This window comes from Protopterus annectens, chromosome 5.part1 (genome assembly GCF_019279795.1).
Source record: "Protopterus annectens isolate FY-2018-M chromosome 5.part1, PAN1.0, whole genome shotgun sequence".
NCBI lineage: Eukaryota > Metazoa > Chordata > Ceratodontiformes > Protopteridae > Protopterus > Protopterus annectens.
This window is the reverse complement of record NC_056736.1, coordinates 28,709,945-28,782,033: the sequence shown is the minus strand read 5'-3', so window position 1 is coordinate 28,782,033 and position 72,089 is coordinate 28,709,945.

The following is a 72,089-nucleotide window of genomic DNA, read 5'->3' as shown; positions in this document are numbered from 1 at the left end:
TAAACTACAAGGGAAAGAAATAAATAGACATATGTATATGTATGTATGTATATATATATATATATATATATATATATATATATATATATATATATATATATATGTTTCCTATGACAATGTTGAAGCGGACTTGGTCGAATGATGGGATCATTGACCCACATCCGCGAAAATGACAATGCCGAATTCTGACATTGTTGAAGTACATCTCAAATTTGACCTCGGAACTGGCTTTAACATGGGTTGAGATAGGGGCAAAATTTGTACTTTGACAATGTCTGGTTCGACATTGTCGCCATTCAGCCTCCAGACTTCGTCAAAGTGGAATCAACCGAATCTCCACTTCAGCATTGTCATACTAAACCTATATATATATATATATATATATATATATATATATATATATATATATATATATATAGTTTCACTTTATAATCTCAAAATACTAAAATACCGAATTTTAGTATTTCGAGACTATAAAGTCGAAAGTGTAGTTACGCAAAACTGCATAATATCGAATGTGGAAATGTCAAATCCCCCATTGTGTTGTCGCGTTCATGATGTGTGGTGCGGTTTGTGGATTTAGCTGGGAATTCAGGTAAGTGGTGTTCTTGTAAGGGTATTAGGTAGGGATTTTAGTGTGTGTGTGAGTGTGTGTAGTGGTGGGTTTTATGTGTTTGTGTGTTTAGTGTGACCTCGGAGTTAGTATTTATAAGTAGCAGGGGTGTGGGGGGTGCAGGAGGGATTGCCCCCCTGCTTATAGGTAGGGTAACTGTGTTTGTTTGTTATGTTATGTTTGTTGTTTTGATTGTTGTAGTCTTATTAGGTAGGTGTATGTGTGCTTGTTTGTGTGGTGATGTGTGTATGTGAATGATCGCGATTTTTAATTTTCGCAGTTGTGGGTATCATTTTTTTGGGCTTTCGGTTTTATAGTCTTGAGATACTAAAATTCTGTATATATATATATATATATATATATATATATATATATATATATATATATATATATATATATATATATATACAGACAGAGAGACATAGATAGAAAGAGAGAGAAAAAGACAAAAAAAAGAGAAATAGAAAAAGAGAGACAGAGCTGTGCAATTCATAGCTGCATAACTGGTTGGCAAATCTTTCATGAAAACCTGACTCAGTATGCTCAGACCAGCAGTGGAGTGCATGGAGGGAGGAACTTGAGCCACTGCAGATGGTGCCTAAAGGAGGAAGAGTTGGACAGACCAACTACTTTGGGCATCAGCTCGCAGTATTCTCAGGATAGAAGAACATGAATCACAGATTGTGTGCAGTGCCAGGGCTATCCATTCACTATAAAAACTGGCTATAGATGATTCAGTCATGTTCATTAATGTTGCTAAAAATGGGCATTGGTATTTACTGGTGATAAGTGAGTTGATGACCTGGCATCCTTTGACCTATGCAAGGGACCCATGCTAATGGTGCGAGGGGTAGATGTGTGTGTGCCCAGTATTAAGCCAAGCATCCCAAGGTCAATAACCTCCTGGCTCATTGGTGTCAACTTATCACTGTTTTCCACATTGAGCTGCAAGCAGTGGTTAGAGAGGGTGCTAAGGTCATCACAGACTAGGTAGAAGACCTGGAAGTTGAATGGAGGGAAAACATAGGAGTTCAAGGGATTAGTCAAGGCTCTAGCACCTCAAGGAGAGAAAAAATGGTGGAATTGAAGCAGAATATCAGCACCTTGAAACAGCATGTTTTAGGACTATGTAACAAGTGTACAGTCAAGAAAGGAGCGTAGCTCACTCTAGCCTAAAACATATTTGTATACTTCCAGTTCTTACCCATACCCTCTTATGGTGTCCAGAGTATTTTGTCTCAGTCTTCTTTAACTAAGTGACTTATCTGCTAGAAATAGGCAGTATTAGAAAGGGCAAGGAGTTATCAACAAAATGACACTTAGATTGTTTGTCTAGGATGTCCTGCAGTGGAGAAATTAATATTTGATTGCTTCTTATTTTTCATATTTTCATACTTTCATAACTGAGAGACCTACATTTTATCGAGGTATATAGGTTCATAGGTTCATAGGTGTGTACTAGGCTAATGGCCCTCGAGGCTTTATAAGGCTAGCCCATAGGATCACCCTGGCATCATGCCACCCAACCTTAGTTCCCATTAGTGTATGTTGTGAAACACCACTGTGGGACACAGAAAAATTCACAGAAAATGCTGATTTATATTCCTCTATTCTTGAAATACTGTATAACCACTTTTGTTAGCAATTATGAAAAGAATCAACATTTCTGTGTTTACTTAATACTTCAAAAAGAAGTGACTCACAAACTATTGAATGACGTCAGGGAAAACCACAGATGTTGTTGAAGAAATCTGTCTTTAATATTTGCCCTGTAAGTTGCACTTCTTGAGAGATATCCATTATGATTTATGGTGCTAATTATACAGTTAAACACGTTTGATATTTATGTAAATATCTCAAAAAACATGCGCTTACAGAGGACTGTCTTGTTGGCATGTAAAAGCGTATTTCTAGTTAACAAACATGTTCTAAAAATATATGTCTTGTTTGTACAGTTTTCAAGATATGAAAATTTCTTTGTGAAAATGTAGAAAAAAATATAGTTTCGGGTCTGCGTGCATTATAATATATTATGAATGCGCATACTATTATTGCTGTAACAAATATTTCCTACTGAGAGCATTGCTATTTGTAGTGTTTACTAGCTCTTATTCTTCTCAAAATATTTACATTTGTTTATCAAATTCTTTTTAAGTTTCTTTTTCAGAAAATGCTCTGGAATTCAATATGTTTATAGGCTGCTAGTGGTGTAACATTCCATACCACATAGGTGCTAATGAGTTAATAAAATCTACCAAAACCAAGTCTGAGGCTAAAATAGTTACCAAAGCCAAAAACAATCACAAGATATTTTTCAGTTATGTTCTTAATCTCAAAAGCACAATGCCACAATTTGCTGAACTGATTGTGAATGATGTTAACTACACTGAGGGTAAAGGTATAGTGAATCTACTGGCTGATAAATTTGTCTCTAATGTTATCCCTCTTTCTCCCCATCTGTCCCTAAAGATACAGCTGAGACTGGCTCATCTCCAGCTATCACACAAGACCCTGTCCTAAAAGTGCTATCCAAAGCTGAAAGTACTGTGTTGATGAGTCCTGACAGCACCTTTGGATGCATCTTAAACAGACTGAAGCATGATTTAGCCACACCCCTAACAACACTGTTCAGTCTCAGCTTCTATGCAGGTTTTGTACCAAATGAATGCAGAACAGCAGTGGTCATTCCCCTGCATAAGGGAGGACCTTCCACAGACCCAGGCAATTACAGACCCATAAGTCTGATCAGCCTAATATGCAGATCCAATGAAAATCATATTCTGCTTTGGAACAGGATTCCAATCTAAATTAGGCAGAGCCCCTCACTAACACTCTCCAAGAGAAACCTTGACGAGTGGATGGGAAACAGAAAATTTACCCCGGGGATCACTGCAGTGGCTCTGCCGGACAGAGGCACAGGGAACTAATGGCTCTGCTGGACAGAGGCACAGTGAACTAATCTAAGGGGGTGGCAAAAGCCAACACATTCTAGCTAGGCTTACAGATGCCCTCGGGCAGATAGCCTAGTACTTACCTATGAACCTATGAACCTATGGAATGAAACAATCAGGACACAGGGAACCTCCAAACACAAGACCAGTCTCAGTTTGTTTTCATCAAGGGCAGGTCATGTTTGCTCAACCTGGTGGATTTTTTTGAAAAGGTCACCAAAACAATGGATGAAGGTAAAATGGTACACATCACATACTTCAACCTGGCTAAAGCTTTTGGCAAACTTCCCCACTCAGGCGTAGTAGAAAAGCTAAATAAACTGGGAGTAAACTCCTATGCCACCCACTGGATTACCAACTCGGTTGCAGATAAGATGCACATAATTAGAATAGGGGAAATTACCTCTACAAAGTGACCATTCACCAATTGTGTACCCCAGGATTCTTTTCTGTGATTTCTCCTGTTTGGCATCTACTTTTCTGAAGTAAAAGCCAATATCAAAGTGCTCTGACTCTCTAAATTTGCAGATGACTGCCAGCTAGGAGCAGTCATTGACTCCCCAAATGACTTAGGCATCCTGCAAGAAAGTATGTCTCAAATAAATAACTGTTGTCAAAATCATGGTCTGAAACTAAATACCACAAATGAAACAATCAGGTCATTATTGTATCCTTTTGAAAGTCATCTATCCCAGGGGTCTACCACATTGACAATACGCCCCTATGATTGGTCCAGATGTTCAGGATTTGGGACCTTATGTGGGCAGTGGCCTAACTGTTGATCAACATATGAGTGTTGTTAGAAAGCCATTCTATATTGCACAGCTTATAATCAAAGGGATTGTATCTATATCTAGGGATGCCATTGACCCCTTTTAACTCAACCTTCATTAGGACAATCATTGAATATAATGGCCTCTTTGGCATGTATCTGTCCAGACACATTCAACAACTGGAACTCTCTAAGAGATATCTTACTAAAAGCATACAAGGCATAAACAAAATGTCCTACATGGACCAACTCAAGGCCCTCTCACTGTATTCAGTATCCTACATACTTCTAAAAGGTGACCCGTGTCTGGCATACAGTGCTACTCTGACCCATTATTGATGGATTTACTGTACATCATAAAGTCAAATGGCATTAGAAATACTCAGATCAAAAGCTCTTCTGTAACATCAACAGAAAAGTTTTGGAGGAAAGGTATATTTCACAGAGGATATTGCTGCTGTGGAACAGACTCCTCATCTACATAAAACAAAAGTTCATCCCTGTCCATTTTCAAGTGCAGGTTAGATCTATGGATGCTAAACAGAAAATTAAGCCAGAACAGCCCCCTGTACTACTAATGGGCAGATGCAGCTCCTAAATGCTTTATTCCATCCTTGAGTTCCCTTAAATTATCTAGGGTATGATCCCAGTTATTCTTATTAGGAGTAATATACAATTATTGACCATGGTATGGTTAAGATCAATCTATAACCAAAGAGGTTAGATTATTTCAAACACAAAAAGGGAAACTGGCTATGGCTAGGCATAAAATAGCCTGCAAAGGCAGCTGGCCTGGTACTTACCTATGAACCTAGAAAACATAAAGAAAGCTGGCTTTGGAATATAGAAATATAGTAAGTCAGCAAAAGGAAGATGGAGTACGGAAAAAAAATAGGAAAGAGAAAAAAGGACCAGGCTATGAAGGAATACTGGTTGGCTAAAAAGAGAGAAAGAAGTTGTAATTGCAAAGAACAAGACTAATGCATCAGAGGCACTCTACCAGCTTCTGGAAAGTGACTCATTAGATGGCACAAAGAATCTCCACCAGGTTGCAAGGCAGTGACAGAAAGATAAAGAAGATAGTCAGTCACACTACAAAATGGTGCCAATAACAATCTGCTCACCAGTCAACTGGACATCAAAGGCAGATAGAAGGAGTACTTCCAGCAGCTTTTAAATGAAGAAATCCCCAAAGAAGCTGTACTTCTGGAGACATAGTCTATAATGAAAGAAGAAGACAGGAGGAGTACAACCTGGAAAAAGTAAGAACATCACTAAGAAAAATGAAATCAGGAAAAGCAGCAGGCACAGATGAGGTCACAGCAGTCATGATCATGATTTTGGTCAGATCAAGAACAGATCTGCTCTGAGCTACAGCACAATGGCATTAAATATGCAGAACCAACCGATATTGCCAACATCCTGGCAGATAGGTTCAGTACTAACTTTACCCTCCTCTCACCCTCCAAAGGGCCCATCTTAATACCAGAAGCTGCACTTTCCAAAGCCAAGAACACAGCATCCATGGGACCAGACAACATCCCAGGCTGCGTACTGTATGAACTACAAAATGAACTGGCACCTCACCTAAGTACCATGTTCAGTAATAGCCTCACCTCAGGCTATGTGCCTGTTGAATGGCGCACAGTGATGGTTATCCCACTCCACAAAGGGGGGTGCCACCACGGACCCTGTAAACTACTGCCCCATTAGCCTGATGAGCCTGGTCTGCAAGGCCATGGAACATATCATCTTGGAGCTTATGAACAAAGACATAGGTAACCTCCAAACCCTGGACCCAACTCAGTTTGGGTTTGTAAAAGGTAGATCATGTCTACTAAACCTGAATGACTTCTTTGAAGCAGTCACTAGAGCTGTAGATGAGGGAAAGGTAGTGCACACAGCCTATCTTGACCTTGCCAAGGCTTTCGATACCATCCCCCACTCTGGAATTATAGATAAACTCTAAACTGGGCATAAATCCCTATGTCACAAGATGGGTGGCTAACTGGCTTACTGACAGAACCCACACAGTAAAAGTAGCCGACTCCAAGTCTGACTTTAGACCAGTGAAGTACCACAGGGTTCGGTCCTGGGTCCTCTCCTGTTCAGCATCTAGTTCTCTGAAGTGCAGGCCAACACAGAATGTCTTTGGCTAACAATGTTCGCAGATGACTGTATACTGGGAGCCATAATAGAATCATCTAATGATGTAGACATTCTACAAAAGGGCCTCACAGAGACAGATGCTTGGTGTCAAAGTCATGGCCTCAAGCTCAATGCCAAGAAGTGCATTGTCATCCACTTTGGGAAAAACTCGGTACCCATGAACTACCACATACATGGTAGCTCACTAAACACTGACAGTGTGATGAGACCTTGGGACACAGGTGGATAGTAGTCTCTCCTTTGATAACCACATCACCACAGTAGTCAGGAAACCCTTCTACGTGGCACAACTCATCACAGAAGGGTTCTCCTCTAGAAAAAAGGAGGTCATTGTTCCTCTCTACTCATTCCTCATCAGACCCATTATAGAGTGCAATGCCCCATTTGGCATGTATCTCACAAGACACCTACAACAATTGGAAAGGCCACAGAAATACCTCACTAAGAGGATTACCAGCCTCAAACAGATGACATATGCAGACCATCTCAGAAAACTCCAGCTGTACTCCGTCGCATATCACCTACTCAGAGGGGATGTCTGCCTAACATACAAAGCTATGTCAAACCCAGAGCTGTTGGACATGCTACATTTAAAGAAATACCAATCTCTCTGAACCACATGCTCCAGGGACCTAAACCTTGTCACCACAATAAACAGAACATGCTGGAGGGATAGATTCCTGCCACAGAGACTTCCCATACTCCAGAGCAAACTACTAATTCATGTCAAGCAAAACTCCTCATTGGCCTTCTTTAAGAAAAACCTTGACGACTAGATGGGAAATAGAAAATTCACCCCGGGGATCACTTCTGCGGCACTGCTTGACAGGGGCACAGGAAAATAATTTTCTTGGGTGGCAAAAGCCAGGGAACCTTTTAGGCTAGGCTTATATATGCCCCAGGGCCGATAGCCTAGTACCTACCTATGATCCTATGAACCTATTGAGAGAAAGCTGTATCCTAGGTGATGAAAATACGCATAATAGTGCCAGTGTACAAGAACAAAAGGGACATCCACAACTGTGGGCAGTACAGAGATATGAAACTGCTGCCACTTTGCATGAAAGTTCTGGACAGGGAGATTGATAAATATGCAGATTAGTAGAAAGTAAAGCAGAAGATGAGCAGTTTGGATTCAGATCAGGATGCAGCACAACTAACACAATGTTTTCAGTGAGACAGTCGGGAAGAAACTAGTGGTGAGGAAAGAGTCCAAATCAGCATTCCTATACTTGTAGAAAGCATATGACAAGGTCCCAAGAAAGTGATCTGGTCAGTCCTGCTGCAACTCAGAGTCATAGTACCACTGGTAGAACTACTGCAGGCTATATGCAAGGACCCACTGACTGAAGTGCAAACAGAGTTCAGTCCCACAGAGGGTTCCCAGTGGGAGTGAGTGTGCATAAGGGTTCAGCTCTGAGCCCACTGCTTCTCATAATGGTGATAAACTAGATTAGCAAACAGATAAAAGGAGACAGATCAACAAAGTTGCTGTATGCATACATTGTGGCATTACAGGCAGATTCTGAGCAAGAACATGAGCAAAGGATAAGGAATTGGAATGCAAAACTTAAAGAACAAGGGATGAAGCTGACCATAGATAAGACAATTGTAATCGCAGAAAAATGCAGAAAAATGAGATAGAAGGGTAAACAGTGGACCACGTTAACAATTTCAAATGACTTGGATGGGTGTTTGAGGAGATGGAAAGTCTGAAGGAGGAGGTCAAAGCTAAAATCAGAGGGGCTGCTGCCAATTGGCACAGAATATCAGGGGTAATGTTTGACAGAAAAATGTCAAAGAAACTGAAACATAAGGTGTACAACACAGAAGTGTCACCAGTACTACTGTAAGGTTCAGAAACATGGCCAGTAAAGGAAGAGCAATTGAGGAAGCTAGAGGTAATGACGATGAAAATTAAGCATCTGAGTGGTGGTAGGATGTACATTATGGGATAGATGAGAAAATGAATACATCAGAGAAGAAGCCCTTGTAACTCCAATTGCAGAAATGGTCAAACAGAACAGATTATGGTGGTTCTAGCACATGTGAAGAAAAACAGAAGACGATCTGGTGAAAAAGATTTGGGACAGAAAGGAAGTAGGGATAAGCAAACAATGGTGCTCAGCAAAGAGGTGGAAGAGTTGTATGAGAGACAAGCTATGACAGTCAGCCATGAATCTTGTAGAAGAAGCTAGGACAGTGGCAGTGAATTGAAAGAGATAGCAACAATTGACATTAAACCCTGTTCCCATGTGGAAAAAGGGAAAAAAGGGATTGATGATATATGTATATACATATATATATATATATATATATATATATATATATATATATATATATATTTACAACTGCTGTTGTACCATATATGCAGAAAAAGGACCAAATTCTTATTTTTCAGAATACATCATCTTTAGATATGATACCTCATAAGCTACTAATAATGAATCATTCTATAGTACCAGTTTAGATATTTAATAATGTATGCACCCTTAAAATTTCCTTTCTGTATAAACTCTACAAATCTAAGAAGAGAAAGGCAAAATTTGAGGGTAAAAAATCACAGCACTATACATTCATGGAACTGACTGTTGACCCAATAACGTCCAAAAGTGAATATTGACAATCATCTGTGCATGAACTGTGGCCATATCTCTGAACATGCTAAAGTAAAACAAAGTGTTTTTTTACAGGGGACAAAATCCCTTGCACCCCCACATCCCTATTAATTATATATATTGACTACAAGATTGCATGATCCCCAGGGAAGGGGCATATTCACTCCCCTTCCCTGGAGATCATCCTTTCTTGAACAACTGTCAAACACATGAAGGACTGACAAAAGTGGGTCGACCATACACAGGTCGATCTTAGCCATGATCAGCTAATCTAAAGGAAACCATACATATATGTAAATATTATACACACATACACACACACACACACACACACACACACACACACACACACTATATATATATATATATATATATATATATATAGATATATATATATATATATATATATATATATATATATATATATATATATATATATATGTGGATTAATTTCACTGAGACCTATTTCACTGAGACCAAATCACCTAAAACTCATTTCATTGACAAGTAGTACTCTAAGGCAAGTCAAAGGTATATGTCCTTTTCGCCACTGTAGTGCGATCTTGGTTTTAGTTTATATAGTTGGGAGGGTTTGGCGGGCAAAGACCCCCACATTGGGGGATGTGTGGGGTGTAGCTCCCCACTTAATTTGGTTTTCTGTTGTCTCATTTTATTTTACATTATTTGGTAAAACCCAACTAATGAGGGTCTGTGCCCCCCATACCTCCCAATGTGGGGGTCTGTGCCCCTCACACCCTCCTCTAACTATATATACTAATACCAGGATCACACTACAGTGGGGAAAAGGACATATACCTTTGACTTGCCTTAGAGTACTACTTGTCAGTAAATGAGTTTTAGGTGAAATGAACTTTAGGTGATCTGGTATCAGTGAAATGGGTGTCAGTTAAATGGTCTTTCAGTTAAGTGATACAAATCTATATATATATATATATATATATATATATATATATATATATATATATATATATATATGGTTTACTATTAAAATTATGCTGTGGCAGTGGTGCTGCGGTAGCATTGTCGCCTCACAGCAAGACGTCTCATTCGATTCTCAGCTAGAGCGTCTTCTGTGTGGAGGCATGCATGAATGGGCGTGCCTTCGTTGAAGGTTGTGCATCAGGGCTGGTAACTCGGCACATAAAAATCCACTACCAAACATTAGCGGATCGGAGTTCCGCTGTGGCGACCCCCTAACTGGGATAAGCCGAAAGACACAACAACTATTAAAATGATGAAACTGAAAATAGATTTATGTACCTCAATGTCGATAATTAATGTTGAGTCTGCAGATTTATGACTGTTCAGTTAGTCATAAATCTGCAGTAATTGTCGAAAATGTTGAAGTCGACATTTTACAGCAATTAACGACAATGCCACCCTTGCCATAAATCCTGAACTCCTACAGATAACATACCATTTTTGTAGGGGGGCAAACCCCTGCACCCCCTAACTATATATTCCAACTCCGAGATAGCACTACAGTGAGGAAAGGGATGTATTTCCCTAACTGCAGTGCACTGCGATCTCTGTACATCCCTTTGAATGTTTATGTTTGCAAATGCACAAGACCTTCGCAAATATAACTATAGAACATTTAGAATGTATTCATATGAACTATTCAAACATCTGTAGTTCAAATAATCCATAGGCGTACATTCCAACGTCGAGATTTTAATAGTAAACCTATATAAATATATATATATATATATATATATATATATATATATATATATATATATATATATATCAATGTATACATGTGTGTACCACTATTTAAACATTTAAACAATTGATTAGCAGTCATTTGGTTTAAACTTGGGGGCATGTATAGTGACAGAATGGAAAGACCTTTAATGCGTTTTTGTATTCACCCTTCTAGATCAAGTAGAATCAAATGAAACTCCCAAATGACAAAATCTGTTTTATGGTCAAAAAAACAGATGGTCGACGGGTAATATAGACAGGTGGATAGATATAGATAGACACACACACATGTATATATCTATATTTATAGATAGATAGATAGATATATAGATATAGATCTAGATATATAGATAGATATATAGATAGAGATATAGATATAGCTAGATATAGATATAGATATAAATATGGGTTTCCTACATGTGTTTGAACTCTCAAAAGTTTGTTCACTTGAAATATCAGCTTCAGAGTTTAAAAACAAATGTTTTGGACAATGCCACTATTTAGATGCGTGAGATAATGGTATGGTGGGTAATAAGAATTTGCCCTTCCCCATTTTAGTACGATCTTGAAGTATGTGTATTTAAGTCTGAGGGAATAGAAGAAGTAATTGCACAGTCACACAACCACAAAGGAATGGAAAAAAAAATTACCACACATACAGTTACTCAATACTGGATATTACACATAGACATCAACAGATCTAGGGGTACAGCATGAAGCTAACTTTTGCAATACACACATCCACTGCTAGATTCACTTCCCTAATAAATCCAATCATACCAAATGATACCATTGCATGGTTCTATACACTTATACACTTTTCTATGAAATGCATTTCAGTGAACTGGGTTCAGCAGTTTGAGTTTCAGTGAAATGAAGATTCAGCGAAATGACAGGAACCCATACATTGATACATAGATTTATACATATCAGTGTATAGATAGATAGATATACCAACTCTGGGAAGACAACACTGAAAAAAGGGAAATGTCCAAATACCTGCTGTGCTATAATCTTGCACTTAAACATACCATCAAATTCAAAAAGTAGCATTTAGTAAAAACAGCATCCTTAACCACTAATTAATACAATTGCTTTATAAAATTCTGCCAGCAAAATCAACAAAATAAAGCATGCAAGAAAAAACATAGATATCCAGCATAAAATACCTCAATCTGATAACCTTAAGTTTCTACCAATTTGCAATTTGATTAATAGAAATTGCCTTCCAAATAATCTCTATAAAGCCATTCAACTGTATATCTATCATTCTATCTATATTCATCTCTCTCTCTCTCTTTATATATGGAAGGCGCTACTTTTGTCAAAAAGCACTTTTTTACATCTAATTAGTTGACACAAGTTAGTCGACTAAATAGATGGTCGACTCCTGTCAACTAAATTTGCAGATCAGACAGTTCTTGGACTTGGAAAATTTGGCTTTGCCTGAGAACTGTGGAGTCTTAGACACAGAATATATAATTTCCACCCCTTCTGCAAAAACAATATATTTTTTTAGTTTCGTCTTAAAGTTTTCCCAAGCTCCACTGAGACTGATGGTTCGCACATGCTTAGTAGTATGTCAATATGCATAATGTTGGTCATTAGTTGTTGACATTATTCACGTCAGTTTTAATGCCAGTTAATTAAAGGTGACTTAAATGTAACTAAATCCATATAGATATACATATTTATCTGTATCTGTCTATATATATATATATATATATATATATATATATATATATGCATACGTTCATGCATCTACATTCACTTGCATACAGATATGCTCACTCCCACACAAAGACATACACACAGTCAAACAAAGGCAGGCAAACAGATCCAGACATACTCTTGATCTATATCTCTCTTTCTCCTCTCTGTGCTTCAGTGTTATACATTTCAAAGTTTTACAAAATTTGCAGAGCAGTTAGTTAAAAATATCATCACCTGTCTGAGATAGACTCTGGACCTACAAATCCTTCAGTTCTTGCACTCAGTACAATGGGTCACGATGAGGTTGTAGCTGAAATAGTATAACACATCTTTCAGATTGAATACATCTTTATAAATGTCAGTAATTTTCTTTCAGTTAATTTTTTTGCAGTCATATTCCTTATAGTTAATTCTGTTTTCTTCTACTTTATATCAGAAGTGTATATCCTGTCTGGAAAATTACTAAAAAATAAAAGGCCCACATTTGAATTTTATCACATTTGAAATTGTTGACTTATTTTACAGCATTGTTTCAAATATTAATTCAGGGTTCCGTGAATTATAGAATTTTTTTCATTTGTAACTGAGATGAGAATGTTAAGCATTATATAATACATGGTACCATGAATTACAGAAATTGTTTCATTTGTACCTGAGATAAAAATGTAAAGCGTATTCAAGAATGGACAATACTCAAAGCCATACTTGAAATTTAATGCTAAGGCATAAGTATTTGTCAAACTGTGCACCACCATTTAAACAACTGATTAGCACTCATTAGGTTTTATCTTGGTGGCGTGTATAGTTACAGAATGGAAAGACCTTCAGTACATTGTTTGTATTCACCCTTCTCAATCAAGTTGAATAAAATGAAGACATACTTACCAGCAGAGCCTGCTGGGGCTTCCTGTAGTTTTTTTCATTATTACTGTCTCACTACTGTATTCTTTTATAAATAATGACTTCTTTCACAGTTCAGTAATTATAATCCTTATTTTTCTATTATCCCAGAAATGAGATTCTGCATAGAATTTGTTCTAACTAATAGTTACAAATTCATTAAATATAACCTGGTATGTTATTTATATGAAGGATTGATGGTACAAATTTATATAGTCATAAACAGAATACCTTCTCTCTCTCTCTCTCTCTCTCTCTCTCTCTCTCTCTCTCTCTTGCTTATTGAAACTCAGCACTATATGCACAGTAATTTCTATTTACTTCACTGTGCTAGTTAAATCTGATGCCTGCAGGCAACAGGCAAGAATTCTGGATTTCTTCCCTGAATATACAGCTAAGTGCAAGGTATATAAAATACACTGTAGTAGATAAAGTTAGATTAGTATTAAAACTGGGAAGCTTTAGTTATTTCCATTACAACAGTCATTTTATTTATTTGATTGTGTATTTGGAGAGAGAGAGAGATTTACTGACACCTACTTTATATATTTGTTTGGGATGGATAATTAATAAAGATGGCTTAGACAGTAGATGACAGCAAGATGGCATATGTCATGGAAACCCAATTTGCAGACATACTTAAAGTTGCTTACCAAGTAGGCATCAGCTCCAAGAAGAAGTTGAGAGATTTTTTTTTTTTTAAGCTAGGGTGTTGAATTTAATAGGACAGGTTTTTAGATTAGTAACTCCAGGCTTGATGAGAGACTATGAAAACTATAGACGCAGTATGCAGTGTAACAAGAGGTCAGAAGACCGAAAATGTACCATCTGGCTCTAGTGACAAATATATGCCATATATACAATTACAGTGCTTCAGAACAGACTGCAGCTATGCTGCTTCAGAACCCTGTGCTGTAGATAATTATCTTAGCATCTCATAAAACTATAAACTGTGAAGTCAGTGCTTCACAGGCTAATTGATAACATACCAGGTGTCCACTGGTGTCTTCCTGGTTTTCCATTTCTCAAAAGAAACCATCAAGTTCAGAATTCATTTTAGCTCTGACAAGATGGTTTTCTTCATGATCTCTGGCTCATTGCATGCTATGTGAAATGATTTGCTATGTGAATTTCCCTCCTGTGGTTATCAGGCAGGGAATCTGTAGTTTAAGTTACCACTTTATCCTATTAGCTAAAAAAGCATGCTATTTCAGATTTAGATACATGTGTGGTTGCACTATTATTGCCTTGGTTAGATTTTAATGTGTGGAAAGGATAAATTCATTAGATCAGACTATATAATAAATGCCACTGAAAACATTGCTGAACTGGTGACAAGTTTCAAATATGATGCAGTCTTCTTCTGAAAGTTATCATTACATAAACTTCAAAAATAGTTCAATGCCCAAATGAGCTCACTCATAAACCAAGATACAAGAATATAGCTCCACAAATTTATATATATTTTTTTATAGCTCCACAAATTTATTAGTTAAATAATTAAATGGGAATAAATACATTTCAAATACCCAGTGATGCATAAAATAAAAACTAATTGGTAATAAATACTTAGGTTGAATAATGCACTTAACAAAGTAGGTTTCCTTTTTTTAATAATGGCCAACTATGTATAGCACAAGGTGTACATATCAGAACAACTTGCAAACCTGATGAGACACAGTGAGGAATAACAGTGTGTGTGAATGAGAAGGAAAACTATCATTAAGGTGGCACTTCTAGATAAACAACACAATTAAGCTTGACAGAAAAATAAACAAAACAAAGAAATATAACAAAAAAGTAACAAGAACATTATAACGTTTACAGTATGAAAACATAAATAGGAAAAACATTAGCACTGAATAAATACTAAGACAACTGGTGCTTTCTAGAGATGACAGAGCTCTACAATCCATTTGTATTCTTGAGGCTTTCTAGTGAAATGTAATATAGGATTGCCTGCTTCATAAATTCATAGGTTCTTAGATACTAACTAGGCTACTGAGCTTAAGGATCTTAAGAAGCCTGGCCTTACATTTCCATGGTAGTTTTTAGCCCTTATATTCTGTGTAAAAATAATCCAGTGTGGGCAGAACAAGAGTATGTTGGAACAATTACTTGTGTGCTAAACTGGGAGTGAATTAGTGGTTTCCCAAACCTTTCATCCAAATTATGTTTTAAAAGAATAAGAGAAGTACTTTACTTTACTTCATATGGAGCTGGATATGGTTCCACAGAAGACGTATTCTCTGTGATTCATACCTATCCCTACAACAGGTTCTTTTTAGGTTGCAAAAGAGATTGAGATCCCTTGAATCAGGTGTTCATATTACTACTGTGAATGTGTAACTGGTCTGACTGGATAGGGTCTGTTGAGGTTCTATATGCAAGGCAGAGTCATATCTTAGTAGCCTGTATGATACTGAGAAGAGGGTCAAAGCTTTGAGACATCTGAGATGGTATGCATAGTTTATGTGATTTAGGCCCTTGATTTGTTTTTTGTTTTGTTTTGTTTTATTTTGTAAGAAAGCATCGTGGCTACTCTAGTGATGACAATTGTTTGAAAAGAAACATACCAAATGAGGCACTGTAATCAGTGACTGGCCTAAAGACAGATGTGTACAGTTGAATGATTGCATCCTTAGGCCTGGATACCATACTCTTAAAAACAAGCTATGTGATGATAAGGGTCATCCTTACAACTATTGGTATATGTGATCAAAGGACGGTTCATTGTCTATGTTCTTAGATGCCTGATTACGTGATCATCTTTCAGACGTATGCTTTGAATGTGATAGTTGCAAGGGAAGTCATGCTTGCCAAAAGTTATTCCTTGGCATTTAGTTGTAGTCCATGATTTTGACACCAGTTATTTGTTTGGAAAGTCTCTCAAGAAATATTTTTGAACCTTTTGTGAGTTTATGATGGCAGTAAGTTTGCATTAATTTATAAACCTGATCAGCAATAACACTTAACCTTTACTTTGACGTCTAAATAGTAAATGCCAAATAGGAGTTGCTCATGGACTTAACCCTGGTGTATATCACTACTGACAGGACTCTTAGAAGAGATAGAGTCTCTTAACAGAATTTCCTGGGTTCTATTTGTGAATCAGTTTACTATTCAATGAGTTATATGGGCATTTACACTTATTGGGAGAGTTAATTGATGATGCCTGAGTGTGGGATAGTATGGGATACCTTTGCAAGGTCTAGATATGAGGTATGTACTGATTTCCCCTCATCTATTGCTTCTGTAACTTTCTAAAAGAAGTTTACCAAGTTAAATACATACAGTCTTTCACTGACAAATACAAACTTGCTTGAATCAAGAGCTTATAGGTTCTCTACATCCTTAGTAATTCATAATAATCATTTCCATAGCCTTACTCAGGTCAACTGACACCCAATGTTTGGCAAGAGAATAACTGCTGCTGTCCTGTATTCATCAGGTATAAAACCTCTTTGGATATTCAACTGCAGGGTGTCAGACAAGTCATGATTCAGGCTGACTATGAGGCAGCTGAGTATGTTATATGGCTTCAGAGAAGCACCGTTCTTAGCCTTAGATAGTACCTTGTGGACTTCTTTTGGGAAACTTGAGGGTGGTGTACATATAAGTACATGATCTGGGAATTTAGAAGAGAGATGGGGATGAAGTTTAAATTATATCTGTCAGTTAGTAGATCAGCTATGTCCTCTAGATATGAGAAGGTGATATTCTTTGCTACTAGCACTGCACAGTGAACTTGGCTTCTGGCAGTTCATACAGGTGATTAAGAAGCTATTAATGATCTGTTACTTGTGTTTCAGGGTTTGATTCCCTTAGCCTTCATTGATCAACTGTGTGACTCTGACCAAGTCACTTAACCAAACAGCACTCTTGGGATGAGTCTGCAGAAAGGTCAGGGAATCAGTGCTCTACCCTGGTTATCAAATACAAATAAAATAAAATAAAAAGAATAAACAGAGAAGGCTTTGTGGTTATCCTTTGCCTATGTGGCTATTTTTACCTCACATCTGGCTTTAGTTGATTTAATCAGAGTTCAGTGTGCAATTATTTTTTTTCTATTATTATAGTTTATTATAGAGCCTATTTATATTAGGATTCCACCATAAGGGTTTATTTCTAAATTTGTTATTGCATTTACCTCTGAGTGGGACAGATGCATCTATCCAGTTATTTACATGTGCATAGGATTTGGTTGTAAAGGATTCCACACAAGCAGTGGAGTCATCAACATGGAAAGTGCTTTTGAATTTAGCCAAGGTATTAATCAGTTTTAGTAGATTACCCATGGCACGATCTCTGAAAACCAAGGTACTGGAAGATGCTTTTAGCTTCAGATGAATACAACTGATTTGTGGCCTAATTTGACCAGGAGGGAAGTTACGCTTGATGGGAAGAAAAGCTGACCCATATTGGCAAGGACAAAGTCCAGGATTTTATTGTCCCTGGTTAGGGTGCAGATTAACTGGTCTAGAGAGTTTGTATTGATGAAAGCCAGGCATTTCTGAATAAACATATTTAAGGATCCCAAGAAAGCTAAACTGGGTAGTGCTGTGATGATTCAAAGTCTCAGAAAACATTGGTAGAATTAGTGCATGCTATGTACAGGGACCCAATTCCACAAGTATGAACAATGTTTGGACTGACAGAGGGTTTTCCAGTTGTAGGGGGTGTTCATCAGGTTTTATCTGTTAGCCCACTTCTGTTCATACTGGCGATGGACTGCATTAGCAAACAGTTTAGAGGTGCAGATCAAGAAATTTGCTGTATACAGTTGACGTGGGTTAAAACTTAACTCTGAACAAGAACTTCAACAATTGTTAGGAGAATGGAATACAATACAGAAGACACAAGAAATGAAACTGAGTGCATATAAGACAGCTGACATGGCAGAAAACTGGGTAAATCAGAAGATGCTGAAAACTGAGATAGAAGGGAAAGAAGTAGAAAAGTTAACTGTATCTGAGAGGGATTGTCACAATGTCAGGGGTAGTGTGCAAGAGAAGAATAACAAAGAAGCCGAAAAGTAATGCATTTCAAACAGTATTGCAAACAGTACTACTGTATGATACAGAACAGTTGAGAAAGCAATAGGCGATGGAGATTAATTATGTGAGATGGGTGGTAGGATGTACATTGCATGACAGATGAACAAATAAGGACATCAGAGCAGATGTCAAGATACCTCCAACTGCAGAAAAATTCAACAGTAACAGATTATGGTGGTTTGGGCACATGTGCAGGAAAGCAGAAGAAAATCTGGTAAAGAAGATTTGGGAGCAACAGGCAGAATGCAAGAGGAAATTAGGGTATCCAGCAAAAAGACAAATAGATTGTGTGAGAGTTCTGCAACAGTCAGTTATGATTATGTGAGAAGGTATGAGGGTGTCACTGAATGAAGAAGGGTGGCAACAGAAGACACAACACCCCAACCTCAAGTAGAAAACCAGAAAAAGGGGGTTAATGATGATGGTATGTTTGAGGATGTATATTTCTATGAGTTAATGGAGGGGTAGGTGAAGTATCCTAGGAAACTTTTGCTTGGTTGAATGGATTGGATAAGGACTCCATACTGGTTAGGTTGAAGTTATGGGCTGATAAGAAGACAGAAGAGATCCTATAGTTAGCCTTGATATGATAAGGAGTTTTGTTATTAGTAAGTTGGATGTAAAACTTTCAGGTCATTATCATCTCTAAAAAGTCTGGAAGTGAAATTATTTTTAAGAATATGGAAACACGACTGTCTTTAATACATTTATCCAGTGTTTTAGGCCTGAGAGTGTGCTAGCCATTGAAACCCTGCACTGATGCAGTGGTCTCATTGATCTTGAATGAGGTCACTGTGATGATTCATAAAGTGATGTTTTCTAGTGAAGGAGTGCTTTTAGTGATTGGAGATTTGTTCAGGTTCCTAGCACTGAGTAACAATACATTTCCATTATCTGGAGTCTGTTTTCTTATGTTAGAAGTTTTAGAAGACTGACATTGCCAAAAATAGGTTCTTCGGGAATGGACAAAGATTCAACAAATATATGAAATCCAGTGGAGGATAGATCCAGGCCATTTGTGGCAAGCAGTTAGGAATCATCATCATCACAATCTGCTCTCTTTTTCCTATTTTCTGTCAAGTCAGGGTCGAGTCAACTGTCTTCTTCTCTGTTTATTCAATGCAACTCTCCTGCCTTCTTCGACACCCATGCATGACTGTCTTGGGTATGATCTACTGCATTCTGATTTGAATCCAAACAACACATCTCCCATCTTAATTTCTACTACTGTGTGTATTCATTTATCAATTATCCTCAGCAGAACTTTCAAACAATGTGACAGGAGTTTGATACCTCTGTACTGGCCACAGTTCTGACTGCCACCCTTTGTTTTTGAACACTGGAACTAGTATGCTTATTCTCTAGTCATCTGGGACATGCCTTTTTCTCCATATTGCTATGACTACCTTCAGGAAACATTTGTTCCCTAACTCACTCAACATCTTTAGCACATCTGCTGTGACCTCTGTTACACCAGGTGGAAGTGCAGTGTTTAATATCAGAACACAGATGAGCCAGGGTTCAAGTCCGGCACATTCCAGATTTTAGTAAGGATGCCCCAATGTAATTTAAAAAATTGATTATGAAGGCAATACTATATACCAATACCTATGTATAGCAGGTTGAATGACAAAAAGGTATTGTTACTGGTTGCATACAAATATTGTTGCATGTATCATCTGTGTTATATGTCTAACTGGTTTAGCGTGACAGTTATGATTATGTAATAAAATATGCAGTTGCATATCTGTGATGGACGCAGTAGTTTACTGACAATAATGTACACCCTTCTTATAACCCAATTATAACTGTAAAACAGAATGTAACAAAGTATGCATCATAGCTCCAAATTCTATCACTAAAGTCATACTAGTCTATCCATTTCCAGTATACTATCAGACAATATCCTTGCATCCTACCTGGAAATGCATAATCCAGGACTTTTTAATGTCACACACAAACAGACCTAATTAAAGTACAGTGTTAGTCATTATTTAAGCTGTATATATTTAATATTCATGGATGACAAACATTATTGTCTGTGTCAATATGGAATAATCACCTGTGTGGAAATGTATGCATTCCCTTTTACATAGGTTTGAATCCCACATTGTACAAATTATTTTTAATAGTGTGTCAGTCCCCAGAAAGTATCTGCCAAGGCATCCCACTGATTCCTCCAAAGTCATGGCATAAAAGCCAAGTCAATTAGCATTTCAGTGTTGACCAGTGGGCAAAGTGTAATGACGTGGAGCATCACACATGCTATAAATCAATGTCAAATGTCACATTATCCTTGTTGTTTCATAAAGTCCTTTCTTCTTTGTTTAGCAGTGTTTCTCTTTACTTACCATCACATAAATGCATTAGGTATGTTGTGTGTGTTTGCACATCAGTCATAAAAATGCAATCTCATAAAAAATTGGCAGGAAACTATTGCAACTGTTGTTGGAGGACCTTTGTAGACATGACAGGAGATGGGAAGGATGTTGCCAAATTCACGACACACATGTGGGGTGTACAGGAGTCAAACATATTTGTTGGACTTCTTGTAAAGTGCTACAGCTGTAGACTACTACAGGAGTACTACACCAAGTCTCAGGATAAGGCTGAGATTTGGAACAGCCTAGCTAAGGCTGTCACTAGTGCGACTGACATACCACACACTAAGGAGCAGTGTAGGCACCACTATAATGACCTAAAGAAGTGCAGTCAGGCACAACTTGACCAGTGGCAGGATGAGTTCTGAACTGCTAACACCACCCAGTTGTGTTAAGTATAGAGGTTAAGTAACATTAAATGTTATGGAAAGCTGTAAATAGGCAGGACTGGTATGCATAATGCTCTCATGTCTCCTCTTTCAATCTTATTTTACAGCTGCAGAGGAAATCTTGGCAAACAGGAAGGCAATGCTGAGAGGTTAGAGTTACTCAGAGAGACAAGGGGTATGACTCTGATTTTAATAAACATATTGTGATTCCATACATCAGTATCAAGTTCAACATGCATATCTTAACTGTAATAGCAAGCATGCATGCTGCCTCCTGTAGCTCTTGGTAACTGTAGTAGGCAAGTGTAACAGTGTATTTATATTACCTGAGTTCAATTTCAAGAAGTAACTTATGGGCTGATATTCAACAAGTGTTATTTACACATTTAAAATGCAGCAATATGGATTTAATGGCATGCTGTTAAAATAAATTGCAGTAAACATATACAGAATATCTGCATGTTCCGTGAATTACATGTACAAATTCAGTTATTTTTTTATTTTTAAAGTGCGATAGCTAGTATAATAATATAAAGATATTTATTGTAATAAGGCATGAATGCGACATACCATGATTCTAATCATATCTTTACTTTTTTCTCACAACACCTCTTATTTCTCTCTCTGTCTTTTTTTATGTGAGTGTTAAACAGAAACACACCATTCTGATGTCATACCTGTCTGCCAACAAACCAAATGCTTTTCAGCCCAGGGATGTAGGCCAACCATGGTGACTCAGCCAGCCAACCCTTCTCCGGCTGCCAAACTAACACCCAGCACCTCTGGAAAGCAACTTGGCAGTACTGCCTCCATAGCCTCTGCACTACCAGGCCCATCCACATCAGGTAGTACTGCCATGGCTGCTAGTGCATTTATACCCTCTGAGAATGGGAGGCCATGATTATGTCACCTGACAAAAACTGCCATGGATGGTGTGTGATGTCATAGAAACTTCCCATGGTGCCCACATCAGCCACCTAGAGAGGTTGCTCATTAAAACAGTAAAGAAACTCCCACATCAGGCAGTATCACATGGAACTGAGGAAGGGGTCAGTGATGACAGTTCTGAGGGTGATGACCAGATTCTCACTGTTCCCACCTTTGATGGGCAAGTGCCTCCAGTATCCCTACCTATCCCTGATCATGGTGTCTCTCAAGAATTTGTGTCCATCACCATCCCTGTGTCTATCCTTTTTGTTCTGTCTGTCTGCACCTGCTTCATCACCTACCCTATAACCTGACTCTTACATCCCTGTGTACCTTCTCCAACATTCCTTTCTTTTTGGAAAAAAAAATGAGCATCTGTGCCACAAAAAATAATTGTCCCCTACATAGCTCACCACTTTGCATATGTGTCTTCCTGACACAATTGATTTAATCCAATTGGCTATACAACATGGTTGTGTTTTTGTAACCCATCTGTGTTTCAGTGATAGTCAAAAATACATCAAAATTTCTCTACATGTCCACATTACTGTGTTGAAGAAGTGGGGATCTATAGTTCTTTCCTAATTCCCTACTGCAAATTATTTTATTGCTTTCCCTGTGTTCAGTTCCTTGCTTGAACCAGCCCCCCATTTCACCACGGTTCTATCATTCCCATATTCACACCTTTAATCTGGTCAAAAAATCAAATCACACACCACACACATGGCTAGAAATGCCCCTAAAAAGCCTTCACTTTTTACTATCTGCATTTACATGGAGTGTGGCAGCATGCACCAATGCCAAGCAGCATTTAATGCCTGTTCATGTATTATGGCAAAACATGGTGAGTGGGTAAAATTTATGTCAACTATCCACAAAGGAAGCTACACTTTGTTACATCCAGCAGTTTACACAATTGTTAGACTAACTGTTTCAATGTAATGGCTTTATTTTCGTTTAACTCTGTGTTCCTATAGAGCAACAAGTTTAAGCACCATTGTGCAGAGATAACTGGATTAGTGTGGCCAGGGGCAGAAAGTCACCGGGTTTTGCCATATCACATCCCCACAAGGGTTTGGCTTTACTGGCCTGAATCTGTACATAAAGTTTTAAAAAGGAAAAAGGAAAAAGTCATGGACATTCAGAAACCATATAGCTGAAACACTTGATGTCCTTAAGGGGTCATTTGCATGTATCTCATGGGCTTCTATTACAGGAGGTTTAAGGTATCACACAGTGAAAATGCTGACACTATTAAGGACAGACTTGTGTGGTGTTGCTAACATTAACTCATTCCCTCCAGTAGAACTCTTTTGAGTGTGTACCTTTAACTCCCAGTGAGTGTGGCTTCAGCCTTTAAAAAATTATCACCTTACAGTCCTAACAAATACTAACTGACAGGGATCATATATCAATACAGTTGTATTTGCCATCATGTATGCTTCAAGATAAAATATTCTGATGCCTTGTATGTAGCATGGTTTTGGAATTATTATTGCAAATATGAGCAGGCAATATTTGACGCCTAAAGGCGCAGTAGGAGGTAACTGCAGAAATCCATAGAGAAGTCACTCATCTGTAATGAGTTAAGTACTGTATTCTACAGCTTCCGTAAGCAAATAATTTGTGGTTCTAATCACACAACAGCTTGTACAATTAAATTTATAGAAGTTCCAATCTCAAAGCAGTCAACTTGAGTGTGTTTGTGTGTCTTTTTTTATTAAATTACTAGTCTAGAGACTATTCTACACCAGGATGTGAGTCCAAGTTATGTTAGACACACCTACTCAAACATCTTCTCAGTATACACTGATGATGTCATCCTCCCTAAAGTGCACTCTGACTCTATTAAAGATATATTTGTGTGGTGGTGCTAGTGTTAAGGACTGTAGTCTGCAGCTTGTATAACTTGATAGATAGGAGTTCTCATCTCACAGCAGTCAAAGTGTGTGTGTGTGTGTGTGTGTGTGTGTGTGTGTGTGTGTGTGTGTTTGTGTTCATTCAGCTATCAATCAAGAGACAGTTTTTCACCAGGATGTGAGTTCATAGCTATGTCAAACACTCCTGTAAACATCTTCTTCTCTGCATACTCTGATGATGTCATTCTGTATAAAGTACACTCTGACAGTGTTAAAGACAGATGTGTGGCAGCAGTGACATTAATTACTTTGTTCTGCACCTTGTATAAAGATATGTAGGGGTTATAATCTCACAGCACTCAACTTGAGTGTGTCTTTGAGCATGTTCATTCAACTACTAGCTCGGTGAAAATTTAACTCCAGAATGTGAGTCCATATCTATGTCACATGTTCCTACCCAAACATCTTCTTCTCAGCATATACTGATGATGTCATCCTTTATAAAGTGCACTGTGACACTGTTACAATCAGACATCAGTGGTGGCATTGGTTGTATGTTGCATGGAATACAGTTTCTATACCTACACAGTTGTGGTGTTCAAATCTGACCTCATTCAACTGGTATGTGTACGGTTGCTGTTATATTATGGTCACTTGATGAAGTTTTGAATCTTTTTTTCATTTGACTCACACTCAGGAGAACCTGTTACATAGATCTCTAAATAAAACATTCCCTTTTTCCCCCCTTTCCACATAAAATCTTTTCTGTGGAACACTGAGAATGTCATCATCTCAAAGATGCATACACACACCGTGAAGCACAGCCCTCCATGACCCTCATTAATCCATATTCAGACCACTGTATGTGTGATTGCTAATTCTGTCATTGGGTGGTACACATCACATATGTACAGGGGCAGTATGTAATAAAATCAAACATATACACACATACGCACATACCCCTACTATCTTACTTCACATAGATATAGTGACTTGGGTTTAAATGGTATAATAATGGATATGATTTTGTGTCATGTTAGCTGTTAGCCTAGTAATGTCCTATGAGACTCTGAACATTGTACATGTTAATGTTGTTGTCATCCATATGTGCATTGTTGAGGTGCGGATGTACTGTATCCCTACAACAATGTATTCCACACTGTTATTTGAGCTACCATATCGATGGCCACTACTACCATTTGGTTAAATGTTCTTTCTATAAAAGCCGTACTAATATGCCTCTTAATGACTGTTGACATCAGATAATGCTATGTTTACTGTAGCCTTACTAAGGCATGTGTTCTTGTACTGCAGAATATCAACAGGATATACAGTTGTCATGCAACCATCACAGTGACAGATGCGGTATGGCACAGGTGTTCATGTGCATACCTAGCTTCTGGAAATGGTATCTGACACACAGCAATATTATATCATACTGATTACATGGGCTCATATGCCAGGGTTCACCTACATGTTGAAATGGTGTTGCATAGTAACCAAGAACCAGGAATAAAAATACGACCAGCAAACACAGGTACCAAATGGAAGTGCTTACTTTGTGGTAAATAAAAGCTGGGTCATGCAGCTGGTGTTCCTGGCCTCGTCTGATGGTGTTGCATAGACAGACATATAACATGTTGGAATTCACTTGCAACCTTGGGGAATTCATTGTATGTAGTATTGTGCTGCTATTCACAAGAATTATGCAGGTGTTCCCCAGCATCATTGGGTGACTGTCAGCATTTGTGTCATTAACTATTCTGCATGAGACACATCCCCTTCAGTTGCCATGTATCCACGTATGGTGTCACAGCTTTCACAGACACATTTCCACTGATAAATATATACGTATATGAAGTACAGCTGATGTAATGACATGACATACAGACCAAATGTTATATTTGGAGGTGATTTACAGGCTGAAGCCCAGTTGTAGCATTGGTGGTATGACTGTACTGCATCATGTATATATCACTGCATCGCATCAGTATTACCACTTGATAGTTTACATGAATACATATGGAAGGATGTCAGGATTTCATGGTGGTATACAATTTGAATGGCAATATCAGTGGGACAGTGATCATGTGGTACATGAGGTCTGACATGTACTTATAGAGTGCGACCCATGTATTGTCTGATATGTGTACAATATCACAGTGACAGATTCCTCGATTATTGACACTTGACTTTGCACTGCTGTACTTTCTGTGAACATGGACATAGTTGATACATTGCCATCAGTCACACATACTGCTGACCCAGTCATTATAATGCCTCATGTCTTCATTCACTCATCAATTGCATATGCTTCACAGAATATCCATTGCTATTACATGTGGCAGATGCATGCAATACCCAGCTGTATGTAGGGAATCTACGCATAATACTGTAGTGTTTGTATATGTTGTTATTCATATGGGTCATATCTACATTAGGCAGGGATGCTTTAAGCAGGTGTCTCACATTTAGCACAGTGACATTCTACCCATCTGGTAGACCATACAGAACTATTGTTTGGGATGCATACTCATTAAGATTGGACAGTGCATACTTCCATTAATGATGTTCTATTAGATGCTTGTGTTATATGTTTTTCTGTGTTGCATCCAGTAAATACTCATTTTAGTGACAACATTGATGGCATGGTTTTGATTCTTGCCAGTGGGGACTATGGCTTATGTGTCATGGAACCAGTATGCAGGCTGTGTTTTTATGTGAGGTATTAATATATTAAATTACTATTGGAAATATGAAGAATGGTGCTGACTGTCTTTTGTTTGGTTTATGTGTCATGGAAACCAATCAACTGTCCAGGATTGCCTCTGATTTTAACTCCAGGTTTAACACTGTTCCTCTTAATCTCTCTAAAAGGTGGTCCCCTTATAGAATACTGACAATCATTGCAGCTGTACATGTCTGCTATTGTGGAATGTGTATAATAAGTTAAAATCACGTGTTCTGTCAATGCTACTGATTAATGGTCATAATATTTTAAAAGTGTCGATTGTGCCTGTTTCTGTCTACATATGTCCAGGAGGCTGTTGCTATGTGCCTCTGATTGGTTGAGAGCTATGGTGACATGTCAGTCATATTCAAGCAATTCATTTTACAGATCTTCACACTATGCACATACACCCTATTGTAAATACTATCCTTGCTAAATGTCCTCTCCAGTAAGCATGTCAGTAATGTTTATATCACAACCGTTCACCTCCACTGACATGAAACCTTGTGTGATCATCACATATATACTATCAAGTATGCTGATATAATATACTTGCACAGGAGATGTAAACTGCAGTACATAATGTGATATCTGCATATGTGCTTAATATTATGCTGCTGGTGTGTTTTGGAAGTGTACATACATTGACATAGCCTATCTTAGGAACATTGCCATATTTACCATGCCCTCTTCCTCTTTCCACATTCCTGTCATTCATGCTTGTGCCCAGTTTCATCAGCACACATTCCCTGCCCAGTGTATGTTTCATTATATTTCCCTTGCTATCCCCACATTATTTCATTCCGTAGTTAACTGTTGTAGTGTACACTGCATTAAGTACTCTTTTCTTTACTGTGTTAATACTGTTGTCTTTGTGGCTGTCCACCTAATTCTGCTGAGCAGGTTTGCTTGTAAACAAACGAGTCATTCTTGTTTCTGTGCCCATGCCGCTATGAATGGTTTTCTAGTGGTAGCACTGTCTCCGGCCACAAAACTGTGCTTGTATATATGTAAGTATGATGAGCGGCATAGGTTCATAGATTAGTACTAGGCTTACTGAACTCATGGGCCATTTTAAGCCTAAGCAATTACACCCTATAACATCCAAACCCTGCACCTTGTGTCTGTAAGGTAAACAACTTAACAATTATGCCTACTAAATGAATATGCAATTAGCACTGCTGCTCATTGTGCTAACACATAAGCTCCGTGTATGCTACTTGCAAAGCCTACATGGAGTTTATTGAATTACAAGGGTAATGTAAGTATCCCAACCTTAAATGAAAAAAATCCAATCCGAATTCCAGTGTAGTTATATCTGCAGTAGCCTCAAAGCACATGGGCTAAATAAGAATGTTTCAATGGAGCTTACATTGTTGTCCATGAACTCCTGATGGGGGCATTGAGTGTGGTAGAAGCAGGAAGATTGATAGACCTAAAGGAAATGATATAGAATAGAATGATAGGCTTAGGATGGAGGGGGTAAAGGTATTAAAGATATTTGCCACTTTGGTTTGGGCATGTTGCTGCTGAAGCAATTTGCCAGTGTCTTGAGTAACCATGACAGGCCAGGTAAGTAGTTGTATTGAGGTAAGTGTTGAGGCTTGAGGGTAGATATGTATCCGGCCTTCATTGTACTGATAGCATAGATGGGACAGCACTGCACTGCTTTTAGTGGTGGTTGATTAGGGCTAGGAAGGCTATACTTAATTTATGTTATGGGCTGTTTGACATGGGACAAGAGTTGGTGGGTGGTTGGGACTTGATTTTAGCAGTGGAAGTCAAGAAGGAGTTGCTGTCACTAGATGAAGTAGGAGGGAAGGAATAATTTCAGCTGGAAAGAAGGCTGAGATGAAGCAGTGGGGTAGGTGAAAAAAAGCAATGTGTAGGTTTATCTGTTTAGGATGGGATGTGCTTGAGCCCTCCCAACATATTTTTTAGGCATGCCAATAATTCCACAAGGTAGCAAAAGCTTCATGTTTAAAAAAAGAGGAAGAAGATCAGCTGAGAGGGTATTCATCGCTGGAGCATGGCAAGGACTAACCATCAGGTGAGCTTGGTCTCTAGGCAGGAATGTCAGGATTCAGAAACATGCACACACGCACACACACACACACACACACACACACACACACACACACACACACACACACACACACACACACACACACACACACACACACACACACACACACACACACACACACACACACACACACACACGCACACACACACACACATGCACACGCACACACACACACACACACACACACACACACACACACACACACACACACACACACACACACACACACACATTCACAAAAATTCTTCTCCTGAAGAACACATTTAGGGTTCCACACTATACCACACTACAGTGCCCTCATTATCATTATTATCAACCCCCTTTTCCCCATTATCTACATGGTGTCAGAGTGTCATGTCAACTGCCATCGTCTCTCACTCTTTCTGTTCAATGCCAGTCTCCTGCTTTCTTCATCTCTCATGCCTGACTTCACAGGTCTTCTTTCACAGAATCCATCCATGTCTTTGTTGGATGGCCTTGTTTCCACTTGCCTTTTTGCTGGCTGTCTCAAGTCTTCTTTACCATATTGTCTTCTGCTTTTCTGCACATGCTCTCAAACCACTTTAATCTGTTCTCTTTTTATCCTTTTCTGCAATTGGAGCTACTTTGGCAATTGCTTTTATGTCTTTATTTCTTAATCAATCCCACAGTGTGCCTCCTTCTATCCATCTCAGGCACTTAATCTCCATCACTTCTATCTTCCTCGATTGCTCTGCCTTAACTGCCCAGGTTTGCATACCATACAGTAGTATTGGTGACAATACTGTTTTGTACACCTTAATTTTCAGCTTTTTTTGGCACTCATATGTCATATACTACACTGGACACTCTGCACCAGTTTGCTGTATACCCTCTAATTCTGGCTTTGACCTCCTCATTCAGACTTCCCTTCTCCTCAGCCACCCCTCCCATATACTTATACCAGTAAACCTGTTCACTATTTTCCCTTCTATCTCAATTCTCACCTTCTTTTGAACTCCACCATTTGCTGCCATTACAACTGTCTTACCTGCACTCAGTTTCATTCCATGTGCCTTCAATTTTGCATTCAATTCCCCCTTCCTTTACTAAAGCTCTTTCTCAGAGTCTGATTGTGATACCACATCATCTGCATAGAGAAACTTTGTTGATCTGTCCTCTCTGACCTGTATGCTAATGTAGTCCATAACCAGTATGAACTGCAGTGGGCTAAGAGCTGAACCTTGATGCATACCCACTTCCACTGGGAAGACCTATGTGAGACCAAACTCTGTTCATACTCTAGTTATTAGTCCTTGTATACAAAATCAGCTTCCTTGGGCCCTTGTCATATGCTTTTTCTCCAAGTCTAGGAATGCCAGTTGGACTCTTTCTTCATCTCTAACTTTTTTTCAACTAGCTGTCTCACTGTAAACATTATGTCAGGTGTGCTGCTTTTTTATCTGAATCTGAACTGTGCATCTCCTATCTTACTTTCTACTAATCTGTATATTCATTTATCACTCACCTTCTCCAGGACTTTCTTGCAATGTGACAAGATTTTAATACCTCTGTACTACTCAGAGTTGTGGATGTCCCCTTTGTTCTTGTACACTGGTAACAGTATGCTTATTCTCCAGTCATTTAGAATATGCCTTTTTGTCCATACTGCTATGATTACCCTCAGGAATGATTTCTCCCCTGTCTCACCCAACATCTTTATCATATCTGTTGTGACCTCATACAAGCATGCTGATTTCCCTGACTTTGTTTTCCTTAGTGGTGTTCTTAATTCTTCTATGGTAGGTTCCTCCTCCTCTCTCATATTAGGCTGTGTTTGGGCAGCACAGGTTATGTGGATTTTTTTTTTTCATTCAGAATCTGTTGGAAGTACTCCTTCCATCTGCCTTTGGTGTCCTCTGGACTGGTGAGTAGATTGTTGCTGGCTTCTTTTATGAAGGGTATCTGACTATCTTCTTTATCTTTCTGCCTTTGCCTTGTAACTTGATATACATTATTTGTGCCATCTACTCACTTACTTTCCAGAAGGTTGCAGAGTGTCTCTGATGCCTTGTTCCTTGTTATTGCAACTTACAGGGCCAGATATTGGCCAAATGACCTGAAAGTATCTGACACCCCAGCAGGTGATCTGCACCTGTAGCCTTTCAGGAAGAGGGGCAGCCAAGTTAAACTATTCTAAGAGTTAAAAATACCTCACAGTGAACTGGGTAGTTTGGGGTGAAAGTTATATAATTAAAAAATAGTGAAAAAAAAAGAGTGAGAAGCAAGGAACCAACAGACGTCTGTGCAGCAATTGCAAGTAGATATGCATGCAGGCTTAGCCCAACAATAACTTGCAGTCACTAAGTGGATAGAATATGGACAAAGTCAGAAAAATGCAATGACTAAACTCTACACAAACGACAGATTTTCATGGTGCTCTTATAAACAGAGTTATTGCAGAGCAACAGGTTAATAATGAACACTGGGAAGGCTGGGATGGCTACAACTCAGACTCAGGTCATGTGGTGACTTCAACCTTAAGGATGTGTGGTTTGGTTGGGAGTAGACTAAGTATGAACAACTGCCTGGGAGTGCGGTGACATTCTGGATGGATGAGTGAGAAGAGCCAGGCTCTATCAAAGGTAGCAGTTGTCATAACTGTCAAAAAAATAATAATATATATATATATATATATATATATATATATATTGAACCAGAAAAAAATGAGGATGAAAGGGAAAGAAGAATTAGAAATGAGATGATTAGGCTTGCCCATTATGAATCAGAAAGATGGTTGAGAGCAAAGGGGAGATGGCAGGCAGAAAGGGGAAAAGGGCTAAGCAGTGGGCAGGAGAAGCTTTGTTGCTCAGAGGGCAGTCAGGGTACCTAGGGATGATAATTTATATAGCTATATATAGATGTAGATGTAGATCTATAGATATAAAAATAAGTAAAGTCAAAGTGAAGGGGAGGAATGAACTCTTTGACATTCTATCAAGTTGGCAGATGTTTTAGCAGATGGGGGGCAATCAAAGGAGGAAGCCCTAAGGTTCTCAAGATTTTTGAACACATGGGCAGGTCTTAATGTGGATAACAGGTGCCTAGCAATATGGAAATAGGTAGCTATAGCATATCTCCAGCTATAACTCTATGTATAAAATAACAGCAAGGAAAAGAGAGAGGTGGAGATATAAGTGAGTAGGTGGATCAAAGGGGATAGACGAGGGTTAGATTTCACTCAGCTTGGGTGTTGTCTAGCCTTTGTTGTGGGGAGTCAATGAGGTATAGATTTTTTTAACTATTTGGGAAGCTCAGAAGTTAAGGGGAGGGACAAATACTTGTTTTTTGTCAGGACAAGCATCTTTAGAAGTTCCATGCAGTGGGAGTGCACGCATGCAGGTACCTATTTAGCAACCATGATTGATAGAGAAGGTCGGCTTGCAAAAAATAGGACAGGAAGAGGAAGTAGCTAAGCTTAGGACTTGCTGGACTTTTAAATCAGGCGGATGTCTTTGGATAGTTTGCAGGTTTTCCCTTGTATGTTCATTTGTGGATGTTCCTCACAGTGGAATTAGGTGCTGGAAAACATATCAGGATGAGTGTGGAAGGACTTTTTGTAAGTAAATGAGGTTAGCAGATGACTGCAGGCAGGAGTGATGCAGCTGAGAGATCATGGCACCACAAGATATGTAAGGGTTATAACACCCATTTGGGAAATCTGCATTTACTCTTCCCTATAAGGACTGCTAAGTTGATGATTAGGGTAGATGCAGGTTGGATATTAAGTGCCTTAAGCTTCCCCTTTTTTATGAGTTTCTAGTGTCACTGTTGGGCATAGTACTGAAGAAAAAGCTAGGTGAATTCAGGCTCATTCATCAACTTTCATTCCTGAAGGGATCTTTAGCTAATGAGATAAGTTTAATATTCAAATTCAGAATGCATTATTAGATGCTACATTATGGTTGATACATGGATTTGCCGGATGCAGGAATGGTTAAGCTTGACACTGTGTCACCTTTTCATTTTTTTTGCCTAACAGGGAAGAGGACTGTCCCATGCTGGGGCTGTCATTAAGTGGTAAGTTTTACTTTGATAAAGCTTTGCTCATAGATTGCATCACAGCCTGTGCAATATTTGAAGATCTCGAATGGGTAGTGAATTGGGTGTGCCACTAACAAAGGACGAAGAAAATGATCTAGCTAAGGCCCTGACATTTTTAGGCTTAGCCACTGATATTTCTGCTGGGTCATTTCATTTACTGGTGGAAAAAGTTTGTAAATTAAGATGCAAGATTGGAAGCATGTTAGGTAAAGAGAAGGTTGGTGATAAGGAGGTGTAGAAATTGCTTTTATGGTTACATTTCTCTTGTTGAGCAGTTGGCCTAATTAAACTTTTAGTATGTCATTGGCAAACCTACTGATGAAAAGTAAGAAGAAGCATGTTAGTATTAGAGTGTCTCAAGGAGTCAAAGTAAATCTGATAGTATGGAAACAGTCTTGGTGAACTTTAATGGGTTTACCATATAGTATATGATATATGATTTACAGTTATACACTGATGCTTTCCAAACTGTGGGATGAGTGTTTACTTTAAAATTTAAGGGCTTTACAGCAGGTAGGCCTCATGGCTAGTCTACAATGTTAAAGAAGTATATACATTTTTGAGGATGATATCATGTTTTTGGGGATTACACCAATTTGGGAATCAATGGCAGTGCAGTATAAGGAGTTAAGAAATAAGAAAGGGAGTTTTCTATCAGAAAATGAGATGAGAAGATCAGAAAAATCATTGATAATGCAACTGTGCTTGAATAAATTGCTGTTGCAGTCTCTTCAGATTAATTTGCAATTTTCAGCTTAATGAGTTCCAGGTAGATTAAAAAAATATTACTGTTAGCTTACCCCTCTTTAGCACTGCCAGTTCCAGGCATCATGTCCATGTTCAGAAGAATTTAATGAACAATTGTAAAAGAGATTTCGGGAAAATGGCAGGTTATAGCTAGTTGATTACAACATTCATGAGGTAAATCTATGAGGAAGTCTTATAATTCCAATTTAAGATCATTGAATGCATTTGTGGTTCATTTGCCTTGTGGTAAGTATACTTGATGTCATGGTATCATTTGAACAGGTGGACGTTGGGTGAGACAGTGAATACTGTTAAGTTTCATTTATCAGTGTTGAATACAGCATCTAAGTTGTGTGGTTACACTGATTTTACAAAACATTGGGTGACACATAGATTGTTGAGTGGGGTGAGAGTGGGTGTGTAGGACAGTGGTTAATATCAAACTTCCTTTTGGAAGCTGGCTGCAATGCATGACATTGGGAGGCTTACATGTGTTGCCCCTTTCATTTGAAAAGTATGTTTTGTGAACGACTTTGGCTATTTGGCTTGATGAAGAGGCTTTCAGGATTTGTAAGTTGTTAGGCTCTTTGATGTGATTGGAGCTGGTCATCAAAAGGGAAGCAGTTTTAATTTGGTTGGCAAAGTTTAAATGAATCAAATAGGGAAAGGTTGATTTAAAGAGAAGTAGGGATGCACTGTTAGGTCCAATAGGATGGACAGTCATTTGGTGAAACGTGACTCGGGTTCCAAGTGAAGGTTTTGATTTTAGGTTTTTGAATGGCAGTCTATTTCAGCCCAAACAGGCTGATATGATTTTTGAGATGGTGTTGCAATATCATGGAGCAGTAAGAAGGAAGGAAACGGTCTTCTCAGTCATTCAGCATTTATAGGGTATCAATTTTTGCAGCAGAAGGTAGCTCCACTTAAGTTATTAAAAGAGAAGTAGGGTATATGGCTTGGGCCATTAGTAGTCATATAAAGTAGTTAAGCTGTTGTGTTTGTAGTAGTTATAAGTACAGGCAGGATGTACTGTTTCATGCTTGAGTGGCCAATTGTTTGTTTGTTTTTCAGGACATTGGAGTATTTTGATATTGGCCATTTATCTGTGTTTTGCACTTCAAAGAGAGCATCAGTTACACTGAGATGAAGTTGCTTGGACCTTTATTTACATATGGCATCAGCTTTTACCTGGGGTAGAGAATCATCATATATTCTATGAGTCTGTCAACATTATTTTTCATCTTGGAGTTATCATCATATATTGTATCAGTTTGCCAATATTATTTTTCATCTTGGAGTTAATGATTTAGCCAAGGTCCTTAAGTGTTAGCTTATATCATGGTACATTCGATGTTTGTTATTGCACAACAGAGGCTTCTAAAGTCTGTCATTGTGCATCAGCAAGTATTCCCAGTTTTTTTTTTTTTGCTGTGAACAATTAAGTTTTCAGTTATTGATTGCTGGAACAAAAAGATTTATCAATTATAGGGTAGCCTGAGCAGCTTATTCATTAGGTATTTGAGTAATTGAATGAGATGATTTTGCAGATAGAAAGCAGGTATGGTATATAGTGGATGGGATACAATTAAATGATTCAGGTTTGGATTTATTCAATGTCCATGCATCATTATTTTTATAGGACATTGCAAAGCAACATTTTGAGACTGAAGATTAAGATGGTTAAATAAAAAGGAAATGGGGATAGGCTGCCTGGGTGCAGCCTGATGGATGATTTTGGTCAAGTGGTCCACTCCCATCCTTTTCTTTAGCATTGGTAAATATTTCAGTGGTGAGAGTGAGTCTTTTTATATGCTGATCAGTGGAGTGAAGGGTTTTAATGACTGAACAGTTAGGTCTGCTGCTTGGGATGCTAAGCGGTCTGAGAAAGCTGACATCTTCTTGGTGAACTGCAGTTCATGGATGATCATTACAATGCCACTGGAATTTCTATATGTTTCATCTGTGTTACAGTTCATTTTTTTATGGTGTAAATAAAGTTATAGCTCACCTAGGAAATTAATAAATGGTCACATAGCAAATTTTGCTGAGGTTATTGTGTCCAGAAGGAGATCATGGAAAATAAAGAACTGACCATTTCAGAGGAGAAGACATTGTTTTCTAGGAACACCTGATAGGGAAATTAGGTAGGAGAGAGACAAGATGGATGATAGGTCTAAGAGAAGTGATGTAGATTACAGAGTGAGGCTTCACGGGGAAGAAGGCATTTGAGATCATGGTGAGACAGAATTTTCTTCCATTGGTGTGGGCATGTTGCTGTCCCACTTTTCTTCCCTCTCTAGTTTTTATGTATTAGAAGAGCAGGAGAGATTACGTCAGAGTTATTATTGTTCATCTTTGAGTTAATGATTTGATCAAGGTCCAAAACTGAGTTTGTTCATGGCAAATTTATCAGTGGTATGAGTGAGCAGTGTTATTTGCTAATCAGGGAAGTGAAAGGTTTTAAAAAATGAGTGGTTATTGATTATACTTGTGAGACTTAGCAGTATGGGAACACTGCCATCCCTTGTGGCATGCAATTGTTGAATGATAGTTATTATCTTGCTGGAATTTGCATGGGTTCATATTACTGTTCAGTTTGCTATGATGTAAACAAAGTTATTTCCATTGTTGACTTGGCAAATTAATAAATGACCACATGTCAAATGTTGCTGTGACTATTGTATCCAGAGGGGATTCATGAAAAATTTGGAGAAGATTTGTTATATGCAAGTTAGTGGGGTTTTGGAAATGTGATTATTAAACAAATATGGAAACATTGCCATAACTCAAACAGTAACAACATGTGCTATAGTAGAAACCCAAAAGTAGAGAGTACCATCAAAGAAAAATAATCACAGAAATGTGTGAAGTGACAGTGGAGAGAGCTATGTTGGTAGTATATACACCGTATCCAACAAAGCAAAAGTAAAACTAGGAACAGTGCTTAAGAGATCATACACAAGGTTTCATGTAGGCTCCTTCTTATTTTGATTGCACAGAGTACATATGTGGAAGAACACAAAAAAACAAACAATTGCCAATTATGCGGCTAGCTCAGAAATATCATCAGAAATTGTATAAGTTATAAGTCAATTGAACAAAATAATGAACGATTCCTGTTGGCTTAGTGTAAAATAGAGTTCTGTGGATGGACTGAATTTTGACTGGCTAGGAGAAGAATTAAGATGGTGATGGCCATCTATCCTTTCCTGAGAAGGTGGTGTTTGTTTATAATTGATTAATTAATTGATCCATTCATTGCAAAGACTAGTAAGCTTTGCCAGAAATCAGGTAACACTTGTAAAGGATGACTGATACAGTTGACTGTCAAAGACCCATGCTAGAGTGCAGATCAACTACTACTCTGTCATCACTGCCATGCTATTTACCTGGATAATATGTGAGGATTTTTGATATTTCATATAGGAAAAAATACTCATATGGATGCATGTAGGTGTATATCTAGGTAGTTATTTTGTTATTTTCTAATATATATATATATATATATATATATATATATATATATATAGATATAGATATATATATTTTACCAGATTTTATGAGGAGCTCAGTATCTATCTATCTATCTATCTATCTATCTATCTATCTATCTATCTATCTATCTATCTATCTATCTATCTATATGTATATCTTCATTTATCTATTAACTAAAATTAAATGAAATATCCAAAGATCAATATTTACAAATTCAACCAGAAAAAGTTGACTTTGCAAACATCAACACACTACTGCACATGTGCCGAGCAACAATCTCGGTGTATGTAAAACTTAAACTTAATAAAAAAAAGTAAAATAAAACATCATTTTTTGCACTTCCAACAACTCCTGCTAATTATATATACTAACTCCAAGATCACACAATCCCAGGGAAAGGGCATATTTTCCTACACTGAGAAATGTGCAATCTCATAAACCTGTCGACTATCTGTGTAGTCAACCCTATTTTGTTGGCTAAATAGATGTCGAGCAATGATAGATTTGACATGTGTCAATGGACCCATATATATATGCATATATAGAAAGAGATGCAGATCTCATGTTTAGCAAGCAGATAGCAGTTGGTGTAGTCCCACTGAGTATCTCTCTGCACATTACCATTTTATATTCAAAACAGAAGGAGTAAAATGATATCCTGTAATGTGATATCTCTTCCCCACACAACTCCCATCACTTGTAATCCATAAGTTCATAGATTAGTACTAAGCTAACTGCCCTTGCAAGCCATTTTAAGCCTAGTCAATTATCCCTTGGGAGACTCAAACCCTGCACTTTGTGTTTGTAAGACAAACAGCTTAACCATTGGGCCACCCTCCCAACCCAAACGATCCAAGCAAATTATTAGGCTGTAGGTCCTAGAAGAGATCAGCTGGCAAAAATTAAATTCTGTCATCAGAACTGAAAACCTCAGGATGCTAAATCTGATACATGAGGACTCAGAGAATTCATAATAATGTAAATTAGCATACAATCTAAAAAAGGATTAGTTTGGAACAACGCTGTATATTCAGAAAGATCCCCAGCACAAGTAGTAATGGCTGCAGTAAAGAAGCCTTCATTTTGCCATGCTCAGAACTGTGATTCAGAGACACATTAGTCACAAGGAGGAAAGGCCTCATTATTGGCTAACTTGCATGACTCTGAATTGCCATTAACTACTTTGAGTGCAGATCAGCCCTTTCCACAGGAAGGTAAGAGTGACGGCAAAAACATAATTGTAACACAGGTATCTCCCCATTCATTCTGCCTAACAAAATACATACATTGAAATATAGCATGCACACACACACACACACACACACACACACACACACACACACACACACACACACACACACACACACACACACGCACACACACACACACACACACACACACACACACACACACACACACACACACACACACACACACACACACACACACACACACATCACATATTCCATGCCTGTCCTTGTGTTGTCAGAATGTCCCCAGTGTCTCCTTTTTCCTGTTCTGGTAAGTCATGGATAATTACAGTCAGTCATTACTTCCTGACATTAAAGTTTCACACTTCATATTCTTCAACAAATGTAACTTATGTATAAGTTTGTCAAAGGAATAATTAAAATCCACTCATGAGTTTTGTTCTACTAATAATGTTGTCTTTGTCTTGACTAGTTGTTCCATGAGGTTGAAAGGTATTTTTGATGTTCCTTGTCTCTCATGCATCTCAAACAGTTGACCAAATTGAATAATTCCTGTGATCCTCATTATATGTATTAAAAAAATGATGCACTAATATAACAGTAATTGCAGCAGGGTATTGCTGAGATTTACTGTAGCAAGAGTGCAAAGTCTGAATCCCTTTTTCCCCCATTGTAGTTTAAAACTCATATTGATTTTATCATTACATTGTTACTGTTTAGGGGGGGTGCATAGGAGTAATATCATCTATAAGAGATGGAGAGATACAGGCTTGAAGTCCATGTTGGTACCTTTAAAATACACCATTATCCTGGTGGCTAGTGGATCCCTTCACCATTTTTAATTAAGTGCCTCTAAGGTGCACTATAATAAATATTCCAGGTGTCTAGTGTCCCCACTGACCCATGTTTTCAAATGTTTTCCTGTTATCTAAAGTTTTCCCTCAATCCCCCATTACATTTAAGTGTCATGAAAGCAGGGGAAGGTTATGCTGGGGACAAGTATTTCCTCCCCAACCTATTTTATGTTTAAGTACCATTAAAGCATAAAAAGTTCTCCCTGGTGGCTAATGTTCCCTCCATCCCATATCTATAGGATTATCCTTGGTGGTTAGTCATTCCCACTAGTGTTCTCCCATTCCTTGTTTGTGCAGTTATCTCTGGTGGATAGTGCTCCTCTGTCTCCTGTTTGTAGAGTTACTCCTGGTAGCTTTTGGGCCCCTGAGCCAATGTTGCAATCTTTCCTCATTGGCCTATGGAAATATGGAATTATGACCCCCATGACACCCCTCTCACACACATTCACACATTCATTCCATTTACATATATACATATGCAGGCATCTTCACACATGCACTCCCCCTCCACCCACACACACACACTCATAGACACATAAACATCCTAACACTACAAACCACCCTAGAAATGATGTCTACCATGATGGATGAACACTTCCTTTTGACTACGTTCATTATCATGAGTGGCCAGGAGAGGCCATGCTAATGGCTCAGCTGAGTAGTTCCTTTCCCACAGGCAGTTCAGAAGGAGAGTCCATAGCTAATTAGTAAATGCATCTCCTCCAGTATGCCTCATTAGAATTTAGTATGCCTGCATGGGCTGCTTACTATGGTACCACATGTCATTGTGTTGTAGTACCATTGTAGGGCTATCTCTGAATAAGGCAACTTTTTGGAATTCAGGCCAATATGGTAATGCACATGAAGTCACAATTTTAATCTCACATAAAACATGCAAGCAAACAATGCAAATAGCAATTTTCATTGAGAAGGCACTATATCTGTAGCACAAATATTATTAAGAAATTTCTTCTTTCTTTATTTTAAAGTAGAAATGTCATTATAAGATTGCTAAAATATAATAAGTTTTCATAAACAGAGCACAAATAATAGTGGCAAGAAGAAACAATGAAAAAAGTTGGAGCATGACATTTTAAAAATACAGGAAAACTACTGCACAAGAAAATGAAAAAGCACATGGGTCAGAAAATGATCAAGGAAAATATTTCATACTTGTAATACTCCAGAAAGTCAAATTAACAAGAATCAACCAAACAATGAGTACTTTAATTTATAGATTTAATTGCAAAGAAGACAATTATTTGTAACAACTTTTGAGTTCCATATTCAAGGAGTAAACTAATATATATTTTCAGTTTGATTTTTGCAGTCTAGAGTATAGAATCTCTTTCCATTTTCAATTTTCAGCATGTCTGACAACCCCAGGCCTCCTGCCTAACTACGGAAAAGACACAATTTCAGATTCATAGATACACTCGGTGTGCCTGCACACAACCATTTTACAAGGGGGTCAGTGCATGATAAGTTGCATAGCAAGTCAGGCATGCATTTGGCACTGAACAGCACTGTCGGAATGTGCAATGGGCTGCATAATAAACACAAGCATTGTACTAATAGGAAAAACCTTAGGGTTGTTTTGCAGCATGAGAAGTGCTGCAGTAGAGCATATAACTGACATGATGGACATCACAGCAAAGGTAGGCTAGTCCAGCCGAGTCAATGTGAACCCACAGATGCAATGCAGTTATGCACTGCAAATCTACATTGTATGCTTGTCCAACACAGGAAGGGCAGCATAAATACCTTCAGACAGACATCTGCACAGCTGCAAAAGAAAATTAAATCTCTGTTCATCATTTAATTGGGAAATAAATGGATAGGTGGGAAAGAAGGAAAAGGGAGAATAGGATGAAGAGAGGAAGACATATGGATAACCATAAAGTATGAAAAGTGGTGAGAAAGGCAACTTTTTTGTTGGGAAAGATCTATTTTTTCATATAGAGTAAAGAGTAAGAAGGAAGGTAGGTAATGATGTCTGTTCGGGGAAGAGTGAGAAAGGCAAGTAGCTGGGAAAGATTTAAAAGCACAAAATGCAGTTTCAGGCAAATAGAATGATAGGTATGTAGGAGAAGAACGTGCATGGCCACACAAATACATAGAGTCGACAAGTAGCAATTAATAGGGTTTTACAATCAACAAGTAACGGGAATGGCACATCCATCCATCCACAACCCCTGTCCCATTTTTGCACATGGGGCTGGGGGAGTTACAACAATGACACATAGCATATGCAAAACACATCAATGGGGATAGGATGGATTGTTGCATGAAGCCAAGACAGCAGCAAACAAAGGCAACCATTGCTTGGGTGGCTGACGTGTAGTGGATGTCTGATCCTCCAGTGTCCTGATGTTTGGAGCCAGCCTATTGTGTGACTCCTTGAGCCTTAGAAGAATTTGCTTCACATTGCTGAGATAGACATCCATTGCCCACTGCACATCATCCACCAACTGGCTCCACACAGAATCCTGGGAGTCCAGGTAAGATCTGTCTGGACTACTGACAGAAGATTAGCCTTCACCATTTCCAAGAAGGATCCATAGAGAGCATCAGTGACATTTTCACATTACCTCTGTCAAGGGAACAATTGATTACAGAAATGTTTTGGCCTGCAAATATTGTATACTATATTAGATTTGAAATGAATGAATGAATAAAGCCCTCCTGCATATCTTTCTTTCCAGGCACTTCTGTCTGAACAGCAACATCTTTCACAAGAAGGTAGGCATGCCATGAATGCTGTATTTCTATTTTAATCTGCAGCACTATGCATGTCCAGGAGATTAGAAACATGTGTGGAAACATAATGGAGACATGAGTTCTTGTTTTTACAGGTTCAGCTGGTGAAGAGTACAATACAACAGAACAACATGGGCCTGATAGCAGAAGGACAACCCTGACTGACAAGGATGACAATGTACAGGAGGCAAAAGTCTGAATTGCTTAGTACCATTAGTGGCTAGGACTGCAACTATGAGCAAGTCTGATACAGGATCAATAACATGATTTGTGATGCACAAAATCTTGCTAACTGCCTTGCACAGGAAGGTGAGACAATGGGAGGTGGGCTGTCAGTAGAAGCTCCATTGATGGAGATTGTGGAGTTTCTTCCTACATTTGGTGGGGGATAGGACACATTGTTTTCCCATAGTGGTGTGTTGGACATGTTAACTGAGCTGCAGTGTACACCAAGAATGTCCAATTAGGATAATCAAGTTGTGCTTTAGTATTATAGTGCTAATACACATTTTTCTGAATTGTATATTGTTGGGCATAATGGTGATTTTATTATTATTTTTTTCTGTTATACTGGTACATCTGGGCTGCAGGGTACATAGATACCTGCACAAGGCAAACAAGGTTATCTCTTTAATTTCCACTACTGCTCAATGTGCCTTTTATTTCTACATTGGGAATAAAATAGAGGTGATAGGTGATATTTATATGGAGGGGGGGGGGGCTTGTGCTTTGGTGCCATCACAGGTGATGTACTTTCTGGCTTCTTTACAGTGGATATTCCACTTTATGATGTCGGAGATTAGTCCAACTTTGACTACAATGGCAATTAACCACTGTCATAGTCCAAAAGTGTTGTGTCAGTATTGTTTAGCAGAACCACATCTGATAGACAGCATCAGTCACTTAGCAAACCTCTCTTCAGCCAAAGTCTAGTTATTAAAATTATACTTTGGGGAGAGGCAACTAATGTGCACCAAATGCCCATGCATCTTTCATGGGTACCTTGGATTTCACTGGAAGACTCAATCACAGTGTCACAACATCTGGTGTGGCGTTGCTCCAGCATATCCTCACACAAAGCACTCTAGTCCCCAGTTACACACACATGCACATATGTGTGCACACAGACACACACACACACACACACACACACACACACACACACACACACACACACACACACACACACACACACACACACACACACACACGCACACGTGTGCATATGCACACACTCAATGAGAAAGGTTCTTCAGAGAGCATTTTGCAATGGTCACCTCCAATCCCACCTCAAATCTTTCCTCCAAAAAATTATTTTCAGTTCTTCACTTGTGTTCCCTTCCTCACCTATACAAACCATGATAATCGTGCCCTGCCTTTTCTAATTTGTTACTTAATGTTAAGTGTGACCAAGCAATGCACTGGCTGTTGGTTTGCATGGATCCTATTAAATGGCGTGTATATTAATTATCATGCTCCAAAACTAGGAGTAAGTCACTGCTTTGGTCAGTGCCACAATATTGCTCTCACCTACAACTAGCATGATCATTCCCTGCTGGTTGGTCATACACTTACTGCTCATCTAACTCACCCTCCACTGAGTGGTGTGCATACCTCCCAACCTCTTATAGAAAGAAATATAGACAAAACCATAAATAATGGGGGACAAAGGCCCCCAAAAATAGGGGCAATTTTTAAATATTGCTCTTACAAACTTAGAAAGTAATAATACAAAGTAATAATACATTTTGCATTAACATGAATTTTCTGAAGGGTATGACGTCCAAAACTCAAATGTCTGTCATTATTTCTGATTTCAAGCATCAGTGATTTGCCAGTGTTTTGCATGATACCAGGATTTTATGAGGGGGAGACCAAAATATGAGGCAAAAATAAGAACATTCTGTGAAATTCTGAACAGTTGAGAGGTGTAGTGTGTGGTCAGTTGTTCCTCTAACATATGGCTTCCCTGCTGCAACTGCTTTCTCAGTATTATGTTTTACAAAACTGCAGAGATGAAAACTATCTTGGCACATGTGCCAGGGTCATTCAAAAGGCACCACCAGAGACATCCAAATAGTAGATGTAAGTCTTTAGTATGTCAATCATACGCTCCACAACGACCAGTGTTTGTGTTAGCCCATAGTTGCATGCACTATCAAGATATGTAGTTTCAGATTGGTGCCATCAATCAGGGTTTCAGGCATATCCATTATACAGAAGCATAGCTATGGTGGGAGAGCAAGGTGTTATGGGGTGTTATTGGTAGAGCTGTAGAGCTGTGTTTTTGTTTATTTAGTTATGTTTTGCTCCTTACATGCATGTGAGGGTGGGACACATGACCTGATATTCCTCTTTAGGATAGGGGGGAGCAGCAAAAATTTATGTTTTTATTTCTTGAAGGAACCCAGGTCAGGGAGCAGCACCAGACACCAGATGAGCTTGCTATGGGTCTGATGGCATTCCTAATAAGATAACCTTAGGGAAAACCACCCTTCCCAAACCATTGGTACAAGTTACATATACACCATATGTTAAAGTCATGTTGGCTACCTAAGTAGCTTGAAGACAGATTGTAGATGATATATTGTGCACTGTGGACAATCTAGCAGTTGATGGCATGATAAACATTATGACTGATGTACCTTTTTGCAGTTAATCCAGGTGGGGCCTCTACTTCAGTGTGGGTGCAGTGTATGGCCCCTATTGTGCCACTGCTTCTCTCTATGACTTGTATCACCACGCATACCTTTGTATCCACTGGGATAGGTAGTCCACAAATCACAGACAAGCATGCAGATGCACATCCGCCATTTCATGTATGGTGACTCTAGCCACATGGTATCCATCAACATCGTCTATCTTGTGAAGTACATGAAAAGTTAAGTGATGTCAGATGACATGTCATGTTCAAGAGTGATGATGTATAACATCATGGCTACTCATTTCAGGAAAAAAAAAGATCTTTTACATCTGCACATTTACTAACACTGTGGCTACCCCTGATATATATTTCTGCTACTCCACTATATTAATATTGGGTTTCACTGTGGTTGTACTCACTGTTGGTAGGACTTCACATCACAGACTAGACATTTATAAATTGCTCTGTTATCTGGTTTTCCCACAATTGCATACTTGGAGGCAAAGATTTAATAATATTTCCCTTTAGCATGTCATTTTACCAGCATTAGTTTACACTGGACAGCTATGTTGCTCAGCGTCTCCTGCTATCACTGCATCTTCAAATTGCACACCTTCTCTATCATAGTCTGCTGCTTACTATAATGAGGCATATGCTTCTGAATCTGAAGGCTTATGATTTACCTTATTATTCAGTCCCTATCCTAATACAGTTAGCTAAGTTCTTTGCTACAGAACATTGAAAAATCATAGATCCATGGCTCTGAAACATACTGCAGCACATGGAAGAGGAAGCAGAAAAGTTGTCAAGCTTCTATTATATAAAAATAAAAATATCATTCTAAATTTGCGTGGAGCAATTGACTAGTCGCATGCCTGGGGTCTGAAATCAGATGGCATAAGAAAAATTCTACATCCAACTTGTACACAAGAAAACTATACAGACAGTTTTAGCAGAGTTGTGCAAAATAAAAACATGACTCAATTATTACCCTTCCTTCCCAAAAGTAAAATAGATGTCAACCCTCTTACCATACAGCTACTCATTAAGGGGAAAATCCAAAAGAGCTTTAAAATATAAAAGAATTTCAAAAATAAAAATATCTGAAATCTGTTAAAAGATGCACATCACCATCAAACAGACAAATGTTTTCTGGGTCAAGGAAACCTCGTAATGCTGAGAGTTCTGCTTTGTTCTTAAAACATCCGTCAGACAGTAATAAACACATTATTGAATTATTTATAAATGTAGCTTCTGAAAAGAGAAACATATTATCTCTGATGTTTTGTAATGATTGTACTGTTTTTCTTTTTCTGCAAGGCATGCCAATACCATGTTGACTTTAAGAGAACTAGGTGGGCGCCTGCGTATCTTTAGTCATTTTGTAAGGCTATTCGTTTTTTTGGTTTGATTCTGAACAGCAGATTCACTTTCAGGCATGACTGACCACCATCCTTTTTGTTCAACTGCTGCTTGTTATTTATTTATTTATTTGCCACTAGAGCAAGACTTTCTAGCTAATAAGCATATTTTCTTTCCTCCAATGGTTCGGCAGCAAAATCCCATCTTGGGAAATGTGCTACATGTCAGTAAGTATACACATTGCAACTGGGTGAGAATGTCTTTTTATTTATTTTTTTTACACATGGCAATGACAATGCAACATTTTGGATTCAGAGGTTAATTAGAAGAGACAACTACCCTATAAGTTGCCGAACTACTTAACTATCATGCTAAAAGATAAAAGTAAGTCATTGTGTACATGAAGAGTTAGTAAATCGTGCAAACAGAATTTCAAAATGGAGTTGCTGGCTTTTCAGTTATCTGCATGACTGAAGTAACAAAGTCTCTCCTAAGCAGCGGTTTCTCAAATTAAGAATTTTTTAGTAAATAATAAATTTCTGTTCAGTAAAAAATGAATGCAGACTTGCCAGGATTTCATTGTTTAGTGCAGGTTCTATGTCTCTGTCATCCCCCCCCCCCCCCGAAATGTGTATTTCATATTTTCTGTTAATCTAGAGTTTTATAATTTACACACACTGGCCCACAGCTTAGGTGGTAAAAATCAAAAGAAGAAATGGGATTGATGAGTTAACCTCTCACCAGAATATGCAGGCTGTGTTGCGCCCTCAGAATGGAGATCATTGAGGGTGCAGTAATATATACCGTGAAAACTCATTTAAAAATTGGAACTTGTGAAAACCTGGGACTAAATTGCAAAAGTTCTGATGTCCTACCCACTGACAAAGTGTGCCTATCTAACTGATGTCTAAGCAGAGTTCACCACTGTATTAAGCAATGGCTAAGATGTGAACAGATACTGTGAGTCATTTCTTTGATAATAAATCTTATTACATATTCCTGGTGTAATCCAACATATATCCTAATATATCCTGGCATAATCTGTGGGTAACAAATTCAGCCATGTATCACAAAACATCCCATGAAGATGACACTAGTTAAGTTTCGTTTGTAGTACTACTGACATAGATTCATTGTATTTTAATAAGCTTATGGCCCATGAGAACATTGAGAATCTCAGCCACATCTTCTTATTGCTGTGCTACATCCTTTAAACAGCTCAGCCACATCAATCAATGCACATCAGGGAAAACTCTGATAAGTATGCAGAATTACAGGCAAAACACAACATGAGGCATATACCAATTGTGTACAGCTACAGTGCACCACCCTTAAGTTTAAAATCCATTTACTGTTATCCCATGTAAGAAGGAGATATCAAGGACAGCACAGTGACTATTCTTGTGCATCAACCAGAGCCATAGAACACTTCCAAAACCCCATGTTCTGCTAACAATGATAATGCATGGATGTGAGCTTTACTCATGTCATGCCTGCAATTATACTGATAATACAGAAAGCTAGCTCTGTCCTACACCAGAACGTTCCATTCACATCAAAGGGCAAAGCCACTGCATTGAACATATTTGTTTACATTTATTGTACTTGTTTGCATTTATTACACTTGTGTACCAGAAAGGCCAACAATGGCCCCTTTCATTGGATGAATAAGGAGAAAAGCTCCATAATGTTACAGAAAATCAAAAGCTTTATGATAGGACATAAATTAAACAGTATAAAATAATGAAAAAAAGAAAAATAATATTACATTATGTATAGGTGAATGGATTAAAGCTAGAGTCACCATGACAACAATGTGTTTCTCTGTGACAGTATCAAGAGAGAAATATACAATATCAGTGATACAGTTAAGACAGCAATATAGTTACACATCAAGGGTTCCTTATGATAGTAGCACACAGGATAGAGAGAAGCATACGTCAACCTCTTAGCATAAGAAAAAATATTGCTCTTATAAGCTTAGAAAGTTGTTCTAGTAAAAGGAGGTCTGTCAGCATTTTCTGAATGATATGAATACTGTTACTCAGAGTTCTGTGACTATTTAGTGATTTCATTCCTCAATAACATTTCATAAAACCATACATTTTATGAGGAACAAACCAAAAATATGAATAAAAAATCTGTGCATTCTGTGAAAATCTGGACAGTTGAGAGGTGTTGAAGATGCAGAGGCAGTGTTAGTACTGAGTTTATAAATGACATGTTTAGTACCGTGGATGGAATATGATCAACTTAAGTGAGGTTTATGTATAGAAGCAGCTGAAGGAGGAGCAGGGGTTGAGGTTAACTTGGTGCAGAGTAGGAACATAGCAAGGAGTTTCTGAGGTATTCTATAAGCTAAAGTTAAAAGGATTTTATGCTTTTGTTTTAGAGATATGTGGAACAGAATTCCACATTTTTGCAACAGAGGAAGGGTATAAAGAATTATCTACCTTGTTGTTAGCTTTGGTTGTACAAAGAAATAAATAGTTGGTAGAACAAAGAGGTCTGGTTGGAGAGCAGTGCTGGAGAATACTGCTTAGGCTGGGGCAATAATTGGGCTTGTAAATAAGGCTATGAGTAGAGGCCAGCTGTCAGAAATCTAGTGAGCCTGATAATTCTAGCTTAGTAAGTTGCTTCAGAGCTTGGCCATGGTCAGATTTCTAGGTCATATTTAAAGCAAACTTTGCAAACTTATTGTAGCACTGTTCAAGGAAATTGAATTGGGTGACTTAGATATTGGTCATTATTGTTGAAACATAGAGAACAAAAGGTATCAGATATTTTTTTTCAATCTGTTTTCTTGTTAAGTCTGTTAGGAGGGGGTCAAGAATTTGGCCTTTTTCTTCAAGCATTTGTAAATACGGGTGTCATCATTTTAATGTATCATCAATTGAAACTCCAAGGGTCTTAGTGTGGCTCACTAGTTCAATTTCTGTATTATTACTGGCTGTTATCTTGAAAGTTTTGCTTTTTTAACCAACTACTACACCCAGGTCAATCCATTACACCTAACCCACAAGGCACAGACCAGGAGAATCCAAAGCAAACTGCCAATGCCTTCAATACATTTTCACTGAGGCCATTCAAACACTTGCCAGTCACCTATCACCTAATAACTTCACTTTACATACCTCTAACACAACCCCACCCCCTCCATTTCTCTTCCAACCTGTCCCTACAATATACATTCTTTCCCTTCTCCAAAAACGTAAACCATGCTCTCCTTCAGCAGACCAAATACCTGCTGAATATCTACAGAAATCAGCCAAATCCATCGCCTATCCCATTTCCATTCTGATTAATAGATCTATTAGTGAAAGACACATCCCAAGCATCTGGAAAGTCTCCCATATTATCCCCCTTCATAAAGGTGGAAACTCTACTGAATTCTCCAACTACCGTCCCATAGCCCTACTTTCACCTTTGGCAAAACTAATGGAAAAATGCATCCATAAGCAATTGCTAGACCACCTAATCCAAAATAACTTACTTTCCATCTGTCAATATGGTTACAGACCTTCCCACAGCACTAATACTGTCCTCCTTTGCTTTACTGACTGTATTAACAAAAAACGAAACTCCAATATGCTTTCTTCTGCACTATTTATCGATCTGTCCAAGGCATTTGATATGCTTAATCATCAAATACTTATAAATATCCTCAAATCCCTATCACTAGATGCACTCACTATTAAATGGTTCCAATCTTATTTAGATAACAGACAACAGGCAGTGCTTTGGCACAACACTCTATCTACGCACCTGCCCAATAACATTGGCATCCCTCAAGGGTCCATATTAGGGCCTCTTCTTTTCTCCATATTTATCAATGACCTTCATCTAGCAATCCCCCAAGCTACATGCATTCAATACTCTGATGATTCTACACTTATATGCACAGCCTCATCCACTTCCAAACTTCAATCCCTCACCCAAGAGGTATTTAATACAGTAGAACAATGGTTTAAACAATGTTGCCTTCTCTTGAACCACAAGAAAACTAAACTCCTCCTTTTCAATCCTACTCGTACGTCCGCCCCAATAGATTTCTCAGTTACATCCACTAATGGTACTCCCATATCACCTGACCCAACTACCAAACTACTTGGTATCACCATAGAAAACAATCTTAACTTTGACATCCATATCAACAATACTATAAAAATCGTTAACAAAAAACTAGGCTCTCTCTACAGAGTCAAACCCTTCCTTTCACCAGCAGCCAGAACAACTATTGCTTATACCCATCTAATCTCTACACTCCTCTATGCCTCACCCATATTTACTAATTTATCTAAAAATAACCTCACCAAACTGGAAATCTCCTACAATAACATTGCCAGGTTTGCTACTGGCAACCCATTTAGAACCCACCACTGCTATAATCTTAAGCAGCTAGGGTGGCTAGAAATTCAGAATCTGCTTAAATTCCACCAACTAACCATTGCCCATAAGACTCTTTACCAACCTTCCAGTACTCCTATACTATCTACCCTCATCATTCCCTATAATAATCTGAAATCCTTGCGCTCATCACACAAACTTCTTGTAAACACCTCTAAATCTAAGAACAGGGCTGGGGATTCTCTTTTCACTAATACTGTTGGAAAATCCTGGAACCTTCTCCCCAGTGAACTTTCCTCAGTTTCCTCTATGTCACTTTTCAAAAACAGACTGAAACTTTTCCTGAGAACACACTGGCTATGCCCCTGTACTAAACCTGACTAATCATTTTTCTACTCATAACAGGCACTACCTACCCAATACATCCTTATAACTAGTTCTACTTTCCTTACTTACCACATGTCCTTTTTCCTGTACCTAATCCTTCTTTTCATCCCCTGAGCTTACTCACAGTGTGACAACTCTTTATTAATATAATTATACAATATGTCTCATTTTTGTTGCATTCTGTAATCTACCTGTCATTTGCACTGTACCTGCCTATTGCACTGCAAAGTATACTGCTCTCTCTGTAATTTGCATTGTACCTGCTTTTGGCACTGTGACATATTTCTGCCCTCTTTGATAATTTCTGTATTAACTTGAAATGTTTTTTGTAAATATAAATGTATTTATTTCTTCTTATCCCAGACCTTATCTCCCAACACTATAGTATATATTATACCTGCATTTTTGTATTATACCTGCTTTTTGCAATGTGAGGTATTTAGACCTCTATGATAATTTCTGTATTAACCTGTAACATAATTGTAAGTAAAAATGTTTTTGTTATTTTTTTGCAAGGAGCTTATCTCCCCGGGCCTCTACTGAAAATGGACATGTATCCAGTTCGACTAGCCCTTTCAACAAATGTAAAATAAATAAAATATTTTTTTTTCTCTTCAGTTATTTGGAGACAAACAGGATTAATTTGGATTTTTCTTTTGATTTTGCAGTAGGTCTTGTTTGATCAGCCATGCCTCGGTGGAGTTTAGGTTGCCTTGTGTTTGCTGTTAGAGGTCATCTAGGGATTTGGTTGTACAAATGAGTGGTGACTTGTCCACATACTGGACAATGAGACCATGCTTACTAACTGTGTGATGGTCTTTTGTATGGAGATGTTATTGTTTTGTTTATTGTCATTTGCCTACAAGATAGCCTTTAAACCATGAGAAAAATTCTGCATTTAGTCACATGGAAGAAAGTTGTTGAAATAGTTTTGTGTGGGAATCAATAATTTGGTTAAATCAAGGAATTGGTAGAGGTGTATTACTGATATTTCTGTTAATATTTATAATAGATCTGACACTTACAAGAGCAGTAGAGGTGCTGCAATGTGGGCAGACGCTATGCTGAGTAGGAAGTAGAAGACCACTGTTAAAGACATACTTCAGTAATTGGCCTTATATGAACTTTTATTGCATCTTGGATAGGAGTGGGAGATTACTTATCATTCTACAGCTGGATAGTTCAATTGACTGGCCACTCTTATGAAGTGGAAGGATATATGATTGTTCCCTCAGTTTAGGGACATAAGTTTCTTTAAGTCTACAGCTTATAAGAACAGAGATTGGTAAGTCATGGAGTCAGTTCTGAGTTTTTATATTCTAATGAGATATTGTTGGGCACAAGTGTGGTTAATTTCACTTGGACAAGTTTTTTTTTTTTTTTTGTAATGGTGGGAATGGGTTATTAGCAGAAGGTTATGACATTGGTTGAGCTAGTTTCAGACAGGGTGTTTAGAGATGCATGATTTTTTTTTTCTTAAGAGTGAGTTGACAAAAATAAAATGGGTGTTGAATTTAGACACAATTTTATCATTATGAGAGCTTCATGAAGGGGCTGGCTGAGATATATTTCCAGGATTTAAGAGCTTATTTATAAAGGGCTGGAATGTCTTAGGATTGCTCTGGGAGTGTAGTATTTTTATTTTGTCTAGATTGTTCTGTTTATGGCTAGATTTATAAATTGTCTAAAGGCATGGAGATCAGTGTGAGAGTAACAGTTTTTCCATATCTTCCATCATTTGTGCATTTGTTGTATCAGTTTTTTAGTCTGCAGAGATAACCAGGGTGCAGGGTTAACTATATATTTTTTGCCTAAGTGAAGCACGATTGTTTAAGGTATTTTGAAAGCTGGTATTTATTAAGTATGCAGCTATACTTAAGGCTGTGCATGGAATTGCTTCCATTTTATATATTTTAAGGTAGAGATAAAAATATATTTGTGAAAGGAAGATCTTTAGTTTACAGGACTATATTTATGTTGTTTATGTAAGGTAGTATGTTTCCTTATTACAAAGGCTGGGTGATGGTCACTTACTATATCTGAGAGGATGCTAATGGAGGAGATGTTGTTTGGGGAGTTGGTAAAAATCCAGTCTATTGTGGACGTCTTTATCAATAGTTTAACTGACTTGGATACTGGTGGAGATTGTTTGGGTAAAGCCACATACATTTATAAAAGTGTCAGTGGTTTTATTATGCATCATTTACCATTTTATATTGATGTCTCCTAGAATTATAGTTTTATAGGAGATTTTGGATATTGACCAAGGTGAAGAATTCTCTAGTGGTGTCTCTATTCTTTTCAAGGGAAATGTATATACCTATTGTATATATGTTTTTGATGTTATTAAATTTCAATAAAGTAATCAGGATTTCTGCTGTACTGCTGTACGACCTTACAAATTATACCACCACAAAGCCTTGAAGGAACTTAAAGTTCCACTATTTGTTTTCTTTTGCCTGTCTAATCTGATTATATTATATTATTTATTTATTTGTTTATTCATTTTGCATTTGTTTACTGAGAAAGTCTGACTGGATACAGGTCCTTTTTCAGTGGAGGCCCGGGAAGAAAAGCTCCACATAAAGCATACATAGTTAACAAAACATTTCAATACATTTTATGCTACAGTAAAATACATACAGGTGAAAAACAGAATAATACTATATATAGAAACATTCAAGTATATTTGTTAAAGTGAGGCAGAGACCATCAAACAGTATACAAACTTCTATACCGAGCCAGCTGGTAAAATCATTCATGTAATTTCTCTTAGCAAATAGTATTTTCCAGCATAACCCAGTGTCAGGATTTTTGAGTTATTTGTGTTCTGGTTGAGGCATGTTTCAGTAACTACAATAATATCAGGGAGAGTCCTGAGCTAGCCAGTCATGGAATTCTGGAAGTTTGTTGTGAATGGTGCAAATGTTTATGTTTTATACCCTACAGCCGTTTGTAAATGGTCTTGTCTCTGTCATGACCCCACATACACTCTTCCTATCCTGATAGTCTGCTGTCATCCGGACTGCTACCACAGTAATGCTATCACTGATTTCCTTCCCTGGGATTCTTTTACTTTTCCCACTGCTACTTATACTTATTTTCTCTTCCTATACTTTTCTCTTTACCTGGCTGAGTTTACACCATAATTACCTTTTTTACTCCGTTTTTCTGTACTGCTTGATATTTCATTTAATTTCTGTGGCTCTTCTTTACTGTTTTGCTATCTTATGATCGCCTACTGCCAACATTTTCCTATTTTTTTCTACAACTGTTCTTAGTTTTTATAACCACCAACATGTATATACAATATGCTACCTTTGTCTCTGATTTGTACTGTGTTTAATTTATATTAAGATTACTCACAGGTAAACAATCAACCAAGTTACTTTCTGTTATACATATATACTCTTGTTTTTTCTTTAGCAACTGTTGTCCATGTTATATTTTTTTTAAGTAATATACTACTGGAGTTACATAATGTTTTTAAGTAATGCATGTACTGTTGGAGCTTTTCTCCTTGGGTCTCTGCTGAAAAAGGGCTTCGCCCAGTCAGACTAACCTGGTTAACAAATGTTAAATAAAATAAATAAATAAACGTCTATATTGTTTTGCGCTAATGTATACATTCTAAGTCTTAAGAGTGATCTCAGATATCCCTGATTTCACAAAATTCTTTGATTCTGCCTCATATTTGTTTGGTCTTTACCTTCCTAAAATTTGTTTTTCTGGCAATTTATACATGATTGCAGTCAGTAAATACTGCCCCAGACCTCCCCCATGATTCAAAAAATGAATTTCTCAGTGCAGGAACATTGTAGCTGCTTCTGCATGGAATATGGCAGCTGAGCGATCAGTAAACTGCTGTTTTGATGTGCACGAGCCTGCCTACACTATTCCTGCATGGACACCACTTCATAATGCTAATTACCTCATTTGCTGTTGAAAACCATGCAAATGAGGTGAATTAGTAATTCAGCAAGCAGGCAGGCATTCGTGCAAGAATAGTGTTAGTTGCAGAAATGTATTCGGTTACTAGCCAAATACATTTCTGCAAAAATGAAAACAGAGGCATGACAGCTCAAAAAAAAAAAAAAGCATGTATTCTAATCTTTAGGCATGCCAATGGCCAAATATATGGCCATTGGCATGGAAAACTGTTCCATTTTTCTAAAAATAAAACTTTTTTTTTTTTGGCTGATCTCAGCCATTTAAACATAGGGCAGCAGCTTGCAAATGGGATCATGACGAAAAAAATGTGAAAACTCAATTTTAAGGGAAATGTGCATTTTGTCATTATAGTCTATGGCATGCAGAATCAAAACAATGCCAGGGAACAGTGGCTGTTAAGGAGAAAGGCTCTGGGGTAGTGCAGTAACTATGGACTAAGGCAGCGGGCTACACAAATGAAGTAAAATTTACTGAATCACAAAAATCTTCTAAATGCCAAACTGCACCTAACCGTGTAGGTGTATAGCACGATCGTGTAAGTAGAAGGAGCAAAAGACATGAAAAGGGTGTGTCATGCATGGTGTAAGCACATTGGAGCCCTATGGCGCACAGATAAGCTTACCTAAGCACAGCTAAGCAAGGGTGTCTGAGGCTGTATTGACTTATTCCATGAAATGATGAGCAAGTTCACATCCAGGGAGGGCCATTTCTTTGTGTTTACATTAACTAAAAGGGCTTCCACGGTGCGCACCTGGTCTAGAAAAAAAACAAAACAATTAAAAACCCCCAGAAATTGCAGGACTGTTTACATTTGGGCACCAGGTTTGCTTGACGCTCCTTGGGGCTTAAAAGACGAGAAAATGGGAAGGGGAAAAAAGGAAAATAGCCGAATAAAAGCAATCAAGAACAAATTACATAGCTAGCAAGTGGAATGCATCATAATCAGCCAGTCATACAGGCAGCATCTGCAGCACAACAGTATAAACTATGGAAACACCTTACAGCCTGTTTTTTCCCACAAACTCTGCACCATTTGTATACACATGCAGGGGAATTTCTTACTGGAAAAATGTAAGGGGCTGCCATTGCTTTGTTCCATCAGCATGTGCTAGAGGCTGAGGGTGGAGAGGAGTATAATGCTGACAACAGCCACAGACTGAGGAGAAGGAGAAGAGTGTTCAGACCCAGGGTAACTTACCAGTGGCTACATGATCTGGAGATAGTAGAGAGCTATAGGGTGGACAGAGACATATTTCAGCAAATCACTGAGCTCTGCCAGCCTCAACTCAGACCTAGAGCCAACAGAGGGGAACCCATCCCAGTGGATACCAAGGTATGTGTAGACTTAAGAATTCTAGCTACAGATACTTTACAAAGACCTATTGGGAGCATCATGGGGGTCTCACAGATATCTGCATCCAGGGTACTCCACCAGTTTCTGGATGCCATGCTACCACATTGCGGTGAGCACATTTATTTCCCCAACACCCGTGAGGAGAGGACCAGCAATATCCGTCTCTTCCATGGTGTAGCAGAATAACCAGAGGTACTGTGTGTGATATACTGCACGCACATCCACATCAAAGCACTACCTGGTGAACAAGGTAGGGTCTACATAAACTGCAAGGGATTCTCCTCCATCAACTGCCAGGTCATGTGCAATGCCCAGGGCATTATCATGAATGTGTGTTCTGGCAACCCTGGAAGCTATCAAGACTCCCACATCTGGCATTCAGCACAGCTGTACCAGGCATTTGCCAGTGGGGGCATCCCGTATGGCCATCTGGTGGGGGATGCTGGCTATGCACTGGATGATGACACCCATCAGAAATGCACACACACCCACACAAGAACACCATAATGAGGAACACGCACAAATTGGGATTATTATAGAGCATGTGTATGGGATGCTCAAGTCATGGTTCTGCTGCCTAGACATATCTGGTGGAGCCTTGCAGTATTGTCCAGCCACATGTGCAAACATGTTCATAGTATGTGCCATGCTACACACTATGATCCTGTGGAAACAGCTGCAGCAGAAACAGCATGGGGAAGGGCCACACAGCCCACCACCATTGTCAAGGTCCACACAGGCACAGAAGAACTCAGAGGAGGAGGCCTCTGAGCCTGCTCCTCTAGGCAGATTGATGCGTGCCCAGTATGCTCAGGCCTTGGCAAAGAGGCAATGCATAGCACACACACTGACACTGTAGAGACCCCAGGGACTGACACCTCTCTCTGACTCGACACACACACACAGTAAAATGGATGACACACACATCACATTACCTGTAACTTACTATGTATAGGCAGTATACTGTGTGCATCCAACATAGGCGGCCTTTAAGAACCACCCTCACAACTACTGCAGGCATAAGGTAAGTCAGTCTTCTTAACAATAAATGAATGCCATTGTATGTTTTGGTAGCATATCTATGGTAATGCTGCATGCATGCAAGGGAATGGGGTGGCATACTGGGATAGCAGTACACAACTGAAATCTATGTGGGACACCAGGAAATGTTCGGCCAAAACTGGCCTCTACACACTATGCAGTATTACCCAAGATGGTAAATCCCATTGCAGTAAATGTGCAGGGACAACTAACTGGGGGGTCATAGGTCACAGGCATGGATGTCAATGTGGGGGTCCCATACCCACCCCTCACATCCACACAGCAAGTCAGCTGTAGAAATCCAGAGAGAAATGTCTGATAAAGGCACACAAATGTCGGCAATGTTGAATTACCCCCCTACAGACTCACACAGTGATAGCTCAACAAGACTCGCTATGAAGGTTAAGAAGTCTGAAACTCAAATGTATGCCATTACAATCTGACTTGTGCTCTTTACTGATATGCCTCTAGTCCTCAAGACAAAGCACAATGGTATGGTAAATAGAGCCAAAATGTAAAGCAAATATCAGCACAGTATGTGTAAATGTGTACAGTTGACATGTGTGCCACCCATATACCCACAGAAATGTAGTAACATGTATGTTTGCGGGGAAATAGCAGCATAGCACACAATGGCATGTTGCCTGCCCACAATATGCAGGGGTCAATGAGCTATGTGTATGTGTGGTTAATACTGTCAGGATCTGGCCAGCATGTTCTGCCAGTCATCTTACAGTGCCCTAGGGCCATGTGCAGATAACTGCAGTGCCAACATTATTATATATTGTTATGCATGTCAGTGACACCCACTGCTCTGCCCATGACATACCTGGAAGTCACAGTGCTATGTGGACTATACTACACATATAATGGACATCTTGAAGGATGTATAGCTGAGGTGCCAAGGCTGTTGTGAATGTAAGTGCTTTTTGGTAGTGTTGCTAGTGTTTATTCTCAATAATCCTTTTTTTCTTATGTTTGCTTTTACATATGATGGACATGCCTGTGCAGTAGAATGCACTCTGTACCCACACCCATAACTCCCAATCTCTAACAGCAAGACGTCTGGACAAGGGCAGAAATAAAAGTGGAACAAAGGCACAATGATAATCATGTGTTGTAAATATCACCCTTACATACTGAGAAAGTTGGTAGGATGAGGGGTTTGCAGTAGCAGGAATTGTCTAAAGGTTATGTAGTTTGAAACAGTAATGTCTGTCATTATTTTGTAACAACACTCTTTAATTATATGTAACTAACTTGCCATAAAAACACAAGTTTATATACACAGGATGAAGGCTCTAGCCGAAATCTGGACAACCTGACAAAAAATGTACAGGTGAGAGGTATGCCCACACAAGGATATGACATCTCTGGTTAGAAGGATACCACAAGCAGGAAATCCCCAGCCAGTATATGACCAAGTAGCTAGACTGTTTACACAGCACATCATCACTCAACTGGCTGTAGCCACACCTCACAAATTGCCTTGTTGGGCAATAATGTACATAGCTAACCTCATAATATCGGTCTATGCATCATACAACTAGTTTTCCTCTGGTAAAGCACTGCGATGATCTGAGGATGTCTGGCACTAGGTAATGACACAATACATTGCAGTGTCAGACTACAAATATGTCAGAAAATGTCTGCTAAACAAACCCAATACACTGAGGAAAGTCTTGTGGACTCCTGAGAGGTATGGCTGTAGCACACAAAACCCTGGACTGGAGTACACGTATCTCTGGAATGATGTCCCACTCGAACTATAGAAGGCCACAATTGGCATGATCCTACACTTAGAGAATTCAGGACATGTTGGAACCCACATCGGAATATATGACTGTACTGTGTATATATGTCTGTGCATACAGACAGCTATGTATACCTTAACTGTCCCCACATACACACATCAGACAGGATTACCCTCAGCTAGCTGAAGGTGGCTCATATGTGATATATCTGCATCTGTTGCATGAGATACACACACACATATATATGGGCAACAACATATGTCAAGCATGCACACACATAGTTGTGAGGAAGAGAGAGGTAGACAGTGATAGAGATAGAGAGAGAGAGACAAGGGGACACAGACAGAGTGAGTCACACACACATATACCCTGAATGGCATACAGTGAATTCCTGCTGTGGACAGTGGCATGCCAGTAGTAAACAGTTCCACATGCCAGCATAAAAGGTGAGCCCCATTGTGTAATAGTGTTGAGGGTGGGTTTATAATATCACATCACCTGCCTGTGTTTGTGTGTGTGTGTATGTGTGTGTGTGTGTCCATAGGCATAAGTATTAAGAGACTTTTCCTAGTCAGTACACTTCACATTGCCCTACTTCTCAAGATCTGCTGCTGTCATTCATCTTAGAAGTACCATTAGACACCTATCATCCCTATGAGCTCTGTTGCATGTGTGATAACTGTGTAACACTATAGTACAAATAACTTGATAGGTAGGGGTACTAAACTCAGATTGGGAAAATGTGTATGTGTGTGTACAAGTGTGTATGTTTGTAAGAAGATGTATTTTGATAAGTTTCCCACCCAGTGCCCTACTTTATCAGTCCTGCTGATGCCATTCCCCTTATCAGCACCTTTGGCCAGTTATCAGCCCAGTAAGCTCTGTAGCATGTGCTATGACTGCATAACACTTTAGTACAAAATCACTAGACAGGCAGGCAGGGGTTTTAATCTCAGATCTTGCAAATGTGTATGTGGGTTTATAAGTGTGTGTGTGTAATCATATGGGTTCACTACATATTCTCGAAATGTCATAATCCCGATGCCCACAATACCGAGCCCAGATGCACGAATGCCCATATAACCAATATATCAGAATACCGACACCCAAAATACCGTAAGTGTTGAATAGAATGTGCAAACTGAGTAGCTTGAAATGTTGGAGGTTTGTAGTAAGCAAATAAGTGAACACTGGTTAGTGAGGTAAAGACGTTATTCGCGAATATCGTGAGAATGTCATGTACACGTCAAGTGACGTAAATTATAAGATTGGGCGTAAAAGAGTTTAATGTGTTCAACGGCATAATGTCGCAGAAATGGCTAATATAGAGTATGATGTGCCTGGTAGTGTAGGTGTGTTGTATCCTAGGCTAAAATCACAGAAATGTAATGAAGTGCTCATTGTAGATGGTTACGTGTATCACTTGTAACGTAAGGCTGGCAGCAAGCGTTACTGGTGTTGTAAAGTAAAGAGAAGTGATAGTTGTAAGGGTAGAACGGTAACTGAATCACTTTCTGAAGGTGAATTGCTCAAAAAAAGTATGCCTCATAACCATACGGGTGATCCATTAGAAGTAGAATGCTATAGCGTTTGTGGATCACTCCGTGAGAGAGCTGCTATAGCTAGGGATACACCATGTTTACTGGTGGAGGATGCGTTAGCATCTACATCCTTAGCTTGTGTTCCAAGTCTTCCCAATAGGAAAGCTATGCTCCAGCAAATACGTCGAGTCAGGTGTAAGGGTTCTGGTGTGATTCGCATACCTAATTTATCACTAGACACACTTGATGTAAGTAAGTTCCCTTTACAACATGGTGAATTTCTTGTAAAACGGGCTAGTGATAGTGGTTCAGATACACAGGTGATTGTGTTCAGTACTGCTTTCTGCATTTTAGCAATGTTTATGTGAAAAGTATATGTTGTTATATTCAGGTGAGGGGAAATAAAGTGTGTGTGTGTGTTTGCAAGGTATGATGCTTTCGGTGTGATTTCTTGAGTTTATGTTGTGGTAGGGTTGTGTTTTGTACATAGCACTTAGTTTTTCCGTTGGTTTACATGGTCATCTGCACGTTGACGCTGTTGTGACATTATTTTCGAGATTATGGGCTGTCGGTATTGTGGGAGTCGGAATTGTGATTGCTCGGGTTTATAGGCATTCGATCATGTGGGCTCGGTATTGTGGGCGTCGGGATTGTGACATTTTGAGAATATGTAGTGAACCCATACATATATATATATATATATATATATATATATATATATATATATCTGTAAGAATAAGTATGTTGATAAGTTTCATCATCTTTATCCAGTTGTCAGCCCAGTAAGCTCTGTAGTGTGTGCAATAACTGTGTAACACTGTAGTACAAATTACTAGATAGGTGGGGGTTCTAATATCAATACTGGCAAGTAAGTAAGATTCCCACTCAGTGCGCTACTTTATCAGTCATGATAATGTCATTCCCCTTATCAGCACGGTTGGCCAGTTGTCAGCCCAGTAAGCTCCATACTATGTGCAATAACTGAGTAATACTATAGTAGAAATCACTAGATAGGCTGGGGTTCTAATCTCAATGCTGTCAAGTAAGTATATATGTGTGTGTGTGTGTGTGTGTGTGTGTGTGTGTGTGTGTGTGTGTGTGTGTGTGTGTGTGTGTGTGTGTGTGTGTGCGTGAATCATATCATGTGTGGGTTGTACCATTTTGAATTGTGTACCACCTTGTATACTTCTCATCACTCTACTTTACAAGGCCTGCGGATATCATTCACCTTAGAAGTGCCTTGGGACAAGGTGAATTCATATATACTCCATGGCACATCTGATAACTGTGTAACACTATAGCAGACATAACTAGATAGGTAGGAGTTTTAATCTCAATACTGGCAACTGAGCGTGTGTGTTTGTGTTTGGATAGAGAATCATATTGTGTGTGGGTTTTACCATTTTGAGTTGTGTACCACCCTGTACACTTCCCATCTCCCTACTTTACAAGGCTACTGCTGTCATTCACCTTAGAAGTACCTAGGGACAAGGTGAATTCAAATAAGCTCTGTGGTGCATCTGATAATTGCATAACCCTATAGTAGAAATATCTAGCTAGGTAGGGGTTCTAATCTTAATACTGGCAACTGTGTGCGTGTTTGGGTTGAGAATCATATCTTGTGTGGATTATACCATTTTGAGTTGTGTACCACCTGTACACTTCCCATAACCCTACTTTACAAAGCTTGCTGATGTCATTCACCTTAGAAGTACCTAGAGACAAGGAGAAATCAAATAAGTTCACTGGTGCATCTGATAATTGCATAACACTATAGTAGACATAACTAGATATGTAGAGGTTCTAATCTCAATATTGACAACTGTGTGTGTGTTTGGGTTGAGAATCATATTGTGTGTGGGTTATAGCATTTTGAGTTGTGATCCATGGTGTACACTTCCCATCACCCTACTTTATAAGGCATGCTAATGTCATTCACCTTAGAAGTACCTTGAGACAAAGTGAATTCCTGTAAGCTCTGTGGAGCATCTAATAACTGCATAACACTATAACAGAAATGACTAGATAGGTAGGGGGTTCTAATCTCAATACTAGCAAATATGTGTGTCTTGGTTGAGAATCATATCCTGTGTGGGTTATACCATTTTGATGTGTGTACCATCCATGCCTATTTACAACCTACCAATGTCATTACTTTATATAGCATGTCAATGGCATCTGCCTCACATACAGCATGTTAACCATTGTACAGGCCATTCAAGTCATCTGTACAGATGTCTGTGGAATATCTGGATGTTTGCAATCCATATGTGGTCTATGTCCACAAACAATGGCCATGTATGTGATATTGTTGCCAAATACGTCACAGTTAGTGTACTGACACACATGCCAGCATCAAATATCATACCTGACTGAAACATCATGCTGATGCAAAATTGGTAACCCTATCAAGTGTTCAGGGTTGTAGGAGCAATAGATGACTCAAGTTGCTATTTCTGGTGGTTATCTCAACATTCATGAAGGCATTCACAACATTACACATTGTAAGAGATAGTGGGTTATGTCCCACACATATAATCTATGTGGGTTATGTCATGTGCATGAAGCACTATAGTACATTAAAGTGGATATGTAAGTTTACTTATCTGTCCATTGCCAACTGTGTTTGTGTTACTGTATGCACATCCCATGTGTCAGTCTTTTCTGTGTGTATACAAAGGATATACCATTTTGTCTCCCTGTTCCACCCTGTGAACTCAGGAATACATACCACAAACCTGTCATACACAGTAGCATGTATGCCCTCACCAACTGCATCAGGGTTGAGTGTATGAGAAAGAAATGGGAGGGGCAACAGGTGCCGACACGTGAATCTGTTGTGGTCAATCTGATGGCTTAGCTGGTGAGGGACCTACTGAAAGTACTCCAATAACCTGTTCCATATGTATGAGCCTGTGATACTACACAACACTGAGGGGACATGTCTAAAGGCTACCTGTCTGTGACAAGGGCTATGTATGCCAAGTCACACTGTCTGACAACAGTGTCCATCACATACTGTTGCATGCATACACACATGGTAAACATACATATAAAGCTGTACCTTGGCTATGAAATGGTTATTGTGTTTCCACTCTCCCAAACTCCACTTTGGTAATATCTGCAGGGCCACAGCCTGCAGACACACAGACACCTGGAAAACAAACAGAATACAGCATGTCAGACTACATTCAGTTAGAGGCACTAACAGCAATAATGCATCATGGCTAATAAGGTACATACACCTTTATATGTACCCATAACAAATGCAAGCTGACAACACCTTAAACAGTATTACATAACTACACTGTGCTATAGTCACCCTGTGCATCAGACCCAAATTAGCCTGTTGCTGCATCGATGGTATGGATGACAGGGATGTGGCACAGGTATCATCATATGCACAGGGTGTAGTGTGGGTTTACCAGAGGCCTAGGCTGGGCCAAACAGTTGACATCCATGTGTGTGTGTTTGGAGGGGTATCCTGTAGATGGGCTGTGCAGAGGTGCTGTGTATGTCTGGAGCTGACCTGCCTGTGATACAGATGTGTGCATATGTATGCACATAGTCACATCATGTGGCTGCCCTACATAATGGTATGTTACTCAGCTGTGGACCATACTTGGCAGGGTGTCCAGTTCACTGCCTCCAGCCACGGACACATGAACTGGTACTGCAAGGGGTCTCACTGGCACCACCAGACCCAAGGCCAGATGCAGTACTGCTTTCTGATGGTGACTGCTGTCTGCTGGATCTGTGTCCCTAATGGGACCAGCCAAAACCATGTGCCCATGGCCTGCTCCATTGTGATGTGGACAGCAATCCCCCTTCAGTAATGCTGGTGTCATTGCTACTATGGGCGTGTGAAGGTGCATGGCTCCGTAGACTCTCAGCTGATGTTGGTGCTGACCTACGTCCACATGGCTGACGTCCATCACCCACCAAATGCTCTAGCACAGGCATGCCATGGTCCAGGATTGCCAAGGTCTCAACTCACTGTCTATTTTCAGGATCTCAAAATTTTGACTTGTAGCCTCAATAAGGTCACGTATGTAGCAACGTAAATCAGGAAGAGTTGCATCCACCCCCCTGAGTATTTGTAGGGTGTTGCATTCCCTACAAGCCTGTGCATCCATGATAGCCTGAACCATGCATCTGGTGACACCTGCTATAGCACTTGTGACAGTGGCTTGATGAGCAGCAGTCCTCCTGCAAGCACCCCTGTCCATCGACTTGTGTGGGACCTCGCCTGCCCTCTGGCTATGGACAGTGTCTACACTCACACCTGCCATAGTCACCATACTAGCCTGTTCCATGCCACCATCTGCCAACTGTCTATCATCTGTGGCTGCTGGGGATGGGGCATGTGTGGGCATTGTGACTGTGTGCGGGGACATTGTGGATGACTGGTGGATGCCAACCTATAGCACAGATTCAGCCCTAGACAAAACCACCTGTGTCTGAATATCACCATCATCATTACCAGAGTCTGCAGAGACACTGATATCAGATACTGAGTGGGAGGGACTGTGACCACAATGACCACCTGTGGGGGGAAAGACAACATACGTAAATTAATACCTGCACTATGCTATTTGCTGATACACACACACACACACACACACACACACACACACACACACACACACTCTCACACACATGCACAAACACGTACGCACATGCACACACACACACATATAGGTGTGGTGGAATACAGGCATTACACAGACCTCACAATAGCCATCTAATGACATTCACAACACAGTCAGACCACTACATACACACACTGGACAGGCCCACAACATCATACAATGCAGCCCATTCCACTTCCTGTTACAACTATATACACCTCTGTGATATGTGAGTAGTGTTAGTAGGTGATGGGCCTTCAAGTAGCACACACTGCACCCATGTACACATAATTGCTGTTCACCTGTATAGCACAGTGGCAACTCCTACAGAATCTATCTCTCAACTGTGCAGAGTGTTACTGAATGTCTACATGTGTGTCTCATATTTCTGGTCTGTTTGTCATACATCCTGTATTTCTCTGACACATTGCTGAGATGATATGTGGATTAGTGTCACTATTTAATGACATATTTTGAGTTTTCCACTTTAAAACCTGCAGTACATGTATGTTACAACAGAACTGGGTACACTAACAATCTTCTAAGCTTACAGTGGATATTATAAATGTAGATACCCCTGTTAACATGCCAGGTTTGTCTGATATATATAACATGAAACCACAGAAATCATGTGATAAAATTTCCCACCTTTAATGTGACCTATATCCTGCGCAATCCAATTTAAGAACAAACACATCACTTAGGGGTAACATGTAGAAGTTGAAATACATAAAATAGGCTGGTTGAATGACTGTGCACACCTTTAAACTAACACATTGTTAAAGCATCCTTTGATTTCATAACAGCAGTCAGTCCACTTGGGAAGTTGTGTATCAGCATGGCACATCTCAACTTAGCAATATTTATACACTCTCCCTTACAGAAGCTCTCCGACTCTGTCAGACTGCGAGGGCATCACTTTTGCACATGACTCTTCAGGGAATCCCACAGATCCTCTATTGGGTGTATGTGTGGACTGTGGCTGGGCCAATCCAAAATGTTGATTGTCCTCTGGCGAAGACATTCCTTCATGGATTTTGATGTATGGTATGGGTCAGTGTTGTGTGGAAAGGTGTAAGTCCTCTATATCCACAGCTTTCTTGCAGACACATGATAATTATGTGCTAAAAGGGATTGGTATTTTGACCTGCTCCTAATCCCCTCCACCTTGGATACATACCCACTTCCAGCTTATGAACAGCAACCCCAAAGCAGGACACTACCATCACCATGATTTACCATGGGGATGGTGTTCTTCTGGTGATGCATAGTGCTGTTCTTGTGCCAAGCAAACCTTTTGGTATTGTGTCCAAAAAATGCAACCTTGGTCTCATTACACCATAACACATTTCCCCACATGCTATTTGGGGGACCTGATACATTTTTTCTGAGATATTTGCCAGACCTGGATGTTGTTCTGTGTGTGAGTAGGCTTCTATCTTCCAAACGCACCCCAAAAGACAGACATGTGGAGAATACGGGAGATTGTTGTCACATGTAGTACACAACTGGTACTTGCCAGTGATTCCTGCAACTCCTGTAGTGTTGCTGTAGGTCTCATGGTAGTCTCCCTGACCAGTTTGGGTCTTGTCTTTTCCACACACTTGGAGGATGTCCATTTCTTTGCAATATCACTGCTGCCTCATATTTCCAACACCATTTGATAACTGTCTTCACTGTGTTCCATGGTATATGCAATGCTGTGGAAATGTGTGTGTACCATTTTTTGGGCTGATACCTTTCACAAATGAGATCCCTTTACTGCTTTATAAGCTGTATGCAAACTATGGATGTTGTGGTAGCAGGCAACTGAATAAATTTAGGATAATTCTGGTAGTACAGCTGACCATTGTTTGCTGTTAATCAAAGAGTCTCTGTAATTGATGGCAGGTATGTACCCAAGAAGACATAATGCTGTAATAATATTGAAAGCTGCTTCAACACAGTATTACCTTCAGCCTGTGCACACGTATACATCTAGCTTCTTGTAAGTTTTTTATATGTCATAATTGTTCCCCTAACCAATGTGTTTGTTTTACAATTGAATTGTACAGGTTATAGGTCACATGACAGGTTGGAAGGGTTTGGAAATGTGTTGCTGTGCTCTCATTTTTGTATTTCACAAATACCTGGCATTCTAACAGGTGTGTGCAAATCATGTATATGCACTGTGTAACACTAATTTATAAAATATGTCCCTAGTTTTGGGCCCCCATCAGTCTTTGTCCAGAATTCTTGCAATGACAGGTTGTGAGGTATGCTACCGATATGTGACATCTCCTGCAAATAAGTTCATAGGTAGGTACTAGGCTATTCGCCCTAGGCCCTATATAAGCCTAGCCAAAAAGGTACCCTGGCTTTTGCCACCAAAGAAAATTATTTTCCTGTGCCCCTGTCGAGCAGAGCCACAGAGGTGTTCCCCAGGGTGAAATTACTATTTCCCATCCAATCATCAAGATTTTTCTTGGAGAGTGCTAATGATGAGCTTTGCTTGATATAGATAGGTAGTTTGTTCCAGAGTATGGGAAGTCTCTGGAAAAGGAATCTATCCCTCCAGCATATTCTGTTTATTGTGGTGACAAGGTTTAGGTCCCTAGAGCATATAGCTTGGAGGGATTAGAATTCCTTTAAGTGGAGCATGTCCAACAGCTCTTGGTTTGACATAGCTTTGTATATTAGGCAGAGATTACCTCTGAGTAGGTGATATGCAATGGAGTAAAGCTGGAGTTTTTTGAGGCGGTCTGCATAGGGCATCTTTTTGAGGCTAGTAGTCCTCTTTGTGAGGTATTTCTGCACCCTTTCCAGTTGTTGTAGATGTCTTGTGAGGTACATATCAAAAGGGGCAATGTACTGTATAATGGGTCTAATGAGCGACAAGTAGAGGGGAACAATGACCTCTTTTTTCCTGGATGAAAAACCTTTTGTGATGAGGTGTGCTATGTAGAAGGATTTTTTGACTACTGTGGTGATGTGATTATCAAAGGAGAGACTACTGAGCACCTGTGTCCCAAGGACTCTTATCACACTTTCAGCGTTAAGTAGACTATCACCTATGTGGTAGCTCATGGGTACAGAGTTTTGACTAAAGGGGATGACAATGCACTTTTTGGCATTGAGCTTATGGCCATGGCTTTGACACCAGGCATCTGTCTCAGTGAAGCCCTTTTGTAGGATGTCCACATCATTAGGAGTTTCAATTATGGCTCCTAGTTTGCAGCCATCTGTGAACTTCATTAATCAAAGACCTTATGTATTAGCCTGTACTTCAGAAAAGTAGATGCCAAACAGGAGAGGACCCAGGACTGAACCCTGTGGTACTCCACTTGTCACTGGCCTGAAGTCACATTTGGAGTCTGCTACTTTCGCAGTGTGGGTTCTGTCAGTGAGCCAGATGGCAACCCATCTTGTGACATAGGGATTTATACCTAGTTTAGTGAGTTTATCCATAATTCCAGAGTGGGGGATGGTGTCAAAAGCCTTGGCAAGATCTAGATAGGATGTGTGAACCACCTTATCCTCGTCTACAACATTGGTGACTGCTTCAAAGAAGTCTATCAGGTTTAGGAGACATGATCTGCCTTTAACAAACCTGAACTGGGTGGGATCCAGAGTTTGGAGATTACCAGTGTCTTTGTTTATAAGTTCAATGATGATACGTTCCATGGCCTTGCAGACCAGGCTCGACAGGCTAATGGGGCGGTAGTTCTTGGGGTCCATGGCGGCTCCCCCTTTTTGGAGTGGGATAACCATCGCTGTGCGCCATTCAGTGGGCACAAAACTTGAGGTGAGGCTATGATTGAACATGGTGCTTAGGTGGGGTGCCAGTTCATTCTGTAGTTCATGTAGAACGCAGCCTGGGATGTTGTCAGGTCCCATGGATGCTATGTTCTTGGTTTTCGAGAGTGTGGTTTTTACCTGTGCAGCCATGATTACAGGAACTTTGCATTCTTCTGGTATAGAGATGGGCCTTTAGGGGGTGAAGGAGGGGGTAAAGTTAGCACTGAACCTGTCTGCCAGGATGTTGGCAATATCAGTTGGTTCCATATATTTAGTGCCATTGTGCTGTAACTCAGAGCAGATCTGAGTGTTGCCATTGAGATTCTTGACATAGCTATAGAATGCATTGTGGTTGTCTTTAGAATCAGTGGTAATTTTGTTTTAATAACTAGCTTTGGAGGATTTTATGAGGGATCTCAGCTTCTTACTGAGGCTGACCAAGGAGTTCTTCCAGTCATGGGATTTTACTCTTTTTTGCAACAGATTCTTTCTTCTGTTGTAGAGTTTGTTTATGGCAAGGGACCACCAGATTGGCTTCATTTTTTTGGAGGATAGCATCTTGGTTCTGTTAGGGATAGCACGATCCATGCACTAGTGTAAGTGCTTATAAAGTGCATTTGTGTAGGGTTCAGCAGTTGTACCTCTAATGTCCATCTGCATGGGGGTCGTGAAGTTTGCCACTTCTGTCTTAAGAAGCATGAAGTTGGCTTTGGAGAAAGTTTTTTATGGTGGTTTCCCTAATGAGGGATGGGGCGGGATGTGGATGTCTAGGCTGATTAGCTTGTGGTTGGATCTGACCAATGAGGAATTGACCTCTGGTGTGGAACACCAGTCACCCATGTTGGTAATGACCAGGTCTAGGATATTGCTGCCCCTGGTGGGGGTGTGGATAAGTTGATCCAAGGCTTTGGAATTTATGAATTCCAGAAAATGTTGATCAAAAGAGTTGGTACATGAGTAGGTTTCCCAGTTAATGATGGGGTAGTTGAAATTGTCCATTATTAGGGTGTTGGGTTGTACCCTAATATTCTCCAGTGTATTAAGAAATGAAGTGTGGGAATCCTGGGGCATGGTGGGGGATCTGTAGCAAGTTAACATTTGGATAGCGGTCTTGCCCAGAATTAGTTGCACTTGGATAATCTCAGATGCATTATGCTGAGCAACTAGCCTGGAGGTGTGGATATCCTTAATGAATATGGACATGCCTCCGCCTTTAGTGTTTCGGTCCAGGTTAGGTGGCCGAAAAGTGTGGTATGTATTATTGCCTGGTAATGCAGGGGTGCTCTCTGGTGCCTTGAACCAGGTCTCTGTCACTGCACAGATGTCAATGTTCTCCATTTTAAGGAGTGCCTCTAGTGAATGCATTTTGAGGTTTAGACTTCTAGCATTGAGTAGCATTACCCTCAGATTTTGCTTGCTTATACCTGTTACAGTGGTGAATTTGTCATTTGAACCTTGCCTAAAAAAGGCACTATAGGGGTGGCAAGAGCCTTAGCCAGTATCCAGAATCACAAGTGCGACAGGTGCAGGCCATCTCTGGCAAAGCATTGTGGTCTGTCAATCATGTCATTCCAGGCGGACAGATACTGGATCTCCTTACAATGACACCAGAAGCTTAGCCAATTGTTGAAGCCAATCTTTTTGTCCTTGTACTGTGGTAACATTCTGGGTGATGACAGGATGCTACTCAGGACTAGGGTAATACCTGCCTTGGCTACAAGATCGGAGAGCTCCTCCATGTCTCTTTTCATGTTGTTTAGAGAGGTACATCTCAGGTCAATCACACCAACATGACAATGACAGAGTCATATTTGTACTTGGTGTGGAGTGACCTGAGTGTGTGTGTTATGTTGTGGATCCTGGCACCCAACAGGCAGCTGACAGTAACTTTCTCATTGTTTAGCCTGGTGAGTGGAATATCAGTGTGTGTGACTATAGAGTCACCTACGACTAGAGTGTTGGGTAGGTTGTTATGCCTTATGGGCTGTGGTTGAGTGGCACACTGAGTTTGTGAGCTATGTCTTATTTGGATTGTGTTGGGGGGTGGAGATTGCATACGTTTCTGCTTTGGAGGTCTCTGTTGCTTGAGCAGATTTTTATTGAGAGCCTCTGTGAATGTAGGTGTGTGTTTTGTCTTGCTATTTGTGTGTTTTGGTGGTGTAGGTTTTGGGGGACTTTATTGATGAGTGTGGTGTGGTGCAAGTGTTTACATTCTCCTCTTGACTGTCTAGTCCAGTCTTGGGTGAAGAGAGCTTTGCTTCCAGTTTGGCTATATAAGTGTATCTCTCACAGGTTGTATTGTTGGGTGGTAGAAGGACAGGGTTGTCTGTGTATTTGAGGCAATTGCTGCATTGCCCCAGGATGTCCAGATTCATCAGGTAGACAAGAGAAAACACTGGGAGCTGACTCTTAGACATGCCTGGATATGTGCTTATTTATTAAGTACTAAAAAGTGGTTTCCTCTAGACAAGTGAGGAAAGTTGAGTGTTGTAGTAATTTGTAGCTTTAGTGCTTACAATGAGTTCTGAATAAGTGCTGAGCTCAAAAACCAGATTTGAGTGCTAAAACTAAAAAATTGGCTAGTTCTACGGGAAAATTTGAAGAGCAGACATTATGGCCAGGAATAGTTTAACCCTAGCTAAGCGGCAATGTATAAAGTGTATTTTTTTAATATAACAGTAGCAAATGAGCAAACTGATTTAAACAAATTAACCAATAAAAAGCTAAAAACTGAGGCCCGTTCCAGCAGTCTTCAATCAGATAAGTTCTAACTGCACACAACTGCCTCTAGGGTGCAGGGGAACCGTCTCCAAAAAAGGATGGTCTGAATTAGTGCTCAAGTTACACAAACAAAGCTAGATTCAGCAGGTCTGAATTTAGTCTATGCTACAGCAAACAAGGCATACCATTTTCAGAAAGAAACAGTTCAAATAAGTAGGCATAATAAGCCTTTAACCAGAAACTCCCAGCTCTGAAGGATAGAATCAGAATCTACCCTCTCCTCTCACAAGAGTGCAGATTACACCTTCTTAATGTAAAATAAATGGCCCAAAGCCCAAGTGCTTAGACCAGAACTAATACACTCTTAGAATAACAGACACTAAGCCTTCAAGCAGCAACTCCCAACTTAAAAGGATGTAAGCTGCCTGTCCTGCCACAACAGTGCAGACCACAAACCTTCTTAATGTAAAACAACTGGTCTGAAGCCCAAGTGCTTCAACCAGAAGCTTAGAATAACAGTTACAATTTAATAAGGCAACTAACAAGCAGTAATAAA